General features: G+C 41.5%; 2 protein-coding genes across 2 annotated transcripts; both read right to left on the reverse strand.

Annotated features, from left to right (window-relative positions):
* Positions 1-37,553: 37,553 nt before the first annotated feature.
* On the reverse strand, positions 37,554-39,953 carry LOC125296628 (cell wall protein IFF6-like). The gene is made up of 2 exons (XM_048246641.1): positions 38,356-39,953; positions 37,554-38,057 (listed from the first exon to the last, which is right to left on the reverse strand). The coding sequence occupies exons 1-2, from the start codon at positions 39,866-39,868 to the stop codon at positions 37,981-37,983; spliced, it is 1,590 nt and encodes a 529-aa protein (XP_048102598.1). The 5' UTR covers positions 39,869-39,953; the 3' UTR covers positions 37,554-37,980.
* Positions 39,954-41,952: 1,999 nt separating this feature from the next.
* Positions 41,953-49,592, reverse strand: LOC125295926 (neurofilament light polypeptide-like). Its single transcript, XM_048245508.1, has 8 exons — positions 49,352-49,592; positions 48,932-49,060; positions 46,490-46,572; positions 46,194-46,350; positions 45,226-45,387; positions 44,608-44,733; positions 43,623-43,843; positions 41,953-43,510 (listed from the first exon to the last, which is right to left on the reverse strand). Exons 1-8 carry the CDS (start codon positions 49,547-49,549, stop codon positions 41,953-41,955), a joined length of 2,634 nt encoding a protein of 877 aa, XP_048101465.1. The 5' UTR covers positions 49,550-49,592.
* Between the last annotated feature and the right edge of the window lie 19,531 nt (positions 49,593-69,123).

Here is a 69,123-nt window from a genome sequence, read left to right on the forward strand (position 1 = left end):
GTAACAACGTCCTTACAATATATACATAAGTTGCTTTGGGAAAAGTGTCTGCTAAATGCATAAATGTTGGGTAACACTTTACTTGACAGTATCGACATAAGAGTGACATGACACTGTCATGACACATGAACCCTAACCCTAAAGATTGTAAAGATATCACAAAGGTTTTTTTTTTTCTGATAAGACTTTAGAGAATCATCCACATCGCCACTCTGTGGTCATCTGCTGTAATTACTTCAGATGATGGTACAATAGAACACTTACAGCTTTTCTCAGTCCCATTGGTGCATATTTCAGATCAGAATTGGAATTCTCAAAATGACTAGTTCAAGGTCCATATCATCGTCCCACTTTTGCACATCATAAACACAATTATCATTGCTTCGAACAAACAGCAAACACTTTCGTACATCCATGCACTTGATTGTGTTGAAATGTCTGCTGTTTTTTACATTTTCAATTGCTAATGTCATATTCTACTCCATAAAACAAATAGGCCTTATTTTCATGGCTTGAGTCATTGCATGCAAAATTGCTGAACTAGCAGTCATAACTTGTTCTCATAGTCTGTCTAGCTAGCATATATACTGTCTAGCATGTGACCTGACTGGAATGTCAAGATGTATAGAAATATTTGCTTACAGTAAATATATCACACATCCACAACCCCCCCCAAATTTTTTTTTCTTTGCACAATGATGTAAAAGCCTTTTCTTACAGTTTTTTTGCAATTTCTAACAAACTAAAATGACAGGCATAGCACAATTATTTAAACTGACACACAGAGAGCAAAACCTCTTCTCAAGTCTCCAAAAGTCAAAGCACATTTTCTGCATTACACACATTTTGCAATTTAAAATGCCACTTTTTTAATGCACTGAACACAGATCTCTGCATAAGACACAACAATCTGGCATAAAGTCACGTTTGCCATTTTAAAACATTGCCATTCAAAATGACAGTACATGAGCTAATTGGCCAATATATGTGCATATGTTGCACTGACTTGTTTGGTGAAAAATAAAAAACTAGATGTACCACATAGCGGTACAAAATATGACCGCCGCTCAGTCCTGTACATCCATTCCGCGAAAAAAAATCATATTAATGAATTTGTCTCCATCTTCTACTCCATCCCCCACTCTTGAAACTTTTGTGTATGCTTGTTTGGAATGTGTGTTTGCACACATTCCGCACACAAAGTAGCCTACTGGCGCTGCAAAGGTGAATAGATTTGTTTCTGGCCCAACTATAAGCTATATAAGGTAGTCCCTATGCTAGGCCTATTACACAACAATTGTCACTAGGCTATGCTGGCGACCCAAATAAAATCTCCTTTGGAACCAATGGCTTACACCTTACAGTATCAAGCTGCGAAACGTTAATAGTTTTGCATATGAGTAATGCATTTCACGTAGCTGTGTGAATCACGGAAATGGCGAATGAAGTGGACACATCTAAATGGAACCCAACCCACTGTACAGTAGCTCAAGGTCTGTGGTTAAGCAGCCATAATGAAAGCGTTATCATTGTTTGGATACTTCACACACACGTGTTTTTTAATCGCATAGACTACAACTACCAAGCTGGAATCAAAGCACATCGACTCCCCTCTCACACCCTAAACACGCACTTCGAACAAACAAAATGCGCCTCAGTCTCAAGGAATAGCCATAGGCAAAACTGTCTGATCGGTGTAACGTTGGTACTAAATCATCCATCGCAAAGAATGATTTTTGTAGCACGTGCATCAAATATGTGTAGGTACAGCCCTGCGCTGAATACATCTCAACGTGCGCTCTAAAACATCTGGTTTAAATGGAGATGTAGATCATCACGGGTGCGTTAATAAATCTACATTGCGGCGAGTTGACACAAATTATTCACTTTGACGAATTTATGTAGTTTCAGTTACTTTACTTTGAGCCATGCTCTTCCTTACTTGAATCACCTTTGAAAATAGAGGATTGAAGTAGCCTATATGGGTGTTTGGGAATGAACGTTGACTCAGATGCTTTTTGAGACTTTGAGCAGAAATGTCCCAGCCCGGTAGGATGCATCATAGACAGGTTATCTTGCAGGTAGCCTATATATTTTTCATTAAAAAACCATCACGTAGCGAACGTGTTGTGGCTAACTCACTTAGCTCCTGTTAGTAGCCTAGGTTATGGTTGTAACGTCGGCGCATAAGACAGTGTTAGCGTTCTCCCACGCAGGGCATGCTGGGATACGAGAGCGAACATTTGGGGGGTTTATGTCTGTATTTCTCCTTAGTTTTGAGTGTAATGTTAGCGTCTTTATTGTAACATGTTTCCCTTTTAGTTCTCCCTCATGTGTGATCCTCTTTGTGTGGGGGGCTGCGTCCTCCCCTGTATGTGTAGTGTGTGTGTCTGCTTGACCTGCCCCGTGTGTATTGTGTTCTGTGTCTTGGTCTGAGTCCCTGCTCTCGTTCTCAGCTAATAAACATTTTGTTTGATTGGACATCTGTGTGTGTTGCTATCAAATCGTTACATGGTCATAAGCAAATGAGATGACAGTCGAAAGATACAATTAGTGCTGTTGTCAAATTGCTTGGTAGCCTATAAATGCGTTTATGGTTTTCTACAAATACATCAATAATCAAATTGGCCTCCATCACTCAACCATGCTAACGGTAACATTATTTTACCTACGTTCTGCTATTGATAGGATTAACGTAGCCTACCTGCAGTAAAAACAAGCATGTCCGATAAACATTCTCTGATTTATTTCGGCTTCAAGAGGAAATGGGAATTACATGTCATGCAGAAATCATCCTACCCTTAGACGTTCTCTGAGGCGTCTAGTGGACAAACGACTACCTGACGCCAATACTGGAAATGCAGCCAAATTATTATGATGATGAATATTTGGTTTTCCTTTAATCCTACTGAATTTGTTATTATGTATCGGCCGGGCCGTTCTAATTGCCGATACTGATGGTATACGTGCCTGTGTGTGTGTGTGCGTGTGTATATGTGTGCACCACCATATACAGGCCAATGAGTGTACAGTCACTAAATGTACACATAACTTAATTTTTTAGACCCCCCCATGGATGAAATTCTACGAAACTTGGCATACCCCCAGAGAATGTCAGGTTAATCATACACATAAAATGTGGTGCAGTTCTGAACGTCTACTGAAGAGAGGGGCGATTAAAGCAGAATGAAATTGCATTTTTATTTTTTACCGGGGTGAAAAAAAAAAAAAAAAAAAACCTTTGACAATCCCTATATGACTGCTTCGCTAGCGTTGCTAGCGGCGGTCATAATAATATTTTTTGTGCATGTGAACAAACTGAAGAATTTTCTACAATTTGAACTATTTTAGTATTATGGCAAAGCATACTACAGATGAGAGTGCTTTCCATTGTGCCCAACAGTGTGTAGTTGGTTAGACAAAAATATGGTAATATGGATGTTTTTACAATGGCGCTCACTATGTCAAAAGAAATACTGAAAAGACCTACATCGCCACCTTGTGGCACTCCTCTGCACCTACTACAGTAGTCATGATGTTGCGTGCAATGTGTGCAATGAGCCATTAGTAATAACAACAACAACAACACAACATTGACTCTCATCAACTCTCACCCCAACAATTGGTAAGTAAAGAAAGTGAAAAAAGGTATCTTGATCGGAATCCAGATCATCGTGCCATGATGCCTGAGATATGGTAACACTTTACCTTGTATTGAACCTTTGAAGTTATGCGAGTGAACACACACACACACACACACACACACACACACACACATACACACACACACACACAGTGTGATTACAACATTCAGGCCCCCATTGAGGAGATGCATGGGATGCACACATTGCTATGGCATACTGTAGTAATCAGCATGCACCAGATACTCATCAAGATCAAGTGGTAACTGTTGGACTATGCAGCACACTGTGATCTTTCACTTTAAAATATGTTTATGAAACAAACTTTGCATGCAATGCCTTGTTTCCACAGGTCTAACTCAATGAAACGAGTTCTTGATTCTTTGAGACTCAACGTTCTGTAGCAAATACATCTGCAAGAGGATTTGTCCTAATTACCAGGGAGCTCATCACCACCCAGTGTTTGGTGAGACAATGACACATGACCTTTAGCTGAACACATGCCAGTTCGCCCAGGCTTGTACACCCTCAGGTTTGTCAGGAATCCATTCTGATTTATAAGTAGGGTTACATGTAAGGTGTTATGTAAGTTGCACTGACAGCAGATTTTAAAAGCATTCCCATGCACTCACTGGGCTTCATATTGCTCATACACAAATGATTTCCACATTTTCTGCAGTAGCTTGCTTGCTTTAGTAGGGCTATTTGTGCAACCATTCATTTAGAAGTAGACACCATTCAACATCACATTAAGCTAAATCTAAACTTCGAATTGCAGTAAATGTTTGCAGCAAAAGCACCCCTAAAGAGTTTTTTGTTTACCTTAAAATAATGTTTCCAAAATCATTTTGATGGCTCATAAACTCTAGATAGAGTGGACGCGGATCTGCCACACAAGAGGTCTTGCAAGAAAGCCATATGCTGTTTGGGTAGGACCTAGTGTTGCACGGTGTATCGATACTAAAAAGGTATCACGATGCCTTCACGCAAAAAACGATACGATTTCCGACGTTTTTAGAATCGATACTTTATTAAAATAATAACGTTCTGTGTCTGTGTGAACTGCTGCTCTCACTGCTCCTTGCACGCATCTAGGCAAGTGGGCGTGTCAAACAGACAGCTCTGAGTGAGTGCGCGTGCAGCAAAACATAGTTCTTTGCCGACAGTCCTCGGCCTGGTGGATAAAAAAAAAAGGTGATGTGAAATCTGGAACTATTTTGGATACATCGCGAATAGTGAAGGCAAGCCATCAGGTACACAGAGGCCCGTTTGTAAAATATGTTTCAAAGTCATTTAAAAGCAGTAGGCTACGCATGGAACTTGGCTAAACACCGCGCAGACATATCCCAACATTTTTCAAAGAACGACAGGTTAAATATGCTATAGAAAACACAACTACATGGTTAGTGCCAAGTTCTTCTCTTCTATTCTGTTTTAGTCTAGCCTAAGTGAAACGAGTATGGTTCTCTGGGATAACGCGAACCTTCCTTCATCAATGAATTTTGACGAGACATAACGAGCTGTAATCATAGGGTGCTAACGTGATGAAAGCGCAATGTTCACGCCAGAATAACATTACCAACACTACCAAACAATCTATTTCATGTTCGGTCAGTACTACTGGTAATATTTGGCATGGCATGTAAACTGCAATTTGTTAAATAATTATTGCCCAGATGTAGGATAGGCTACCCGAAATGCTAATTAAAGCCCACAGCATATTACCACCGCGTGTTGAATCCTAATAATAATAGCGGCTTTGTTACGTGGTAGCAAATCATGTTATCAAAGAAATAGACGTAATGTAGGAATGCACACAGATATATTGCAACAGGTAATGGTGTAGGCCTATCTGACTAAGGCCTGAGTGGTTGGAACGTCGTACTTGTACACTGGGTGCAAAGAAGACTATCCTCACATTTTTCCCTTTGCAACTGTCAAAGAAATCCCATGAACACGGGAAGGCCTAGGGTAGCCTATTCATGGGTTTCATCAGGTCCCTTTCCACAGGTGTATAAAATCAAGCACCTTGATTATCAATGCAGACTGCATGGTTCTTGATTAATACACCTGTGGAAAGGGACCTGATGAAACCCATCAATACTGTATCAGATGGCCTAAAGATTAGGCCCCTCTGCATAGCATTTAGTGATTTGCATGCAGTAATTTCCACACTGACCTTGATCTACTGTAGCCTAGTTTGGCTATTTAAAGCTACTTTATTGCTAAAACACAACACAATGTAAATGAACTATAACAAACAATAAAGGACTTAATCACACAAAGTAGGCCTACTATTTTACTGACTATAAAAAATAATAATTATGTAGGAATTTTAGAAGTTTAGAACCCAGAATTGACCTGCACACTACAAAAGTGCACCGAATTCAACACAAATGACTCAATACACTTGGAGGAGGTATGAGTCCTTTCTTTTCCAGATATCTTAGGATTTCGCCGTAGTATCGTTTCAGTATCGAGCATCGTGATATTTATGGCAGGTATCGTATCGAAGTCATAATTTTGGTATCGTGACAACACTAGTAGGAACACCCAACAAAACAAAAAAAAATCTAAATGGAAAAGAGCTGCTACTACAGGAATTCAGATTCGAAGACGCACAATTAGTCCATGTGTTATTGCACTTTTCAACTGTAGGGGGACCCCGAGAACAGATATTGTTTAGGGCTGCTTTTAGGCTTTTTAAAATCATTATGTGTGTGGGTTATAATTTTTCTCAGTTGCTATGGTACATTCTTCAGATCACAATTAAAATTCTCTAAAAACTTCATATCATCTTATCTCTTGTGCATATCATAAAAGCATGAATTCTTCTCATCTTGGACAAACAGCAATGCTTTAGTACATCATGTTATTTACTGTAGTATTGAGCTGATTTTGTGCAAATGTCTGCTGTTTTTTTTTTTCCAATTGCTAATGTCATGTTGGTCAAAATGCACTATACTGGTTCCATGCTGAATAGTCCTACGCCATGAAACAAATTGGCCTCATTTCATGCATAAGTGTTGAAATAGATAGCTGTCATAGTTTCCACACTGTGTCTAGCATAAATGTGAGTTGATAGACAGGAACATCAGGATTTATACAGAGTGGTGCACAGTTCTAAGGGGTTTTTTTTACTGTATATTTGTCATTTTAATTTGCTCAATCCTGTTTTATACCTCCACAATGTCTGTCAACAGTAAAAACTGGTATCCACTCTCTTACAATCAACCCCCTCCACACATAATAATGTGTAACTTTGTAGTTTTGAAATAGCCACATAGTAAAAATAGTGCTGTCTTGCACATTCATATCAAATAGCTATAGAGTAAATTGCCATATTGACAACAAGACAACACAGTTTGAATATCTTGAAAGAACACAATGGCATAAAGAGTTGCCATTTTGATTGCACTGACAGTTTCGTTGGTATAAATACTTGATTTTGAGACATAGACTTTGAGCATTTTGAGCAAGATACATGCTTTTGGAGGCAATTCACTGTGTCATGTAGTTTGCAGGAATTGTTAAATCTTACCCAGATGCAATAGTGCTATTTTCTGATTGGCTATTGTGTAGCCCCTCTCGTTATTTTTGATTGGCTGATAAGTGACAGGCTCAACTCCAGGGGAGACGCTTTGATTCCTGCCGGGAGAGGCGGCGCTGACCAGGGACATTTTGGGCGCTGAGGCAGCATACTAAATATATAAATAGTTTTTCTGCGTGAGAAATACAATGTGTGGCGGGAGAGCGTGACAAAAGACTGAAATGAGTGACTGTCACGCTCAATGCGTGACACTTGAGAGCCCTGTGACTGGCATCAGGTGAACGAAGCTTTTCGAAGTGGAACAGGCTAGGCTATTAAAAACTATTTGCGCACCTCAATGTCACAGGAGAGAAAGGGCTCTCCTTTCTATGAATCGAAAAAGACGTTAGGCTACCTGCAAACTGGCCTATGATTTCATTGCTGAGTTTGCGGCAAAACAAGATAATGTTTTTTTTCCTGAGTCAGGATATGGCGAGTCAGTGTCATTTATTTGTCCAATGTTAGCCTACAGACCAGTTTCCATAGTGCACATCTTATCAACAGTTTGAATGTCGTGTGTGTTTCTGCTCATTGACAAATACCGTTCAGCACAATGATTCATGCCCAATTAATTTCCCCTGTTAAAGTGTATGCCTGTGTTATTTGGTTTCGTGATGTAGCCTATGATAAACACCTTATGGCCAAATATGTGACTCAGCTACAGAGGCGCCTTAATACCACCTGAGGCCCCTGGGCAGTGTTAATTTTGGCGGCTATTTTAGATTTAGTCTTAGTCTTAGTCTTTAGACAAAAATGCTTATTAGATTAAGTCACATTTTAGTTTTACCTTCGTAGTTTTAGTCTAGTTTTAGTCGATGAAAAGTCCTTACAGTTTAGTCAACTTTTAGTCAAAATGTTTTCTCTTTTTAAACTAATTCAATTAGGCTAAAACAGGTATCGGAAATTGAAATGAAGGTGACAGGTTGTATGAAGTGTTGAAATTCGTAAAGCAGCATTCAAGGCCAGAGTGGGGCCACTTTTCAGCCTGGGAGTTTCAGGCCCAAGACCAGCCCACTTTTTCCATGGTGGTGGAAATTGGATAAATTAAACAACAGTTCAGTTCTTACTATCCAGTAGTTTTTATTAGTACAGTACCATGGTTCATCAAATGTGTAAAAATATTCCACTATTCCACAAGGATAGGTTGATAAGTTAACAAAAACAGAAATAAATAAAGCATTTGAAATGTATTCCACTCTTCCACAGAGGCATATTGAACTAATGTTTACATGTTTTTCAGCGTGGGTAGGCTATCATATTGGAGTTTGGTGATGTAGGCTACTCCTTTACCACACTCACTTCTGAGCAAACAAGGCATATAGGTTGGATCATGTAGATTACTGCTGTCATACTGATCTTTCTTACATTAAATAATTTTAATTCATATTGTTTGCTCTTTTATCCTCTCTGCTTGTCCCTCATTGCCTCCTCGCTAATTAAGGGCTCATCATCATTAGGGACTGGCTGATCTACTGCTGATCAATTTTTACTGCATAGCCACACAGATCAAGCTTGGGTTTTGTTATCAATATTTGCATAATATTCGCAAAGACTATGAATCGCAATGTTGGATGATACAAAAAGTGTAATATTTTAATTCATTTAATAAGTTGCTTGCGAATAGGTCAACAACTCTAACGTCCAATGTGTTTCCCAAACTTTTTTTCTGGGGACCCACTTTTTAAAAATGACAGACTATCACGACCCATTTCACTTCAGATCTAACATGCAACCACCAATATTGTTTTAGGCCACAGGTTCTCAAACTTTTCTATGCCCTCCGCCCCCAACCATTCTACAGTGCCATATCTAGATCACATAGGTCTGGCCCAAATTACACATTACACATGAAACAATGTTAAATATTTTCAAAGCTATGAAATTCTCACTCAGTTTTGTATAAACACACAACCTCAGGTTTTCCTCATCCTGTTTGAACACAGTTGTGTTGCATTTTGAGCACCATCAGCGTGGAAAGTTGTTGAGTTATATGTTCTCATTAATCATATAATTTATATTATGTTATGTTGCTTACTGTTATTTAGTTTTATATTATGCTACTGACTGTTGGATGACAACAAAATATTGAACATAGACATGGCGGATAGAAAAGAAACCTTAACAAAAGTTACCTAAAAGATAACGTTTTAATGCGCATCCGAGAGTTTGGGGATATTTTTGCATGCTATGCAATCGCCACTCTTCAACATAGTAAGCTGTTGCAGGCTACGTCGCGTTGTAGACAAATGGATCCATAACACCGTTAATTCCGATGTAAACATAGCAAATAACTCAAGTCGTTATATTGTAGCAATTTTCTGGAGGTTTCTTTGGAAAGTTGAATCTGCATTTTTCTTTAGAGTTAAACGTTTGCTTGTTTGTAGGCCTTATACTAAGGCTGTATATTGATGCTGTGACAATGTTGTCGTAAGAATGTGAAATGAATAAATATCAGAACAAGAGGCTTTTGTGCAATAGCCAAAAGATAATGCGCTTTTACTGTAGCCTAGTTTGCGAGGTGGAAAACGAGAGGAAATAGGCTAATAGCTTTTAAAATGTCCATTTAAATTGTAGCCTAATATAATGCACTGTTCTAGCCTGGTAAACCAGACCCTGGAATCTTTCAGATTAAGGGTCTGGCCACGAGTAATGAAAATGGCCCAATTCGAGGGGCGGTACCAAGCATGCATTTGAAACTCTCACTGCACGCAGTTGGATAACGCTACGACCAATCACAACAATTCACCAGTGTCAGTCATCAGTGTAGCTCGCCTTTGTCCCGTCTACACCGATTTGATTGGTCCCTCTCGTTCGAGAGATAGAAGAAATTTGGATCATTGCTCGTGGCCAGAGTATCTTGCGGGCACAATTCAAATTGTGCTCTTGCGAGAACTCTGGATTTCCAGGGTAGCACTGTTGAGTGTTTTAAATCCGAAATAATAAGGAATGTGAGGAGGCTGCTATTAACTTTAAAGAGTGCATCTACAATCGAAACTATCTACACCCTATATGACGCAAATTGAATAGCCATGCCCAGTACATGTCTGGTTTAGTTGACAGCATGGTAACTAGATTTTAATCGGTCAACGGAAGCAGCTGTCCGTTAATGTTTGTGCTGATTCATGTCCCTTGCATTTTGCAACTGCGAGGTCCATAGCAGGCGCCCACAGAAATGTTTCATTTTGCGAGTGAGATGCACGCTGTCCCCTCTGCGACGCATTCGCCCAGTTTCAGAGCCATTCTAGGGCCGTGACTGTGGTAAACAAACTATCCTAATAGACAACTGATAGCTTCCCTGGTTAAATGGTATAAGCTAGGCCTATACCACAACATACATTGTACTGGCGACCCAAATAAAATCTGCAACCCACCCGGTCGCGACCCAGTCTTTGGGAACCAATGCAATACCCAATAATTACGTTGCTAATCATTGCTATTTCTCTTACCAGTGTCTGTCTTAAAAAAATCTGGAAGCTTGGCACAATTGGCAACATCCTCCTCCAATGCCTTCCTTTCTTTTTTTGGCCTGTTCAGTCTCTCTTGGCCTCTTATTACCATCCATCCTCCCTGACGCTTATCGCTACAGTAGGGCCGGTCGGCTATTGGTTAAAATTGGAGGAAACTTTTGCTTCTCATTTGTATCCCTTCTGTTGCTAAGGAGGCAAAATGGTGATTCTCTTTTAAGGATAATTTAAGTATTACTTTTGTCACAATTATTTCTCCTAATTTTGCCTTAGGAGAAATAAAACAAGCAAAAGATGAGGCACATAGCAATAAGACAAGTAGGAGTCACATAAGAGATATTAGTTTGAGAAGCAGGAGAAGTACAGGAGATCTCTTATATGTTTGAGTGTAGTCTCACTTACAACTTGTTTCTCCTTAGGAGAAATAATAGAGCAGATGGAGTCACATAAGAGATATTAGTTTGAGAAGCAGGAGAAATACGGGAGATCTCTTATATGTTTGAGTGTAGTCTCATTTACAACTTGTTTCTCCTTAGGAGAAATAATAGAGCAAATGAGGAGACATTGCAATGAGAAACTGTTGAGAAGTAGGAGTTACAATTTAGATATCAGTTTGAGGGTAAAAAAATAGGGCACTCCATAGCATTTCAAACTTTTATTTTATAAAACAAAGCAAAACAGTTGTACTTCAAGCAATGGAAGCATGTTAATGCCTTGATATGTTCTTTTTAAAAATTGTGTATTCTTATTTTTATTTTTTTGTGTGTGTGAGTGTGTATGTGAGTGTTATTTTTAAAAGCTGCACAAGCAAATTGCATTGTACGGACCAACTGCACAATGACAATTTAAGTCTATCTATAAATCATACAACATGAAGAAATGAACTAATAAACAATAACATAAACAAACTGAACTTGTGCCAATGCGTGCCATACTGTGTACAATGGTGGATGAAAACGTGGGCTGGTCAATCTGCGTCTTTTATCCTGGTGGTGGAACCAACCAAAGGGAGGAGGGAGAGAAGAGCAGAAAATAGAACATTGTTAGTTTGTGAGCCACTCAAAAATACAAAGTAAGACATTTGTTTGACCGTCTGCTTTCATAACTGTGGGAATTTTGATACAGCACAAAGATCAGACACACCTTATTAATCACTTAAACACAGAATGGGGGATGTGATAGCTACCACTCACATTTGCTATATGTTGCCCAATTGAAAAACAGATTGTATTGATATATTTGTCAAGCTTAAACAAGTTTGTTGAATTCCCTCACCTCATCTAGTGAGTAAACTGTATTGTCAGGCTAGGATTAACCCCTATCCAGCTTACCACTAGGCAAAACCTTGTTTTGGTTGAACTAAGCCTATTCAGTGTAAAAAAAAAAATGGGCATCTGAAAATAGTTTAGTTCAGAGTCCTGCTGTCAAAAAAGTAATTTGGGCATTTTTTTTTGTCATCTGGGAGCTGGCTCCATAGTCAGAACGCATAACAACTAAATGCAGCGTTGCCTTGTTTAGTTCTGATAGTGGGTTTCAACAGGAACATTTCTTCTGTGATCAGTGAGGGTTAAGTGATGAGTATTGCTGGAACATGTCACACAGTCTCATTGAAGGGCAAATCTGGTGTAAACTGATTCAAAGCCTTGTTGTTCGAGCTCACCAGGCACTGTCCAAAGGACAAAGAACAATAAAATGTGTCATAACCTAGACAAGTTATGGACAAGAAAGTAAAGCTGACTCAATATGGCAAAAAAGCCTTCGGTATCTTCTTTCTATTACAGGGTTTCCCCAGGTTTGACCACCCCAAATAAGACTTTTTTTAAGACCACTTACATGAAAATTAAGACCTACATCACACCCATTATGCGGTTGTAAAACTCCAGATCAAATCCATAATGACAATTAAAACAACACTTCCCCATGATGCGCTGTCCTCTCCTTTCGACTGATTATGTTGATACATTGCTGCCGGTGCGAAAACCCAAAGTATTGTTTTATGCATATCCTAAGAAATTAGACTAGTGTAGTTGCCCGCGATACCAAAATTATTGTTTAGATACCGATACCACATCAAGAATTGCGATTTCGATACTTCTTCGATAATTCTTAAAAAATGTATTTGATTTGGGGGCCCAGACCACCTTGACATCATCAGTAATATTGAATATAGTGTTATCATTCACATCAGTGGGCATCCTAGATTCTGCTTGACTCTTTCCACACACACGGAAAATTATGGCTTATTTCATATGTTTCTATTTCATATACCTTCGAATTCATATAAAGTGTACAGTTAATGTATAGTATTTTTTAATCTGCATAATTACTATTAATCTGCTTAATTGCTAAACATATTTAGTCATTTGAATACTTAATATTTATTTTTAAACTATTACACCTAGGCAAATTTTAATGTGGTGTGTAGGCCTAGGTGTAATTGAGTGTTTGTCACTTTAAGAAATACGTGAGTAATTACTGTAGCCTTCAGTCTCACGGTTTTAGGCTAGTGAATAATAGTTGCACATAATGCATAAGGATATGTGGATGCAATTCATTGTTGTCTGTCATTAGATAAAATAAATGTAAATAAAAAAAAACTATCAAGTTCATAGAAGGGATCATGTTCAATAATGATTTTAGCACTAATTACGAATGACATACATGACCTGAGCTAGCAGAATTAGTTAGCAAGGAGCTCTCTCAGATGTAAAAGTTTGCAAAGGTTAAGCTGCCTATTTCTAAATGACATTAAACCCAATAGTAGACCTACGTACATCTCATAGCCTAGGTAGGTTAGCAACACAAAGTTGAGAGGTGCAAGTGAGCAAATCAACTTGATATTAGCCTATTATTATGCGTTACAACAGAATCACTTAAGCTAAACTAGCAGCCATGTCTCGCTGTTTATGGCATGACAGCTGCGCATATGTGTGTGAGGAGAAGACGCACAGCCACAGGCTTGGGGAGGAGCCACTAGAAGCATGCCTTGTGCACACAAACAAGAACACGGTCATTCTTAAAAGTATTGATACTAATAAAATTAGGTATTGTGACAACTGCTAATAGCTATTGCGACACTTTTGTAGTATCGGTGCACCGTCCAACACTAAATTAGACGATCTCTGATGATAATCAACCCCCTGTTGAATTTTCACATTGTTGTTGTTTTTTCCTAGCCTAAAAATCTAGACGCACCCTAGCGGCGGCAAATTAATTTGCTCAGCCTGTACGTCTAGTATCAAACCATAGGGATTTCTATTGGCTGACGCCGTGGACGTCATCCAATCACAGCACTCTATTTTGTTAGAGAGTCTTAAGGCGGGCTTAACAGGATGGCGACAGTCCAGCGACAGTGAACAACAAGGAAGGTGGCTATGGCAAACGAAGAGCGGTTGTTTGAATCGGCGTTGGCGTCAACTTTGGAGGAGTTGGACTTGTGCTTTTCTTTGAAAGTTGAGCAACACAATGCACTTAAGTCATTCCTTTCGAAGAAGGATGTATTTGCCGTTTTGCCGACCGGATACGGATATGGTCGTAGCACTGGCCTATTGCATGCCTAGGCAGTTTGAAAGACAATTCTCTGCCCGCCCCTGGGATTAAGCGAGGTGAATGGCTCGATTCCAGACTATACATTTCAATGATATAGGATGGCCCGCCAGGCTAGTTTTTTCCCCCATTTCACCTTGCTTGCAGGCTAGTATAATTAAAATTGAAGACCTTCGTTTAAACAATTAAGACTTTGGCAACGGAATTTAAGACTTTTTCAGACCTTAATTAAGGAACATGACATTTAAGACCGTTTAAAGACTTGTAAGACCCCGCGGCTACCCTGCATTATGTCAGGAATACCAAAAGTACTTCTATATGGCTCTGGGCTATACTTCCCTGTCCATAACTCAGAATTGGCTGTGCCACATTTTCTTTTTCCTATGAACAGCACACAGTGATTTCCAACAAGAGCTATGGATCAATTCATACCGGTTTGTCCTTTAGTAGTGATTTGTAAACAAGGAGTGCTTTAGGGTCAATCCGGTAAATCAAAGACAATGACTCAATATTACATCTAAATGAGCCCAAAACATTTAGCTCTGATCACTCAAGAGACACTGACAATTGTCAAGAACAAAAACAAAATACAGAAAATACAGTATACACCAGGGGTATTCAATTAATCTTCAGCGAGGTCGTTACAGAAAATTTCCTCAAGCAAAGGTCCGGAGCATCATAATGTTTAGGCTATGTATATGTATGTATGTATAATATATATACAGGGGCGGAGCCAGAGGGGTGGCTCTGGGTGGCACAGGCCACCCTTGAGATTCGATTGGCCACCCCAGGTGCCACCCCAAATCCTAGTCTACGATTGGCCATTAACATGGTGTAAGGCGGGACCTTTCTTGATGCACTTGCAGCAGTGTAAAGTGTCAGACATCAGAAATGTAAGTGGCAAACACACTTGCCTTTATTGGCCTCTTGGCACAATTGAACTCTTGAGGAAAAAAGGTTTCCCAATCAGGAAATACTCCTTAATACGCGGCTTTGTGTAGGCTTAACAGAGGTAGCCTAAATATTGTGCCTATGACGATGACAGCTTTAAAAAAAAAAAAAAAAACATTTATTTCACTTGTCTCGCTGGATTGAATTGTTGCGCAAATAGATGAAAGAGGGCCTGGAGATTCCGTTAACAAAAACCTAAAGTTTTGCTAACATTTTCTCCATTATTATGGTAAAATATGTCTCCATGCAGGGCAGGGCTGGTTCTAACCTAGGTTAGGCTACTATATTTGGGTGGGCTGGTAGAAATTTTGGGTGGGCAACATAGCAAAGCTGTCAAATTGGATCAAAACTAACATAAACACAAAACAATCAGTACTACCTAGCTTGAGTTGCTGCAGCCAACAGCCAGGGATAGGCAGTATGTCTGATACATGTATGTAAAATACAAAATAGTATGTTGTCATTTTTATTTTATTTAGTTGGAATAAAATGGCATCATATTTTGTATCAAAATACTTTATAGGTTTGTAGTTAGTGCCAAATTATTTTGGTAAAACCAATAACCTACTTTTGGTGATGTGATTATAAAAGTGCAAAACAATAAATGCAGCACTGGTGCTGACTTGTAATTTGCCCAGAGTTGATGTGATCAGAATATTGAGATTCAGGGAGATTCTTGTTTCTTGAGAACTTTAGTCATCCAATTCAAACACATGGAAGTCATCCAATTCAAACACATGGAACCGGTTATGTGGTTGCCCTGCAAGAAGTTGCACCATGTGCAACGTGCACAATGTTTGCACACATCCACAATACACTCCTTCATACCAACCTCAAGTTTCTTGAGAACTTTAAAGTTCTCAAGAAACTGATGATTAATCATCTAATCCAGTGGTTCTTAACTGGTCTGGCTTTGGGACCCACAATTTCCCATGTTCATGAAGTCACGACCCATATATTTTTTATAGCGTTCAAGACAACAGATTTGGTGAGCTACATGCTAAGAAAGGCGAAGTGCCTGTAGGCCTATTTGTTTGGAACATGCTGTTTGGCATTACATTTGTGAAGTCTCCAACTCCTGGTGTCACCTTAAAGTACTTGACAGGTCTGTCTTTGACAGGTGTACTTTATTATGAGGTATTTTCACTCATGTTCCAGCAATTGTGAACATCGCACACTGTGGATTCTGCACCATTTCGTCTCAATTTAAGTCTTTTTGAAATGGGCGATTTCTTCTCTTTTTTTAACCACAAGCTCCGCGACCCACCCAGAATGGTTCCGCGACCTACTTTTGGGTCCCGACCCACCAGTTAAGAACCACTGATCTAATCGGAAGATATGGAACCGGTTATGGTTGCCCTGCAACAAGTTACCCCATGTGAAAATGTAATTAATAATTTGCCCAGACTTGTTGTGATCATAATATTGAGATTCAGGAAGATGAAATTGCTCACATACACAATACACTCCTTCATACCAACCTCAAGTTTCTTGAGAAAATAAACAAATAGACAAAAAAGCAGGTCAAATTATTGTAACAGCTACAAAAATAGATGGCCATAGAGTGGGGGAAATGTCTTGGATGAGTATATTTTGTATATCTTCATTTACAGTAATATAATAAAATTGATTATATTTTAATGTCCCCATGATAGAATTTGTTTTAGAACAGCATAGCCCAGTGACAGACAACTTAGATAATTAACTTTAATATGTTTGCATTAAATTTTATTCAAATACAAAGAGTAAGGTATGTGTTTTTTTGTCCTTCAATTTAGGAGTATGGTGTTTGCATATGGTTTCCCTAATGTATTTGTGCTAATTTCACATCTTGAGCCGGTTTCTGTTTATCTGGATGTTTTGCCTCATGCCACCCTTGAATCAGTGCCTTACTAGTGCCACCCTTGTTAAAAATGTCTAGAATCGCCACTGTGTATATATAATATTAGGATGGATGGATGGAGTCTAATTGTAGATAAATAGATAGTGTCACGACTCCACGAAACCCCTTGCTCACCTCATCACAGCAACCACAACAGCAATCATCAATCAGATCCAATTCCCCTGTTTTCTAATTGGTTCCATGATCCACTTACCCTCATCTGCATTCCAATTATCCTCCACACCTGAAGGCCACTCCCCAGCTGAACTGAATCCTCGTTAGCCAAGCTATTTAAGTTGGACTCAAACTTGCATTCTCTGTCTGGTCTCGTTGGAAGACGCTGTGTTTCTCTGTTACTCCAGAGCTGTCGTTGTTTATATGCATTTTGGTTTTTGTTTGCTGAAATCTCCTTGTTTTGAATGTCCAAGTTTGCGGAGAGAATTAAAGACCTTCGACTTCACGATACTTACCTGCCTCCGATCTCCTCCTGTGTCAGACGTAACAGAAGACCAGACCAAGCATGGAGCCTTCAACAACCCAGCAAGCAAATGCCTTCCAGGTGTTGGAGGAAGAATTCCGAAGGCAGAATTCAGTCCCTGTGCCAATGGAGGTTCCTGTGCCAGTTCCCGCTCTCGCTCCAGCTCCTGTTCCGGTCAACGCTCCAGCGCAAGCTCCCAATCCCGCACCACAGCTTCCTCAGCTCATCCATGCTGCTCCTGTTGCCAACCCAGCGACCTACTCCGGGTCTCCAGAAAGCTGTAAGGGATTTCTTCTCCAATGTTCACTGATGTTTGAGATGCAGCCAGCTCGGTATCCCACCGAGAGGTCCAAGATGGCCTACATCATCTCCCTCCTGTCGGGCAGAGCACTTCAGTGGGCCGAGACCATCTGGAATACCCCAGGCCCAGTCACCACTACCGCTCAGCGCTTCATGGATCACGTCAAAGAAGTCTTCAGTCTTCCTGATGGTCCCTGCAGGCCCGACTGTACGCCCTTCGACAGGGAAGACAGCCCATTACTGAGTATGCCCTGCAGTTCCGAACACTGGCCGCAACAAGCGGATGGAACGAAGTGGCCCTCATCAGTGTTCCGACAAGGCCTGAATCCCTTCCTACGCCTCCATCTGGCTGCGTATGATGACACCATTGGTCTTGAGCGGTTCATCCAACTCGCAATTCGAGTCTCTCATAGGAGAGAGGGCTGCTTTCTGGGTCCTGGAAGGTCCGCCATCGCCATTAAGCCGTCCGTGAACAGCCCGGAGCAATCAGAAGAAGCCATAGAGGTGGATACCATTCGACTGTCCCCACAAAGAGATGCCGGTGCATGGAGAACCAGCTCTGCCTCTACTGTGGAGAGAAGGGTCACATGATCTCACGCTGTCCAACTAGACCTCCAAGACTCATGGTGAGCGCAGTCTCTTCTCCTGGCATTCATTTAAAACCGTTGATCTCTGCCCAGCTTTGCATGTCTGACTTAACCCACCTAGTTCATGCCCTCCTCGATTCCGGCTCAGCGGGGAACTTCATCTCCGGCGCACTCTGCAACCAGCTCCAGATCCCTCGGGTCCAATGCTCCACCTCCTTCACCGTGCAATCAGTAATGGGAAAACCTCTCTCTACCAGGCAAGTGACCTCACAGACATCCTCCCTCCAACTTAGGCTAGGGGCCTTGCATGTCGAAGACATCTGCTTCCATGTCCTAGAGGAATCCCAGATTGATCTAGTGTTAGGGAGACCATGGTTGATGGTACATGCCCCCATAGTGTCCTGGGCCTCCGGTGAGATCCTGCGCTGGGGTGAAGCCTGCCAAGACCGCTGCTTTCCGCAGCTCCCTCTCACTAGAGTAGTCCCTCTATGTGCAACGTCAGTGGAAAGCCCAAATCAAAACCACCAAGTCCAGATCCCCTCACACTACTCTGGGTTCGAAGATGTGTTCAGCCCACAACGTGCCACTGCGCTCCCCCCACATCGTCCCTGGGACTGTGCAATAGATCTTATCCCCGGACAACCCCTGCCGAATGAGAAAATCTACCCACTCTCTCTCCCAGAGCAGGCAGCCATGGACTCCTACATCGAGGAGTCACTGCGCCAAGGCTACATCCAACCTTCAAAGTCCCCAGCTGCCTCGCCATTCTTCTTAATTTCAAAAAAGGATGGAGGTCTACGGCCCTGTGTGGACTACAGAATCCTGAACAAGGCCACCGTCAAGTTCCGCTATCCTCTACCCTTGATGCTGGCTGCCTTGGAGTCCCTCCAAGGAGCCACAATCTTCTCCAAATTAGATCTCAGGAGTGCCTATAACCTAGTGCGCATCCGAAAGGGAGACGAGTGGAAAACGGCATTTGTTACGCCCACTGGCCACTATGAGTACAAGGTAATGCCATATGGCCTAGCCAATGCGCCATCCGTGTTCCAGGGGTTCATGAATGAAATATTCAGAGATTTCCTCCACAAATTCGTCATCGTGTACATTGACGACATTTGATCCATTCCCCAGACCTGCCCAGCCACACCCACCACGTCACCCAAGTTGTCACCAGACTCCGAGAACACCAGTTCCTCAAAGCAGAGAAATGTCAGTTTCACCAGTCCACCACCAAGTTCTTGGGCTACAACATCCACTCCCAGGGAGTAAGCATGGATCAAGACAAGGTCCGAGCGGTCCAATCCTGGCCTCAACCGGAAACAATCAAGCAGCTCCAGAGATTCCTTGGATTCGCCAACTTCTACAGACGGTTCATTCACAACTTCAGCCAACTAGCTACTCCGCTCACTTCCCTCTTACGCAACAAGCCCAAACGCCTGATATGGAACCCCGCCGCTACACATGTTCCTCCATCTCCAGAATGCCTTCACAACCGCTCCTCTGCTGTGCCACCCAGATCCGGAACTTCCATTCACAGTAGAAGTGGATGCCTCAACTACTGGGGTGGGAGCCGTTCTGTCACAACCACATGGTGAGCCGCCCCGTCTCCGTCCCTGTGCATTCTTTTCAAAGAAGAGGAGTCCTGCTGAGAGCAATTACGATATCGGAAATGGAGAACTCTTGGCCATCAAGCTGGCACTAGAGGAGTGGCGCCACTGGCTCGAAGGAGCAAAGTTCCCCTTTACTGTGCTCACCGATCACAAAAACCTGCAATACCTACGTGAAGCCAAGAGGTTAAACCCCCGCCAGGCCAGATGGGCTCTTATTCACTAGATTCCAATTCACCATCCGATATTGCCCCGGCACTCTCAATGGTCGTGCAGACGCTCTTTCCCGTGTTCACTCTCCAGCAAATGCACCAGAAGAACCAGAGAAAATCCTGCCACCCAGTGCAATAGTGAGCCCCATCCAGTGGACCCTGGATGAAGAAATCCGTGAAGCCCCAGTAACCGACCCGGCACCAACCAACACTCCTGCCAACCGGACCTATGTTCCGCAAACTATCCGGCCTTCCCTCCTCACCTCTGCACACTCCATACCAGGCACCGCACATCCCGGCGTAAGCGCTACACTGACCCTTCTCCGTGACAGATACTGGTGGCCTGGTATGTCAAGAGATGTCCAACAGTTTGTTCACAGCTGTGCTGATTGCGCCATGGCAAAGACCCCTCGTCACCTGCCGACAGGGAAACTAGTTCCTCTGCCAATTCCACACAGACCCTGGACACATCTTGGCATAGATTATGCCACTGACCTGCCTTCCTCCAATGGCCACACAAGCATCCTGGTGGTGGTAGACCACTTCTCGAAGGCATGTAAATTGATCCCCATGAAAGGAGTCCCAACAGCACAGGAGACAGCTGAAGCCCTCTTCACTCAGGTCTTCCGGAACTTTGGATTGCCAGAGGACATCGTTTCGGATCGAGGCCCCCAGTTCATATCCAGGTTTTGGCGTGCTTTCCTTTGTCTACTGGGGGTGACTGTGAGTTTGTCATCCGGCTACCATCCCCAGACCAATGGACAAACCGAGTGCAAAATACAAGAGGTATGTCGCTTTCTCCGCACATACTGCCAGCGCCACCCCGCAAGCTGGAGTCAATTCCTACCCTGGGCGGAATATGCCCAGAATTCCCTCCGGCAACCCTCCACAGGATTGATACCATTCCAGTGTGTGCTCGGCCATCAACCGGCCATGTTTCCATGGTCAGGGGAATCCTCGGAAGTCCCTGCAGTCAACCAGTGGTTCAGAGAGTGAGAGAGTGTGGGCCCGAGCCCACCGTCAACTGCAAAGGGCTCTCCGACGCCGCTGCCACTATGCTGACGCCCGCCGAACACAGGCCCCTGTCTACATCGTGGGGCAGAAGGTGTGGCTCTCCACACGGGACCTTCGGATGCGGCACTCCTGCAAGAAACTCAGACCTAAATATATAGGCCCCTTCGTAATCTCCCACCAGATCAACCCTGTTACTTACCGTCCAACTCCCACCTGAGTATAAGATTCACCCAGTGTTTCATGCGTCTCTGTTGAAACCATGTTACTCACCTGACTCTTTGTCCTCTACAGACCCTGGGGTTGCTGTGCCTCCATCGCCACTCCAGGATGAGGGTCCCATCTATGCTGTCCGCCAGATTCTTAAATCCCGGTGCCACGTGGTCGCCTCGAGTACCTGGTTGACCGGGACGGGTATGGGCCAGAAGAACGCTCCTGGGTTCGTCGCCATAACATCTTGGACCCCACCCTGCTCGAAGAATTCCATAGTGCTCACCCCAGTCAACCTGCGCTGCGTCCCCGTGGTCGGCCACCTCGCCGGGCACCCTCGTCCATGGAGATGGTGGCTGGAGGGGGGGGGTACTGTCATGACTCCACAAAACCCCTTGCTCACCTAATCACAGCAACCACAACAGCAATCATCAATCAGATCCATTAGGCCTTTATCACGGCAGCCGAAGTAGGAAGTGAACAGCCCTTTTCCTGTGTGAGCACAGGTGTTTCTAATTGTCAGATTCGGCCACAGTTACTTCAACCAGAGGCCTCGTTAATGTTTTTAGGAACACCTGTGGTTTGCCTGCCAACAGGAAATTGAACAGCCCTGCTTCAGCTGCCCGTGGGCTGCCGTGATAAAGGCCTATTCCCCTGTTTTCTAATTGGTTCCATGATCCACTTACCCTCATCTACATTCCAATTATCCTCCACACCTGAAGGCCACTCCCCAGCTGAACTGAATCCTCGTTAGCCAAGCTATTTAAGTTGGACTCAAACTTCCATTCTCTGTCTGGTCTCGTTGGAAGACGCTGTGTTTCTCTTACTCCAGAGCTATCGTTGTTTATATGCATTTTGGTTTTTGTTTGCTGAAATCTCCTTGTTTTGAATGTCCAAGTTTGCGGAGAGAATTAAAGACCTTCGACTTCACGATACTTACCTGCCTCCGATCTCCTCCTGTGTCAGACGTAATAGATAGATAGATAGATAGATACTTTATTGATCCCCAAGGGAAAATTCAAGAAGATTGTAGGCCTAGGCCTAATGTTTAATGTGAAATAAAATAAGTAGCCTAAAAGGCAACATTCAAAATGAGGAGAAATAAGGCAAGCTAAGAGTGATTGGGGAGAAAAGCCTTGGCTATTTTAAAGATCTTAACGTGAACTTAAAATAAAATTTGAGCTGAGACAAGGCTGGTTCCTTGAACCCATTAATCAGCAAGTTTAATTTAATTTTTTTTAGTTTTTTTTTTTTTTTTATGTTGACCCGAAATCCTGGAAACCCAGGAACATCACGTTGTTGGGCAGTGAATGATCCACCGCAATCTAGTTAAGCCAACATGCAATCATATTGCCTTCTTAAATCGTAAAATATTCTGTGGTCTCAGTTCACTGTTGAATGGGCCTAGCCTACCCTATGCTTGCTCAATATGCTTTGTGTAGTAGAGGTGCTTCAAATTGGCGCTTTTAAAAATCGCCTGTCTCAGAATAGAAGAGGTCCAGGGCAATTCTGCGTAAAACTGTCACATCCATATTCAGCCTAGTTGGCGTTACGGACGTGACAGTTTTGCGTGGTATTGCCCCTGTATCGTTATATAAAGCTCTGTTCTCGCTGTCTAGCTTCCTCCTCTTTGAGCAATCGATGATTTGAAAATAACTTACTTATCGTTAACTTAGATATCCATCTGATTGTTTCTCGCCCCGTCTCCTCTCCTCGCCGTTTCCAGGCTATCAGTCTCTTCCCCATAGTAGGCTACTTTTACTCACTGACTCGACTTTTATCCAGAATTCACAGATTTCACTGGCTGAGTAGCAGCAAGCGAAATGATGGTTCCTGAAGCTCCTGAAGTAAATGCTGTTATCCTAACCAACGAAACATTTAGCGCGGCTTTGAAATCTTCGTGAAAATCTAAATTAGGCTATTATGGTCTGGGTCGGATAGGATCACGCCACGGTCCGACTCGGATCATGGTCCATCATTTGGTGATCCCTGGTATACACCATACAACAAATATTGTTGGTGAGTTAATCATTTTGGCCATGTCATTTTTTTTAAACTTTTGATGCATGTTCAGCCCATCTGTAAAATATCTTCATAAAACCTAGTGGAAATTTCGCCTCTATCATTTCTATGACGATGTGATTTTGTAGCTTTCAGAGCTACACAGTTTGATGTTAACTGTATAAAGGTTGAATAATCTTAGTGCAATAGAGGCCTACCCTTTATAAAAAAAAGCCCACCAATAATGCTCACCACAATTGGAAATAATTTAAAATAAGAGAAAATTACCCCAGCTTCATGGATGTTTTGGAACCTCCAGCCCTCGTAATAAAAGCCTTCTTGACCTTTGCAGATTCCACAGCTATCCATCCATGAGAGCGTTCCACAGTGCATAACGTGGGCTGCAAATAAAAAGCAAAATCAATCTATCAGTGTGGTAATAATAGCTCTGAAACTGACAGTTTCAGTCATTGATTTTGATTAGCTGAAACGTGTTCCTTTCTGTTGTAATTCCCAAGTTACACAAAGTTACACAAGGTTACACATCCTTGTGTACACATCCCTACGCAAAGAAAGTTGTTACAAGCTGTGGCCAATGTTCCACTTACCATTGTGTGACAGTCTACATGAACTATTTATTGGTGTAGGGGGTCTTTATAAAACCATCAACTGTGCATAAGTTAAGACAACCAGAGGAATACAATACATCATCTGTTGGAAATTGATCTTAATGCCTCAATTAAAAAATGAGGAAAAAATCCAACCTTTAAACACACCAATATTCTTTGTGAATGAACCAGGTATCGTAAATTAATAAATGTTATTCCTTAAAATACAGGGGCATAAGTAAGGAACCCCATGTTAAAAATCCCATAGAGGCAGGCAGATTTTTATTTTTAAAGGCCAGTTATTGAATGGACTCAGGATACTATGCATCCTGATAAAGTCCCCTTGGCCTTTGTAATTAAAAGATAGATAGATAGCCCCACATCACATACCCTTCACCATACCTAGATATATCATGGTTTTATTTCAGTTAGGCTAATAGCTGGTTTGATTTGCATGCTACAGATTCTATTAATTGCAAAAGAAATGTTGACTGGTAAGTTATTCATGACTGCAGATGCTGACTTGCCTATTTCTCGATCCCTCGACCGCAGCAACGCTACTTCCTAGTTTACCTGGGTTACAAGAATGCCCTTTCACTCCTGTTACAATATGCTGTAATTTATAGCAGGTTAAACAAAAGTGAGAACATATTGTGGGGAAAAATATACTTTACCATTTTGAACCAAATTTGTTCAGCAATTTGATCTGATGGTCTAGCGTAGTCTTCCAATGTTTCAAGAAGCTGCCGGCCTCTTTTTTCAGTGGAATTGAGCTGGAACCAGTTTAAACCAGTGGCAATAACGTTAACCGTCATCTTGACTGACATCCCAAAGACATTTTAAAATTCCGTGCATTTTGGCTACAGCATGGCTTAACACCATTCAAAACATACAGACTAAAGCTGTATAAGGCAAAGTAAGCTAGCAACGTTAAATTGTCTAACGTTAGCTTTATATACAAGCGGCACAGCCAGTGATGTAACTTACAAGTAGCTAACATTAACTAGCTAGCTAACTTTATGTGCTGCTTCGTCAGGTTGTTCAATGATATATTGAGTCTAAAAATATGCAAGAACAATAGCAAATTACCAAAATGTTGATGTACCTTCTCTGAGTTTTTCGTGGTGGCAAGTTCTGCACAATCTTTCATACCCACACACCGTTTCACTTGGTTTCACTGGGCGCCAAATCTAGACTGCATTTTCTGGTAGGAGTCTTCTGCACGCGAGTTTGTCACGTCCGACCATCATAGGCCTCTGGAGTCTAACTTGATTTCTCTAACTTGCTAACAAGTCGCAAGTTAGCTCTGGGCAGACATGTGGACTCGAGTCGGCATGACTTGCGACTCGACTTGGACTTGAATACTATTCACTCGAGACTTGACTCGGACTTTGCCTCTTTAACTTGTAATGACTTGACAGGTCTCGAGTCAAAAAATGTATTTCCTGATCGTGGACCAGTCACCCCAGAGATGCTTATCAGACATGATATTATGCCGATTGAAACGCATTCCACGTAGCTAGGTGGCTACTGGCTATACCAGGCTCATAATTCACTTTTAATTGCAAACAGAAAATGTTTAGCAAGCATCATGTCATTACATGCTTTTATTTCCAAAGGAATGAAAGCTGTTTGTGCCAACTTAATATCATGCGATCGTTGTTAATATTAAGCTATATACATGTGGCACAAACAATGTTAGAGTTTGTGGACTAGGGCTAGCCATAGCTATATTTGAATGGAGCTGGTAAAAAAACATCATTAGGAGAACGTGTGGATAGTGGCATACAATGGGCTTAAAGTGACAGTGCACCTTTTACAAATGAGTTAAACAGCATCACATGTATAGTATTTAAGAAATGAATACTTTAAAACAAAATTACTTTGTCATTATTATCCTTTAAATAAATATAAGTGTTTTACTTTTACCTTTGTGGTTACTCAGTAATTTTGTGATTTATGCTGTATTTAATATGCCATATAAGAAGCTTTAATCACAATTAATCTAGATTAATTCATTTCAAAATTAGTTATTTTTTTAATTGTTTGACAGCCCTAATAAAAACATAAAATATTTAACTGCAGCAATTTACTAATGTAGCCTATGTGACGATTCTTCTCGTCACCATTTATTGTAATCATTAACCATGACCTTGGCTTCCCTTATGAGTCGCCACTGGCAGACAGCCTAATAAATTGTTTGCAGGCAAATCTGTGGCCTAACATAGTGAAATGCCATCAATCAAATTAGTACTCATCCTTACAGTGGACACCGCAATTTGGAAAAACAATATAATTTTGCTGCTATGAGTGTCTTGTAGCTATCCGTTTCGTACAGATTACTCAGGTATGCTCATGCGTATATTTCACAGGTATGCGCATGCATATATAAATAAAAGATTTCAAGACAAAACCATTGAACATATTTTAATCTGTATTTATAAAAAAAAAAAATACTGTAGATTAGATTGATGTGTTAAAATTATGATCGATAGTCTAATAATGGCATTTTTAAGTGAAGAGTACCTGATGACTTGTTCAGGACTTGAAAAAGATTGGGACTTGGACTTGGACTCGACTTGCCCTTCTCTGTCTTTACTTGGGACTTGACTTGGACTTGACTGCTAAGACTTGGGACTTACTTGTGACTTGCCAAACAGTGACTTGGTCCCACCTCTGGCTCTGGGGTAGCAAAAATCAAATTGTGCCGCCTTCACGTACCATTGATTATAATATCTACTCAAAGGTTGAGGACAAAAGTGCATTCAGGAAAACGTCTGCGTCTCCGATTTCGTCTTCTCCCTGCGCGAGAATTTAACAGGTGATCTCCTTATATGGGCATAGATGGTAGCTTTTTTGTAGGCGAACTTCAGAGGTCTGTCAGAGCATCATGTGTGGTGGTCACATCACATGGTTAGGCCTACTGTTTGCAAATGTGAACTTGAAAATATGTGCAATTAAAACAAATAAGCCAATGAAAATCATTTGAGAATTGTTGTACAACAGCTAGAGTTCTTACAGATAAGACTAATTTATAAAACAAATAGGTCTGGATAAGCATTACATTAGTTCACTTAGAGAGCTCTCTGATGGATAAGCCTGAGTAAAATATGAGATATATAAATTGAGCAAGTCTGAGTATTGTATCTGAGTATTTGCTGAGATCTCTTTGTAAATCAAAAAAGGACTAAACTGAGATGACTAGAACGAGAACGGTTCAAGCTTGTGAAGAGATCTCTTTTACAGAACTGATGGAGCCTAATCTGAGATTTACCAAAAAAGATCTGAAATGAGAATTGCATGAGTTTACAGAGAGAGAGCTCTCTGGTGGATCAGCCTGAGTAAAATATGAGATGTATAAATTAGACAACACTGAGCATTATTTAAAATATTGATGAGATCTCATTTGTATATTAAAGGGAGTCTACACTGAGATAACTTAACTCTTTTGCTCCAGAGACAAACCTGAGAAGCGGGAGACAAAAGCAATAATCTCATTTTTATATCACTGTGATCTCATTATTGTCTAGGAGAAACAATTGAGAAAGAGAGGAGCTCTCATTTTAACATTTTCTTTCCTCTGGGAAGGTGTTTGAGTCATGACTCTCTCGGATCTTTCACCCGTGTCTTTAAATTAACCCATGAGTCGCGAGTCTCTAGTATCATTAACTCGGATCAGTTGAGTCCTACTACAATTCAATCTAAAACGATAAACAGCGCCACACACAAACCTCTTGCAACGTTAGCTAGCCTCCTAGCCCTAGCCATCGTAGCTGCCAAAAATGTAACAATTTCGTAGGCAACCACAACTCCACAAATCAACTCAAGCGACTGAGTGAGCAGCCAGTCCGAGATAAATGGTTAACTTCCCGCAGAGCCGGAAACATTGCAGACTCACAGACCATGGGACTCAGATTGGAGCGGCTGAGTAGCAATCCGGGTTACGGTACCGATCCACTTGCACGACACTTCATTTTGTTGTGTTTGCATAGATGTCGCGCTGCATCCCCACGTTCAGTCGTGTGTGGGCGTTTTGTTTAAAATGTCAGTTACCAGCTCATACTCAGTTCGTTTTAACGTATTATAAGTGTTTTTCCACAAATGGACCACAATTTTAGGCATTTACTTAACAGTATACAACACATTAATAGCCTAAACAAACTATGCAAGCCATTTGGAAATCTTGTTTTATTTAAACTACTCAATGCAATCTCAAATCCTCACCAGAAACACCAACAGTCAATATATTCATCCAAATCCTAGTTTCGTTTGTTTTATGGACTACTAGGTGGTCGTGGAAGAGATCGTTAAAACATTATTTGTCTTGTAAGGGGAACCAAAGTTTCACAGGCACCGTTGTGGTAGAACAAAGGACCTACAACCTCATCCTTTCATTGGAGAGTCGCCTCGCGTTCAACGGAATCATTTGCATAAAGATGGGCCTCGCCAGCTTCTTTGTCGCTACATAATTTCAAATGCAGCACTGCCTTCCCGGATGCTTTTGCGGTGCTTTAAAGTCGCGGCGTCACCCATAGGACTAGAGTGGAATGCGACATGACAAAATGAAGTGTCGTGCAAGTGGATCGGTACCGTTACGGTTTTGACAGGCCTGCTATTGGTAGGCCTTTCTGAGAAAACCTTTTGGAAAAGACACGCTATATGGACCCAACCAACTCTTTGGGAGGGGAGAACTCCCTCACATGGTAGGCTACAACCCATGCAGAGGCTGTGGTGTCGGGTAAATAAGTAAATACCATGCATTTTGTCCAATAGCACACCACTAACATTTTAGTCCTGTCTCGTCTCGTCAACGAAAACGAAACCTACATTTCCTCATAGTTTTTATTATCAAAGATCTATTTTTAGCTCGTCAACGTCTCGTCTTAGTCATGGAAAAAAGGTCGTTAACGAACATTTTTTGTCATATTTTTCGTTAACGAAATTAACACTGCCCCTGGGCTATATGTCCACTTAACACACCATTTTAACGCAGCTTGGGAGGGACATAAATACTTTTAGCCTACAGAACAAGCAGCTGGCTCATGTGACGTGAACATTGGCTACCTTATGCATTATCACTATACTACCCTACATGGAGACATATCTCACGTTAACAATGGAGAAAACATAACAACGGCTATTATTTGTGCGAATGGGTTAACTTTTGGTGAAGGGAGATGCTGATCACTAATTCATTTCTTTGCGCAACAGCCCATGTTCTGCGTTCACTCCAGTGAGACAAGTGAAATTTGCCAGGCTATTTGCTACGATATTTACCTGCTATGCCTTCTGTTTTCATGGACATTACAGGAATCCACGTCATTCGTTTATCGTTGCTTCAATCCAACCCACGTTATCTCCAGAGTTTGTAAGTTTTTCATTCAGTTTCAGCCTCTCCTCTAGCTCCTCTACACACCCATTGGAATTTATTAAGTTTTGTTACATTTTGTTACACTTTAGAAGAGATGACAAGGGGGCCTCTGCATGGATGTCATTGTAAAGCAGTGCGATGTGCTCAATTAGGCTAGCTCCAGAGTAGGCTATGACTGACGCCGCGAATACGGACACGGCCGTTTAATATTATTGATTATCATTATTATTATTAGGAGGCCCCTCATTGGTCGAGGCCCCTGGGCTGAAGCCCAGGTAAAGCCCCTGCATTAAGGCGCCAGTGCTCAGCTAATGGAATAGGCTATACAATTTCCCCTCTTAAAGACAAGCTGGTGTAGCTTATTAGACTAGGCTACTATTAAAATGCACCTACGGTAGCCTTGGCTATGTGTAAAGTAAGCTATCGCATGATTTCATGCACGTAAGTTCATGCATGTGTCAAGTTCGCACAGGGCCTCGCATCCCCTTGCGACGGCTCTGCAGCTCCTCCGAAGACAGCGAGGAAAAAGTTAAAATACGCGATAAACCCGGAAAAAGTTGTTTGTTTCGGTCCCGGTGATTATTTGTGAAATTGTGCAAACGACAGCCTTTTCAAGGCATTTCAAGGATGGAGTCGTAGCATGCAAGCTCCCAAATTGACCCATTAGCCAACAGAAGGCATCAATAAATTGTTGGGACTGGGGAGGGTCATGCGTTTTTTCTCAATCACTTTGGAGGGTCATTGAAACATTTCTTGCTGGCGAGGGAGGGTCACGTCTTTTTTGACTAACGCTCCCAAAACTCCTCCGGTAGCCCCTTAAATAAATAACGAACAGTCCCTAATTGATTATAGCATGTAGGCCTACACCAGCAATTGTTGAACATTTACCTGTACAGGACATTGACAGTAGTCCAGCCTAACAAGCAGATGTTGCAAAAGACATCAAAAGACGCAATTAATCAGAAATAAATAATGTAATCTGCATCGCTTTATTTAACAAACTGCAAGCAACAAGAGGGTTGAGTTCGCTGTGAGGCCAAACCCAAGAGCAGAGCCTATCAAGGCACTCGATAGGCTATGGTAACGAGCTGTGTGCGCCTGGAAAGACAATAGAAGATGCTTTCTGAATAGCACAGCGAAGACGGCTCTGGTCATCCCATACCCTTCCCCCACTTCCTGTAGCCTACCAAGCATATTTTATGTGAATGAAAATATGTGACCTGACAGACAGGGACGTCAGGATGCATAAAAATATGTACCTATATAGTAAATCTGGCTTACTGTGGTCCACAGCTCTGCCCAAGGGGTGTTTCCTATGTTTTACCTTACATTTGTAATATCTCCTTTGCACAATGCTGTAAAAGCTTTGGCCTTCTTGATATTGTAACACTGTATCTGTCAACAAGTTCTGTTGTTGTACAGTAAAAACTTAGATAGATACATGTACATACATGACATTCACCTGATTCTCTTTGCAGTATATCATTCAAATTTAATGTCATCTGGATTTCACCAAGTTGTGAGATAAATCTTTGTCTGGCTTGATGGTACTCAGGACAAAACATAATTACATGCTCTATGGTCTCTTGACTATTACAATATTCACATTCCATCAACATGCTTTTCATGGTAACTAATGTTCTGTTTAATCCTGCTTGTCCTAGCCTCATTCTGGACACCCACATCTTCTTCTTGCTTGCTTCTGCATGTATTCCTGCTCCTCCCACCTTTCCTTGAATACTATGCAGGTGTCTTCCAGACTGTTCGTTATCCCATACAAATTGCCATTTTCATTTATTTTGGCTTTGATTATACTTTTTGACTTCAGCTTTGCTGTATTTAATATTCAACTCTATATCAGACTTCCTGCTGCTTTTCTTTGCACATTTTATCTGCTAATTCATTACCTCCTACACCTATATGAGCTGGTACCCATATAAATGTAGTACTAATACCAGACTTAAGCAGATTGTTGGCTAATTGCATTACTTCATATACTATGTCCTGTCTAGACTCAGAGTGACAACGTTTAAGGCTTATTATAGCTGAGCTAGAGTCTGGCCTTAATCACAACTTGCTTAGGTCTATTGCTCTCTACCCACAATAAGGCCATCCATATTCCTATAATTTCTGCTGTGTATACAGCTAAATCATCATTGATTCTCTTTCAGATTCAATGTTTAATTGAGGGATAACATAAGCAACTCCCATTTTCTTATCAGTCTGCTTAGATGCATCAGTATATAAAATGACTGCTTCTTTATATTTGCTTTCGTGTAACTCCTGGACCCTGTAATGATCCACTTCAACATCCTTCTTTTCCTCTAATAAGCCCAAGTCTACTGGAACCTCTGACATCAGCCAGGAGGAACAGCAGGATATGCCACTGTAGGGCTTATTTCAAGAGCACTGATTCCCATATTTATTACCTTTTGTTTTATTGTCCAACCAAAACTTTTTTAATAAGGTAACTCTCTCTCTCTTGACACTGCCATAAGACTGATTGACTCATGTGTTTTCACTATGACCCTTAGATTTGTCCAATACACAAGAGACAGCTGGTCTCTTCTAAGATAGAGAGGCATCTCTCCCATCTCTACCTGGACTGCTGCCACTGGCGTGGTCTTAGTGCCCCCCAGCATAGCTTCAAACCTTGGTTCTGAATTACATCTAGTTTCTTAAGTGATGTTTTAGCAACAGACCCCATACACTACACCCATAGTCAAATACAGATCTCATCAGCCCTGTATAAATGGCTTTTAAAAGCAGGTCTACTTGCTCCCCATTCAACTCCGCAGACACCTCATCACATTCAACACTTTCTTGCATTTCTCAATATTTTTTTTGTATATGCATTGTCAAAGTTAATCGTTTGTCAAACCACATTCCTAAATATTTGAAGAATTCTACTCTTTCTAAATCTGCCCCAGATAATTTGATTTAACATCTTCATTTGTTTTCTTCCTAGAGGAAAGAATAAAGTCTTTGTTTATCTATTGAGATCCTAAACCCCCCATTGAAGGGCCCATTCTCCGGACTCTGTTCACTGCCTGTTGCATCTTACCCACCACAAAATCTATATTTCTTCCTTTTTTCACATTGCTCCATCATCTGCAAACAATGCCACCCCAACTGAATTTTTTGTATGTCTTTAAAATATCATCAATCATTATTGAAAAATAGTGGACTAACAATACTTCCTTGTAGGACACCATTTTTCCACACTGTATTGCTCATTAATTCTCCATTTTATTTTAATTTGAATTGTTCTATTAGACAAAACCCTTTAATCCATTGGAACATCCGTCCCTTTATTCCCAATATTTTAACCTTTATCAGTATACCTTCTTTCCACAACATATCATATGCCTTCTCAATGTCAAAAAACACTGCCACTACATTTTTTTCTTTGTTCACTTGAGCCTTCCTTATTATATCTTCAAGGCATACAATGGGATCCATGGTGCCTCTACCTTTCCTGAATCCACTTTGATAATGACTCATTAATCCTTTAAGTTTCAACCCAATATAAGCCTGTCATTAATCATCCTTTCCATAGTTTTTTCCCATCTGGGATGTTAATGCAATAGGTCTATAGTTAATTGCTATTTTAGGATCTTTCCCAGATTTCCTAATAGGAATAATTATAGACTCCTTCCATGTTCTAGGAATACAGCCATCTATCCATACTTTATTATATAGACTTAACAAAACTTCCTTCCCTTATCCTTAAGTTCTCCAACATGGAATAGCAGATTTTATCCATCCCTGGAGATGACTTACCTAATTTACTTAATGCCTTATTGAGTTCAGATTTCGTAAATAACACATCCAATACCCTTCTTCGCTATCCTCAATGTCAAACACATTCGCGATATTTTTCAATTGTAACTTCTCTACCTCTTTTTCTTCTTGATTTAAATTCCCTGAGCTGTGCACCTTGGCTAATGTTTTAGCCATAACCTCTACTTTTTTTCCTTATTATTGGTGATCGTTCTTTGCCCCTCAACCAACACTGGGTATCCATATTCCCTTCCATTCCTTTCATTTTTTTTAATCATATTCCAAACTCTCTCCACTGGAGTAGTTAGACCAATAGAGTCACAGAACTTTTTTTTTCAATGATGTTTTTAGCTTGTCTTATTGTTTTCCTAACTATTGCCTGAAATCTTTTATATTGAACTAAATTCTGAAAATTATGTGTTCTTTTTAACTCTTTAAGCGCTCTATTTCTACCTTTAATTGCTTCCTTACATTCTGTAGACCACCATGGCACTATTTTTAGTTAGCGTCTTAGGCTTAGTTTTTGGGATTGATACTCCTGCTGCAACAATTATTCCACTGCCAATTTCATTACACAATTTCTCAATATCTGATTTTTATCAATAGATAGTAACAATTCATCACTTACTTCTCTATACTTACCCCAATCTGCTTTTCTAAAATCCATCTCTCTTCTCTTATGTCATGTTCATTTCTTAATTCCACTCCTATCTGAATTCTAATAGGATAATGATCACTTCCTACTGTGCTTTCCTAACTACCTCCCAGTCACATCTATCTGCAATGGTTTTTGTGACAATGGTTAGATCTATTGCTGACTCTGTACCCCTTGCCACATCTATTCTAGTCCCAGATCCATCATTCAAACATACTAACTCTTTTCTCTTCCATAAATTCTTCGACTACATTTCATTCCCATCATCCCTCTCTCCCCATATTGTACTATGTGCATTAAAATCCCCACCAGATAATTCTCCCTGTCAAAATCCTTCCAAATATCCTCCAGTTGCCTTATCTCCACTTGTCTACATAGGTTATAAAGTTTATAATTGTCACATTATCTTCATTTGTCCATACTTCTGCTAGCAATGTATTCCAAAGTCATTCCCCTCTTTACCTCTCTATACTGAAGTCCCTTTGTATAAAATTACAACTCCTCCTCCTTTACCTATTTCCTATCCCTTCTTATAGAGTCATGCCCCTTTATTACAAAATCCAACCTAGGCACTAGCCAGGTTTCTTATGTCTAAAATAATATTAGGTTTCTCTTGTAAATTTTCAACATATTTTTTTGAATTCTTGGCGTTTGCAATTAAACTCCTAGCATTCCACTGAAGTATAATTAAAACCATTATACAGGCCCCACTCCATGACTGTGATTGTTGTGTTTCATCATTAAGAATATCTCTTACTCTTTCCCAAGGCATTCCCTTTGCATCCAGGTATTTTTCAGCTGACTTTACAATTATTTTAATTCTTTCAGTTCTACTAGTGGTCTGTGCTGAGCAATTGATTATCTCAGCCATGAAGAGCCACAAAATCACCTTCTCACAATCAAAAGCGTATCTTCTTTTAGTTGATCACACTTACACATTCCTTTACATCTTTAGTCCCATCCTTTATTGTTTCTACCCGGTACACCTACACCTCTTGGGACTTTCTTAGTTGCCTCTGCATAGAAACCCCTTGGACTACTTTAATTCGCTGTACCTCCTGCATTCTTTTGTTAGCCTCACAACCTCCATATGCTGCACTATGTTCCTCCTCCACAGTTGCAACATTTTAGTTTTGCCCCTTCTTCACACTTTCCATATTCATGTTCACCACTACATTTGCTACATCTTTGTTTGCCCTTGCATATCGCGCTACATGCCCATATCTTTGACATTTAAAACACCGTGGTGGTGGAGGAATGTAAACCTTGACATCATAGCTCATGTAACCAATCAAGACTTTTCCTGGGAGTTTAGCTTCGTCAAAAGTTAACAGTACTGATAGACTGTCACATATAACTCCATTCCTTCTTGTTTTAAGTAAACTTTGCTTCCCTTACTTTAACATTTTGTATTCCTTCTTTCACTGAATCCACTGACTCACTTAGAGGAATCCCAGAGATCACACCCTAACAAAGTTTTTGTCATATGCCATTGAACACTTCACTTTCGCTGTCCATTTAGTTTATTTGTCTTTATTGCTTTCTGTTGTTGTTCATCACTTTTACATATTACCAGTAAAGAACCATTCCTCAATTGTTTAGCGCTCCTTACCTCCCCAATGTCTTTATGCAGACTTTTTGGTTAGTTGGATTGGACTCCACTTTCGTTAAAAGTAGTCCCCTCTTGTAACAATTTGATAAACACCTTGAACTCATTTTCACTCCTTTTTCACCCGTTTTTTATTTCTTTATCAATGTCACTATAATCTGATTCGTCTCTATCTTTAGTTTTCCGTTTCCTATTGATTACTTTCCACTCATCCAAACTCCCGCGTCCAACATCCATCTCCCCATCCTCACTTCCTGATCCGTAATTTCCTGACCTCTGACCATTCACAGTCCAGTTGTTGCCAACCGCCTGTAGCTCACGCTCAACAGACAAACGTCTACGCTCCTTTCCTCCAGTTGCCGCCATTCCATATCCACAGTACACACTGCCTCCCCCAGCCCACGTAGCTCCTCCAAGATGTGCACACATTTTAAAAAGCGCGGCCAGGCAGCCACCACTGTAGGGGCGGAGTGGAGGCGCGTCATAGACAGTGGAGGTGACGTATTTCCGTTCTGGAGTGGAGCTCCACTCCCCATAGGTCTGCAGCCAGGTGCTCTTGCATTTTTTACGCAGACGCCGTCCGCATATGTTAAGTAGTGATCCAACAATTGGTCATGTTTTTCAAGATCCCCCGCGATTCTGCTACAAAAGAGCATCCAATCTAAGAGACCGCCTCGTACAGTCATATCTCCTGCTCCAAGCCCGCTCGTCTTTTAGTTTAAAATCCCAGGCGGCAACTTCAAGTGTTTTAATTGTGTAACGTGCAACTTTATGCTGACTGAAAAATCGTTTACACATCCAAGCACCCACAGGACGTTCAAAGTAAAATGCAGAATTACCTGCTTAACCTCTTTTGTTGTGTACCTGTTGACGTGCCCTTGTGGGCTATTGTATGTGGGTAAAACAAAACGTCAATTAAAACCAGAATCTGTGAGCATAAGTCGAACATCAGAAAGAATGACCGAAAAATCGCCGGTTGCAAAACATTTTAATTCTGCAGGTCATGATGTTAACTCACTCAGGTTTATGGGCCTGGAGACTGTCAATCAGCCCTAATAGAGGAGGGGGACCGTGAGAACCGCCTTCTACAGAGAGAGACGTGGTATATATTTAACTTGAATACATGCACACCTAATGGAATGAATGAAGACTTATCTTTGACTTGTTTCTTGTAAAAATGTCTTTTGTAAAAGTGCTATTGGTGTAAATGGCCTGTGCATGATGTGATTCTATTAACAGAAGAAGCAATGGACCATTTTAATTGAATTATTGTATGGGATGACACTGCATCACCATTGGTTGATTACGTGGGAGTGTATGTGGGTGTGGGTATAAATAAGTGAGGTTGTATATGTATCCATTTCAGCACACTGAGGAAGGCGCTAAGCCGAAACGCGTCTGTGCAATAAAACACATATATGCAAAGTGCGGTCTTTTTTTTCTGAGTTAACATTTAAGTTTGGCCAAGCACTCTCAAACTGAGTGAAGCCTGCTCCTACCATATACTTTATCTGAGACTGAACTGAGCGGAGCTCCTCCAACATGTCATATGAAGAAGTGGAACGCCTTACTAATGTGAGGGCTAGTACCTTTGTCTACACAGAAGAAGACTCTACGCAAATCCTCTTCCCCCTGACTGCGATGGAATTGCCTAACGACACCTGGGAATCACAATACAACACACTGGAAAATCTTCGTAAGAAAGAACCAAGAGCACTACTCCATGGCAGCGTACTCTCCCAATACTGGCGCAACAAACAAATACCGAGAGGATTACGGATAATGAAGGAACCCACCTTGGGCCGCGATGACCCAGAGTTCTTTTATGGCCAAAGAATCAAGGATGTAAAGGAGGATTTTCTAAATAGGCACTATACCGTAATTATGTATCCAGTTACATGTCTTGCATTATAAGGTTCTTGTTGAGACATGAAAGACTTTTAATTAATGTTCAGACTTTATTTTAAAACAATGCCACACACAGTACAGGACTTTTTTTCAACCAAAGTGACTAATTACGGCTGACCCCAAAGTGAAATGCCCCTGAAATGCCCTTGAAAAAATATCATAAATTACTTTTTTTGGCTAACCAACTGTACATTACTTGTCTTATCCAATGACCTTTAGTCAAGTTAAGGTTTACGTTTTAACACAATGGATGTATAGAAAACAAAACATAATAAGACTCTCTTATCTATATCAAATATATAAGGGGAATTTGGAACACAGGAGTGCTTTATGCAAACTAGACTTTGCTGGGTGCTTCCGTGATGAAAGATTTTTTTTTTTACTTTATATAAAAAACATGAAATAAAGCATTTGTTTGACAGTCTTCACAAAAGATATGTGTTCTAGAAAAATAAAACTACACTGACAAGTACAATCCAATATCCATGAAGTCACATTCACATTTTGTAATAATGAGTAGTCATATGTGGATATAATAATTAACAGAGCAAAGTGGCCTCCCAAGTCTTATGGAACAGCTGGTATGTTCAACTCCTCATCTGGATCAACTGCTCCTTGGGTCCCCGACTTCATCTGCAGCAGGCCTAGGGGTTGAATGAGGAATAATAAACACAAAATGAAAATCATAACCGGTGAAGCTCCTTACTAATGTGTTCTTCCTGATACATGTACTGTAGCTTAGTTAAATGTCATTTTAAAGTAGTACTGTTGACTGTAACTAGAGGGTGAATTTCATGTTTTCTAGAAGGTGAATTGTATGTGTAATCTGTTTCTGGATCTACAGTGTAGCTCTTGATCAGATTTCCACATTGTGAATGTGATACATTTTTCATCTTACACTTTTATCGATTTCCAGACTTTGGTTTGCCTCCTGTAACTTACCCTGGCTCTCCATTGATTTCTCCTTCACTGCAGCTGCTTTGGAGAGGGCGGCTATCTTGCAGACACTGATTCGGTCTCGGTTGCTCCCTCCACCAGAACTGCCGGTGCTACGGATGACCGTCCTGTTGGCAGAGCTGCCCATGGCAGTGCCCATGCTGATCCTGCTGTTTCCAGTGCCAGCACTGCTGATCCTGCCACCACTTCCTGCACTGCTGATTCTATTTCCACTTCCAGCGCTGCTGATTCTATTTCCACTTCCTGCACTGCTGATTCTATTTCCACTTCCTGCGCTGCTTATCCTCCCTCCACTTCCTGAGCTACTGAGCCTCCCTCCACTTCCTGCATAGCTGATTTTATTTCCACTTCCTGCACTGCTAATTCGGTTTCCACTTCCTGCGTAGCTGATTCTATTACCACTTCCTGAGTTGCTGATCCTCCCACCACTTCCTGTGCTGCTGATTCTATTTCCACTTCCTGTGGTGCTGATTCTGCCCGAGCTCACCCCGCTCCCATAGGTGGTGATCTTATCCCCACTGCCTCTGCTTCTGGTGCTGATGGTGTACGGACTATCATTCTCTGAGCTCATGATCCAGACGCCAGTGCCTGCGCTGCTGACCACTCCGGGCTTGGTGGGACTGGAGAAGCCGCCCATCCCTGTACCATAGCCTATTCCAGAGTCCGATCCCACACTGCCAGTGCTATTCAACCTCGTCCGCTGAGACCCTGGACTGCTGTGCACATTTCTGTTAGGACTAATGTTTCTCTGGCGAGTCATTCTCTGCTCACTACCTGAACTGGTGTTTGTGACCTCGACTCTTCCCTCTGTGTGGGTTCGTGCCTGACTAATCCTGGCTTCGCGATGGGAACTGCCAACAATGACTTGACTGCTTCTACCACTATTGCGAGCAACAGCATCCAAGGTTAAGCCCTCAGTACCTCCACCAACAATGGGCAAATCAGTATGTCCTGTGGAAGCTGACTGATTGAGATATGGATTTCTCGATTGAAGGACGCTGGCTGTTTGAGAGTCTTGTCTTGTTGTACTCGCCCCTGACCCTTTGTACATGAGCTCATACCTGTTCTGGGTTCTGTTGGACAACTGATTGTCTCTGTTGTTGATATTCTGCCTATTCACTGCACGTTTCCCAGTAGCTATGTCTTTAACACTGCCACTCTGAGAAGTATTCAACTGAACAGCAGGATCAGGGATGCTCACCTCAGCTATACTCTCGAGAACACGGGTTTCAATTATATTTTCAGTATCTACATTTTGAGGAACTTGTGTCTCCTTGACGCCTTGAACAATGTTTGTCTCAACGACAACCTGAGGAGTAGTCAATAGACTACTGGTACTGGAACTGGTGCTAGTCTCAAAAGCCCTTATTTCGCCTACAGCCTTAGGGACACTCTCAGTGGTTTCAGTACTTTCAGTATTGGTGGTCTCAACAGTGGTTTGCAGAGATGGTGTCTGAGCCATACACTGAACAACGTCAGTCTCAACAGTTCCAGACATGCTACCAGTATTCAGAAGACTTTCACTTGTACCAACTGTAATTCTTGAGGTGTTAACCTCAACACTGCTGTCAGGAGCTGATGTCTCAACTTAGACCTTGTACCAACTCAGTTCTAGTTAGACAGAACATATCTCACTAGACCTTGGACAATTTTAGACTCAATAGCACTTGTAGCAATGCCAGTATTCAGTAGACTTTCCATTGCACTTGTACCAACTACACTTCGAGAAGTCTTAACTTCAACAGTACTTTCAGGAGTCGATGTCTCAACTTGACCTTGGACAATGTTAGACAGAACAGCACTAGTAGCAATGCCAGCATTCAGTAGACTTTCCATAGCACTTGTACCAACTACACTTCGAGAAGTCTTAACTTCAACAGTACTTTCAGGAGCTGATGTCTCAACTTGACCTTGATCAATGTTAGACAGAACAGCACTAGTAGCAATGCCAGCATTCAGTAGACTTTCCATAGCACTTGTACCAACTACAGTTCTAGTAGTCTTAAGTTCAACACTGCTGTCAGGAGATGATATCTCCACTTGACCTTGATCAATGTTAGACTCAACAGCACTAGTAGCAATGCCAGCATTCAGTAGACTTTTCATAGCACTTGTACCAACTACACTTCGAGAGGTCTTAACCTCAACAGTGCTTTCAGGAGCTGATATCTCAACTTGACCTTGATCAATGTTAGACAGAACAGCACTAGTAGCAATGCCAGCATTCAGTAGACTTTCCATAGCACTTGTACCAACTACAGTTCTAGTAGTCTTAAGTTCAACACTGCTGTCAGGAGCTGATATCTCAACTTGACCTTGGACAATGTTAGACTCAATAGCACTTGTAGCAATGCCAGTATTCAGTAGACTTTCCATAGCACTTGTACCAACTACACTTCGAGAAGTCTTAACTTCAACAGTACTTTCAGGAGCTGATGTCTCAACTTGACATTCAGTAGACTTTCCATAGGACAATGTTAGAACAGAACAGCAACTTGACCTTGTGTTAGCAATGCCAGCATTCAGTAGACTTTCCATAGCACTTGTACCAACTACTGTTCTAGTAGTCGCAACCTCAACAATGCTTTCAGGAGCTGATATCTCAATATGACCTTGGACAATGTTAGACTCAACAACACTGGTAGCAGTACCAGTATTCAGTAGACTTCCCATAGCACCAGAAACAACTGCATTTTTAGTGGTCTTTACCTCAACAGTGCTTTCTGGGGCTAATACCTCAATGTCACTTTCTGCAATGTTCATATCTGCCAGATCTTGGGGAGCATTCCACGCCATGACCTTTTCAAAAATGCTAGTCTTTGTTAGTTTTTCAGCTGTGTTCTTTCCTGCTTTAATAACCTGCGTTTCAGCATTAGCCAGGTTTGTTTGTGTCTCTGATACTGACTTAACTTTAATTGATCTCTCTTCAAGCCAAGAATCAGCTGCATTAGTAGTATTCTTAATCTCTACTGTCTTAGTGGTATGAATGCTGATAGTGGCATCTTTTGCATGACCTATTTGGTCTGACAAGCTTTTAGGAACCTGAGATTCTGCGCTAGCCTGACTGTGAGATGTGGTTTTTGCTTGATCAATGTTAGACAGAACAGCACTAGTAGCAATGCCAGCATTCAGTAGACTTTCCATAGCACTTGTACCAACTACACTTCGAGAAGTCTTAACCTCAACAGTACTTTCAGGAGCTGATGTCTCAACTTGACCTTGATCAATGTTAGACAGAACAGCACTAGTAGCAATGCCAGCATTCAGTAGACTTTCCATAGCACTTGTACCAACTACAGTTCTAGTAGTCTTAAGTTCAACACTGCTGTCAGGAGCTGATATCTCAACTTGACCTTGGACAATGTTAGACTCAATAGCACTTGTAGCAATGCCAGTATTCAGTAGACTTTCCATAGCACTTGTACCAACTACACTTCGAGAAGTCTTAACTTCAACAGTACTTTCAGGAGCTGATGTCTCAACTTGATCTTGGACAATGTTAGACAGAACAGCACTAGTAGCTATGCCAGCATTCAGTAGACTTTCCATAGCACTTGTACCAACTACACTTCGGACTTAACTTCAACAGTTTTCAGGAGCTGATGTCTCAACTTGACCTTGATCAATGTTAGACAGAACAGCACTAGTAGCAATGCCAGCATTCAGTAGACTTTCCATAGCACTTGTACCAACTACAGTTCTAGTAGTCGCAACCTCAACAATGCTGTCAGGAGCTGATATCTCAACTTGACCTTGGACAATGTTAGACTCAATAGCACTTGTAGCAATGCCAGTATTCAGTAGACTTTCCATAGCACTTGTACCAACTACACTTCGAGAAGTCTTAACTTCAACAGTACTTTCAGGAGCTGATGTCTCAACTTGACCTTGGACAATGTTAGACAGAACAGCACTAGTAGCAATGCCAGCATTCAGTAGACTTTCCATAGCACTTGTACCAACTACTGTTCTAGTAGTCGCAACCTCAACAATGCTTTCAGGAGCTGATATCTCAACTTGACCATGGACAATGTTAGACTCAATAGCACTTGTAGCAATGCCAGTATCCAGTAGACTTTCCATAGCACTTGTACCAACTACAGTTCTAGTAGTCTTAAGTTCAACACAGCTGTCAGGAGCTGATGTCTCAACTTGACCTTGATCAATGTTAGACAGAACAGCACTAATAGCAATACCAGCATTCAGTAGACTTTCCATAGCACTTGTACCAACTACTGTTCTAGTAGTCGCAACCTCAACAATGCTTTCAGGAGCCGATATCTCAATATGACCTTGGACAATGTTAGACTCAACAACACCGGTAGCAGTACCAGTATTCAGTAGACTTCCCATAGCACTAGAAACAACTGCATTTTTAGTGGTCTTTACCTCAACAGTGCTTTCTGGGGCTAATACCTCAATGTCACTTTCTTCAATGTTCATATCTGCCAGATCTTGGGGAGCATTCCACGCCATGACCTTTTCAAAAATGCTAGTCTTTGTTCGTTTTTCAGCTGTGTTCTTTCCTGCTTTAATAACCTGCGTTTCAGCATTAGCCAGGTTTGTTTGTGACTCTGATACTGACTTAACTTCAACTGATCTCTCTTCAGGCCTAGAATCAGCTGGATTAGCAGTATTCTTAATCTCTACTGTCTTAGTGGTATGAATGCTGATAGTGGCATCTTTTGCATGACCAATTTGGTCTGACAAGCTTTTAGGAACCTGAGATTCTGCGCTAGCCTGACTGTCAACATGACTGATCTGAGATGTGGTTTTTGCTGTGTTATGAAGGTTACTAATGGTAGATCTTTGGACACTAGAGGCACTCTTTGTAAATGTTGGTTGTTCCCTCTCACTGGCAACTGGTTTGTTCTGTTTTGAAATAATTATCTGTTCTTGCACCACCAAAGTGCTAGTTGACCCTTCACCCAGGAAGCGGCTTTGAATGATCTCTCTTCTCGTTTTTTCTGTGCGTCCTTCGGCACTGGAGGAGGAGACCGCTGAACTAGACGTCTGTTTGTGGTCAAGTGAGCCATTTGTTAGAGCACTGTAGGTTGTGGTACTGGCTTTAAAACCGGTGTCGATGCTGGAGGTGTGCTTGGAGGTGACAGCACTGATGTTTGAGCCGGAAACACACTCACTAATGGAAGAGAAAGATAAAATAAGTTTCAACACTTTTTTCTTCTATGTAAAAAGTAAATTTAAACATTGACCATGTAAAAAAACAATTGGCACCATATCTGTGTCCTTACCTGATGCCCTCTCCATCCAGGATCTTCCTATATTGTGCAATCTCTAGTTCCAGGTGAGTCTTGATGTCAAGTAGCTGCTGATATAATGTCCCCTGCTGGTTGATGTCTGAGCGAAGCCTTCGAAGCTCATCTTCCAGGCTGTTCACCCTCATCTGATACTGAAGGAGGCACTGGCTATACCTGGTTGTCATCTCCATCTTGTTTTGCTCTAGGAACGACATCTGTTGGGGGGTGTAATCCGAAGAGAAATGGGAGATGCAGCTGAAGATTAGGAATTATGATCCTAAGACTCAGGGCACACTCCCCCACTTACGACTGTTACTGTAACCAGTCAAAAAAAGGCAACAGAAAAGAAAACAGCTTTTTGCAACTTTGCAACTTTGTGAAAATGAAAAAAGGCGAACGAAAGTACGAACATGAATGGTGAATGATATTCCCTTGTACCCAAATACATTTACAGGAGAAGCCTCAATCACAATCATGATGGCAAGCAACATTGTTAGACTACTCCTGATGGTAACCAGACCAAAGTAAATGTAAGTCAGGTTTGTAGACCAAGTATACTTGCGTATACAAGGAATTTGGTCTCTAGATTTATCCCATCCGTGAATTAGTGAACAAAGAGAGCACACAGTGAGCACAGTGAGTTGAAGCACACATGAACCCAAAGCAGTGAGCTGCCTTGCTACAGCGGCACTCGGGGAGCAATGAGGGGTTAGGTGCCTTGCTCAAGGGCATTTCAGCCGTTCCCACTGATCGGGGATCGAACTGGCAACCCTTCGGTTCCAAGCCCGAAGCCCTAACCAAGACAACAATGCATTTCAACACCAACATATCAGGTTTAACTTGTGTAAAGCAGACGTTTTTTGAGTTCATAGTTGCGTTGCATAGTTTCTGAAATGTCCTCGAGGTCAGACACCCAACTTTGCTGTAAAGGACAGTTATACAACATGGGTCCCTGGAGAAGTGATTTATGACATTTTACCTGAGAGTGCAGTTGTTGAAGCTCAATGGATAGATTCTGGAAAGTTTGCTTGAGCTCGCACAGACCCGTTGTGCTGGATTCAGTCTCTGTCGAGTTGTGTGTCTCTTGGGCCTGAAGCTCACTCATCTTCAAAGACAATTCAATTCAAATAAATTACACTCTGCATACATGCATCTTGTGAAACACGCATTGAGGCATACTGTAATCACACACTTGACTCAAACCCAAAGCCTAAGGCATGGGAGGGGAGCATATACCAAAAGGGCAAAACCCCATGGGAGCTAGTTGCAGGCACATCTCTAGTCATCAATTAAAGATTTGCACAATACACAGCAATGTATTCATTAGCTTCCACTTACTTAACCTTTACTATGTCCTTAATAACAGTGCTTAAATTGGACCTGAATATTCTTCAGATTTGTTTTTGTTTCAAATAAAGACTTAAAATTATGACAAACACAGGAAAGTTTAATTAATCATTAATCACGTTTGTAATTCATCTCTAATACTTCCCCCTACTAAAACCTTTACATGCAGGCTTGTGAATCATTCACATTCCAAATCATGCAACATTTCAAAAATACCCTTTAGTGTTGATTTGTTTTAGCCCCGACCCACCTTCTTATCAAACCATTTCTCGACCTCCCGTTGGTTTTTCTGGACCACAGCCATACACTGCTCTCTGATGTGATGAAGCTCCTGAATCAGATCCGCAGACTCTTTGGTGGCTAGTTCCACATTCACAGAACCAGATTCCAGTGAGCGGACCTCAAGAAGTCTCTGTGAAGAGGAAATAAGCGTAGGGTAATAAGACTATAACAAGGAAAATAAATATGATGAACATGTGGGTTGTTACAGTACAGTCTTAAAGGGTATGTGCATGTGCTCTGATACACTACACTAGCTAGCACATAGCACAAACAATAGGCTGTATGCACGACTCCATTTTGGATTTGCTTATACTGGCCAATCAACTTCCTGTTATGCTGTACACAGTAGGCTATGACAGAAAAAGCCAGATTACTGGCCTGTCAGTTTTAATATAGTAGGCTATTGCTAGTTGAACAAAATAGCTAAAGTTATCTAATCAGTTGCTTGGTTAAGGTTAAGCACATTTGAAAGCCTTTTCCCATGCTGGAGGGAGTGGCACACAATATTTTCACAAAGTCTGTCTACATTACCGTGAGACATGGTCTTGAAGACAATGACTATATAAAAATGCCATATCTGCCAATGTATTATTGTAAACAGGAAGTTGATATGCCACTATAAGCGAATCCAAAATGGAGTTGTGTATAGAGTGCATAACATAAGCTATTGCAAACAATATCACATGCCAGCTTTCCCAGCTTCATGTCTCTAGTTGGCCCCATGGAGGGGACAGATGTTGTATGCTAGTGTGGAACAAAGAATGTAATCACAGGTTCCTTGGGTGTGGTCCATTAAAAGGCCCAAGTTAGGCTCTGATCCGGCAGAAAGAGAGAGAAAGTCAGAGAGAGAGAGAGAGAGAGAGAAAGAAAGACAGAGAGAGAGTCCGAGAAAGATAGAGAAAAGAGAGAGAGAGCTACGGAGAATGGGAATCTCACATCCTGGTGCTCTGTACTCAGGTAGGCCAGCTCCTCTTCTTTCTGACTGAGCTCAAACTCCAGCTCGGCATTCTGGGCCTCTCCATCTCTCTGGAGCGCCTGCAGCAGGTGGACCTCCATCTCAGAGGACAGGCACATCTTCGCCTCCTCATCAGTCCTGCAGAGGACACGTAGAGGGATGGGTGAGTGTCTACGTCTGTATGTTACTCTGTTTATACATGATTTTGAATGAAGTTTGTGAAATAGAAAATCCTTTGTCTGCGTGTTTGTGCACTAGAGTGTATGAGTGCACTAACTTGATTTGATAGTCTTGAGTTTCAAACTGGGCATGTTGAATCTGCAGATTTAACTTCGTAATTGCACAGAAGTAGTCAGTGATCTGTACCAGGAGAGAGAGAGACAGAGAAAGAGAGAGAGGGAGAGTAATCACATGGTTTAATTTCACAAATGATGACAAAGCCAACCATACCACCCACAGCAACAGCAACAATTAATAGCAGACACTTACCATTTAAAAGTAGTAATATAATGGTTACTATGTAGAAAAGGAAAAGTCAGGGCCGTCCAATATATGAAACCACGTTATATTGCAAATGCATAAACCAGTCAAGTTTTTGTGAACAGTTTTTGTTTTTTTCGATAAGTCATTCCAATCTGACTGTCCATTACCCTGCACTTATCGGATTGAATCAAGGTAAACATACATAGCAGGTGCTTTTATCCAAAATAATTTACATTACATTATAATGTATCACATCACATACACTTAAAAAAATGATGCATTTTTCTTACTTAAAATGATTTAAATAAAAAAATTAAGGGGGTAGTTGGTAAATTGTTGCCATATGGCAACAATGCGCAACGGTGGAAAATGCTGTAAAATCCATTTTTTTCTTTAAAAACGTATTTTTATTTAATTGCAAGTCTTTTCAAATATGAACTAAATTAAGGTTGACTTAGTTATGCTCTGATACATCTAGTTTTATACCTAACATAATACAAATTCATCTGTATTTTGGGCAATAAAGTGATAATATCATGGTAATGAAGATAAATAACCTTGTTTTTGATCAAAACCAAAGTTTATATGAAATAAAGTCATCATTTAGATGACTATGTTTCATTATGATGACTTTCATTTCCCATATTCATAGGGTTCTATCGCAGTCAGAGGACATGTTCAACTGCACTGAGACTGCACCGTCACAGAGCCCTCCCCTTCAGAAAGCATGCAAATCCATGCCGCACACACAGAGAGACACAGCTATCCTTCACATAATCCCCCTGACACACTTCTCCTGCCCTGTAAACTCATGCTTCATCCATATCTGGGGTCCCACACACAAGGATCAACCTAACCTAGGGGTCCTAGGTGTGGTTTTTATACTACAGGCACACACTGGGCATGCATTGGATGGCTCCATAGCAAGCCAGCCCACTTCTTATACCATGTATATGAGAGAAGGATCACCCCTTTTGCCCTTGAATTTGGGCCTGTGAAGTACTAAAACTGTAGCCATAGAGCTAGAGTGGGTGACTGCAGCCGCTATCCACTATACTTATCAATGTTATTCTCCTTCTGCATTGTAGCTAATCCTGACACTTCATTGGCTATTATCTTTACCAAAATCCCAAACAGAAATGATGAAAAAAGCATGTAGTTGACTGTGTAGTGAACAATAACACAAAATACATCTTATCGCTCCAGTCACTATAATATCTGGACCTTGTTCCACGGATAAGTTGCAAATTGGTAAACATTTACAATATAATACTCCAATATGTCTGGAATTACAAATAAAGTGTAAACAATGTTTTTTTTTTTGCTTTAAAATATTGTCAAAAGTTGTAATATTGTATTCCTATGATGTCATTCAGTAATATTGTAATCCTATGATGTCATTCAGTTGAATGGGCATAAAAAGGTTCCATAACTGCATGCTGTTGCCATATGGCAACAATTATATTTTGCCAATTTACAAAATACTCATTATATATAAATTTGTTTTAATGATAAATTGTTCATGTTTACATAGTCCAGATAGTGGTCATAGAGGTACGTCTCTATAGAAATGTGAAGTACTAACAACATCTCCTAGTCATGTGACAAAACAATTATTTTTTCATACAAAAAATTAAAGTCCTCTTCTTCACTTTTAAATAATAAAATATAGGTTTTGTGTTACTACCAATTAGAAACACTAAGATATATTAACTGTTGCCACATGGCAACAACATGCAGTAGAGGGATAACAGTTAACGTTATGTCAGCATTTGGTAAAACGCTCAAAAGAATGAACAACAACAAATTCCAAAGGAGAGGTGTGGCCTTGAATGATGCCCAACAAAATGTCATGGGGATTTAAGTAGTGTTTTCTTCCTGTGACACATGAAGTTGCCTGATGGGCTGCTTTAATCTGGGTGTGGGATGTGCCCAGCCCTGACTTGCAATCTGCTGTTGGGTGTTAGGCTACTGACCTATATCAGTTATCTTCCACATCAGTGATCTCAGGTTCTACAAGTTTTGAAATGCCATATCAGAGGGTTAAAATGTAGGGGATATTTGCATTGTCACATGACTGTCTGGTACATTTTTTTACACTGCCTGTTACTGATGTTGTTACATTTCACAGTATTTCCATGATTTTCTAGACTTTGACAGCTGAGAGTTTGACAGCTTAACATGTTCATGTGTAAAGTAAATCGGTTGAAGTCATCCAGAGACAGACAGGGGCTACCTGCTGGCGAAGCTCAGTGATGGTTTGAAACTTCGCTGTGAATTCTCGGTGCTCCCCAGGCGCCTTCTTGTTGACATACTCCTGGATCTGATGTTCAAGTTTCTGGTTTGATGCCTCTAACTCGGACACCTTTTTAAGAACACACACACACACACACACACACACACACACACACAAAGATGAATTGAAAGGGGTCATTTAGTTTGGGTTGTCTGTCTGGTAAAACTCATTGTAACCTGCTGACTGTTCTCTAACTTTTCTGTTAACTAAACAGCTTTTTTAACATTTAAAAGGTCAACATTTTACTTTTAGCATAACCTAATGCAAACCAAGGACTGACGCTACCAACTTTATGATTATCACTTTATCATTACGACAGTCTTACACAATAGTCTCATCTTTCTCCAGTCCGGTTCTTACCTTGTACAAGTATGAGGCAAGGCGCTCGTTCAGATTTTGCATGGAGTCTTTTCCTTCGCTCTCCGGAGAGAACTGACGCACAGACGGAATGTAAGGACGAGCGGAATGGAAAGGGCCGCCCGCAGTGTACCTGTAACGTCGCGACCACCATCCCTGTGAAGAAATGTGACCGCTTTGCCAGAGCTGGTTAAGAAACATGCCGCTGCTCGCACGCAGCGATTTTTGCTGCTCGGAGCAACTGAAGCGGTTCGGGGAACTACCAGTTATAGCGGAGTGGTGATGCTCCTGCCCACGATGTCACCAGCAATCAAGACTGGGTCGTCACAAGGCGTAGAAAAAAACCTGATAGGTCTAGGTTGAAATGTGTCACCAAACCAACCCAAAGATAATCTCTTGCAAAGCCGGTTCAGCTGACATATATTTTGAAGTTCAACGATCTATTAAAACCATTGCCATTTAAATATGCACGCAACCTGACATATTCCCCAGCATTTGCGCGCATTCAAAACATTTGGAGTCACCTGCACAAAACATCTCAACCAGGAATGTCAGTAAACACTTAGGATGTAGCCTACATAGAAATTTCCACAGATAGAGTGAAACTCTGCTTTCAGCAAGTGGAATAATTCTTGTACGCGTGCCATGCAATACGATTTTATTTTTTTTTTTAAAAAGCGTTAGACTGGGCTACATAATGTAACGCCAATGTGTCTCATACATTGTTTTGAGGAAAAGTTAAATCACAGTGGTAAAGGTCTAGTTCCACTTAATCAATATGATTTTTTTGTCAGAATTTAATGCTGGATAATTACATCACATGGTTCATAATTAGTCAGTTAACATCATACATCAGAAATAAAACTACATCACCTTTCTTTGATCGATTTCTTTTCTAAGGATGGTATGGAGAAACGTGATAAACGATAAAAAAAAAAAATACATTTTATTTATTTATTTTTAAATTGAGGTCCATCTAGAGCAGTGTTTCTCAGTATTGCTCAATATTGCAAACAACTCAAGTATATTATATTTTACCACATCTACTCGCGGACCACACTTTGAGAAACACTTATTTAGAGAGGATCTAGACAGGCTGAATAACACAAAGCGGTCAGATATTGGCCTACATGTTAATATAATATTATACATTGGCTTTACATGTTAATATAATAATATTCATAAGCCTCAAGACCATTTTGACATACAGTGATTTGAGGATTATGTTAAACATGCATGTAAAGACCTACATGTAAAAAACCTGTGTGTTTAAAAGGCATTATGTTACAGCTCCCAACAAACAATCCCTGGCCATGTGCATGCATATATCATAGTTAGTAAAATAGTCCTCTAAACATACAGAAAAACTAGCAATCATTCACATTTACCTCAACAAGTAAAACCCTTTCTCTATTTCCATAGAGAAAATGTAGGCCTAATATATGCATGTATACACAGTTCAGTTAGCCAGTCAGTCAGTAATAATGTGAATGAGTTTAACGACTGTCAGACCTAATAAGCATTTGTTCACATGTGGATGAAGCGGTGGTTTGAGTCTTCGGTTTATAGCTTGATATGCTCGATGACCGTCGACTTCAAGGCAGCACTGCGACCGTCGACTTCGGCACCTAACCCTAAGCTTAACCCTAACCCTAACCTAACCCTAGTGCCTTCCTGCAACGCTGCCTGGAAGACGACATGGGGGCTTGATACATCATTGTGCCAGTTTATATGACATGACACGGCAGCTATGCAATGGCCACACCTGTGGCTTTTCTATTTGTCTTCCGTTCACAAGGGCAGAGTTAGCTCTAATCTCTTATAATTGTTTTGAAATGTCACCCCGTGCAGTGTGACCTTTAGAAGAGGGACGTGCTGTTAGTCAAGAGTCCTGTTCCCATCTTCAGCTTGAACTTAATCACCTTTTTCATTTGTGTTTTCATGACTTTTTCAGAGCTGAGAGTAAACAAACACAGATTAAAGGAACAGTGATTCTGGTCAAAGGGCTAAAAGGATGTGAGCTCACACCATTCCTTGCCTCTGAGTAACGTATGTTTCATTTCAATTGGAATAGTGTATGACCACTTTGCTTGTTTCCCATTTACAGAAGAGGAGAGGATATAGCCTATGATTATAACCTTTATTGTTTACAGAAGAGGAGAAGATATAGCCTATGATTATAACCTTTATTGTTTACAGAAGAGGATAGGATAGGATATTGCATAAGATTAACCTTTATTTTCTATCTATTATTTACTGTTACTGTGGTAGTTCACCCCTTATTGTGGTCATTGAATTCTTTCAGGGCACTCAGAGGAGCACAGCGTCACTACTGTAGACACATCTGGTCCACATGCACATACATTCAAACTACAGTTGGCATTCACATTCATAACTAACAGACATTTATCTTTTCATTGTCATATTCCCTCCAGCAACCACACATGCTCTCCAAATGCTCCCCTCCACCCAGACATCCCCGGCATAGTGTTGCAAAGTTGTCGCTTTGGGGCACACATACAGACAGGGGCATAAGAAGCAATCTACTGATTTTGGACAACATTGGAATCAAGGACTTTAAATAGAAAAGGGGTAATGGCTATACACACCTCCAAGTTCTCCAGAGGGGTAGACTATGACACAAGGCAAATGGAGTGATGAGAGTTCTCCAGAGGGGTTGACTACGACACAAGGCAAATGGAGTAGAGGGGTTGACTACGACACAAGGCAAATGGAGTGATGAGAGTTCTCCAGAGGGGTAGACTACGACACAAGGCAAATGGAGTGATGAGAGTTCTCCAGAGGGGTTGACTACGACACAAGGCAAATGGAGTGATGAGCCTGTAACCAGGTGTGTTCTAATTGGGGAAGCAGAGCCAACAGGTCGTGGCTCTATGCCTTGTTGCTTGGATTAAAGATAATAATTGACCATGTTTACACAACAACATTCACATGTAACTTCATATTCTTAAAATAGTCTGAAGTTATAAGTTTAAAAAGACTGCTGGAACTTTTGCCTCTGTTTGTCAAATTTGAATGGACTTCAGGCTTTATGCTTAACATACAGCTAATCACGCTTCATAGAGCACCCCCAAGGAGTTCCAGTCTTTGAATGCTCCCCCTCCCCTTCTTACATGATGAGATGAATGCTCCCCTCCCCTTCTTCCATGACGAGATGAATGAATCCCTGCACTATAACCATGTCTGCTTGGGGTGCTCCTTTAGGGGGTGCACTCCCAGTAGGGGGTGTTCTTAGCATCAACGATGAAAGCAATAATTGAATGAAGGCAGCGACAATACCTCACAGAAGTGGATTTACATCTTTGTGAGAAACACATCAGGCCAATCCACCCTGGACTCGTGGGTGCCTCGGACACAGGAAGTAGCTCTAGAAATTAGGCTAAACCCAAGTGTGTAAGCAGATGTCATCACTGCCTCTCTTCAAGGCGTAGTTCTTAATCCTGGTGAATGACGGCTGGTTTTTGAACTCAATATCCAATCAAATATCTCCTTCCGTCCAGTGCATATATAAACAATGTTACTGATTGGCTGGATTATTACCAGCAGCCAATTTGTTTCATTTAGAGAGCCATGACTACACAAACACCTTGATTTTACTATGATTTTTTAGAGCGCACACACACAGACCTGACAGTATTGGATTAGAATTGAGGACTACACATGTAAGGTGACCAGAGGTTAACTTTACTCTGTCTTCAGCTCTGTACCTGTTGGTCATCATTACATATGCTCAAGCTGTCACCGTGCCGTCAATGTATGGAAAGGAAACCTAAGGACACATATTTGGGCAGGCATCTACCAATGACTCCCCTTGCTTCATCTGAATTGAACAGTGTTCAGTGTTCAGTGAAGAGGAAATAAACTAACTCATGCTTAATGCAGAGAACAAGAACAACATGGCATTAGGTTAGTGGCATGTGTATGAATAAGGAACAAAAGTGCAACCTAAAAGTTTTTCTGGACAATTTTAAAAGCAAAGCAAAAATGACACGATGAAACGAGAAGGGTGCCACAGACAAGCCTGTACTTTGTTCTGGGGAAGGTAAGACCGGATTTTACACATACGTGCGCGTTAAATGTCAAACAGCACCAGAGGCATTAGGCTCAGCTCTCTTTTCCTTACTCTAAATGCCACTTTCTCACATGTCGAAACCGGGGCTGAGGGAACTGAAGAATGGCTGGCCTTGGCATAAACTTGTTCCAACTCCTGACTGTGGATTTGCAAAGAGCCCTCTCTGCTCAGTTAAAGGTCAAATACAAGAGGATTGGTCCCTATTAACAGTTCTTAGGAGCTGCTTTAGTTCAAACTGATAACTGCCTGTCTATGATCTGCATATAAATGCAAAGGTTCGGAGCGGCTCTTGAAGCATACAGCATGCGTATATCAGCCATAATCACCATCAGATTGTGAAAGTGAAATTCCCCTTTTTTAGGAGTTAAAAGACTCAGGGCGTTGGTGAGGGATAACAGAATGCAAAGCTAAAACTAAAACACACTAAAGAGGAGGAAAGAGGCATTTTAATGTCAAACTAACCAACTAAATATCTAACTACCAGCCAACTGATTTGCAGTACCGGTATGTTGGTGATATTTTTGGAAAAATATTTAAAAACTACTTCATTTCTGAAGCATAAAGTAGTATTGTGAATAGCCTGAATGTCTATGACATGGGTTTAGATTAGATTAGATTAGATTCAACTTTACTGTCGTCGCGCAGTTTGCGTCTAACTAGAAGTGCAAAAAATTTATAAATATAAGTATAAGTATACTTTTTTGATCCCGTGAGGGAAATTTGGTCTCTGCATTTATCCCAATCCTTGAATAAGTGAAACACACTCAGCACACAGTGAACACACAGTGAGGTGAAGCACACACTAATCCCGGCACAGTGAGCAACAGTGGCGCTCGGGGAGCAGTGAGGGGTTAGGTGCCTATATGTGCAATGTGATACAAAGTATAGACAGGTGATGCATAGACAGGACAAAATATATTGTGCAGTGTAGATAGTAGTATACTGTTGGTTTTGTGACAGAATCACGTTTCTGTCATGTTTACAATATTTAATCTACCCAAATATGTTTATTTACTTATTTTCACTACATCACACTTTTATTATATATTACTTCCTCACCATTGTCACTTGAAGTAGGGGAGAACCGGGATGAATGAAACACTTCTTAATTAAATGTAATTTACAAAGACATCGTAAAACACTGAAAGTTAATATTTTGTCTCTAGCAACCTACATCTATCCTCTGTCAAATACAGTTGCATCTACAGCTCTGAACAAAACCGTTCAAGAGTTATTTAAGGAGAAGTCGAACGTGTGTTTTGTTTCATTCGTCCCTCCTGGCTGGGACAAATGAAACAGCATGGGGGACGAATGAAACATACAGCTTAAATTATGTAAACTTCCCACAATTTCAATATTTGACAACATATCATGAATAGTACTTCAAGTAGGTGTTATTTTAGATAGATTGCTGCTGGGCTATATGTCTTGGTTCATGTCTGTTAACAACTCATTGATGTCATGGTAAAGCGCTTATCTCGCGATTATGGAAATAGCATGCACTATGCAATTAATATAGCTAGAACAATGCATGTTTCGAATTATATAATGTTTCTATAGTACAAAATGTTATTTCACTCTGTTTTTACCTGGTTAAAGCCACCACACATCCAAATAAGTGCCCTTCATGACCAACAGGTCTCCATAGGTTAACATGGCAAAACTCGACCCCCTACCTGATAGCCCCAAATATATTTGCATCTTTCTAAAACTGCTTTTCCATGTCTCACCTGCATAAAATATAGTATAAACACAGATATGTGTGCATTAACTTAGAATAAATGGGGTTTACTGCCTGGTCGGGACAAATGAAACAGGTGTTTCAATCGTCCCGCCATAGACATCTAGCATTATAGGCTGTTTTGCATCCATTACAAACAAACATGCAATGTGAACGTCTGGGATTGGGGAGAGCACTAAATGCTCTAGGGCAATTCCATGCAAAACTGTCACGTCCATAACGCCAACTAAATACCATGGCATTGTGTTGGCGTTATGGACGTGACAGTTTTGCGTGGAATTGCCCTCTACTGAATAAGCATGAAGTCAACCCTTTAAATGAAAAACACTCTTTAATAATCAAAAAAATAAACCGCTAATGAAGTAAACTTGTGACCATCAAAAATCGTTTATCGCCTGTAACTCTGTGATACCAGGACGTAACAGGAAGGCATTTGACTGAGCAACGGAGGTTAAAGGAGAATTCCGGTGTGATATTGACCTAAAGTGTATTGAAACATGATACCGAGTGTGAACGTATGTCTCATAGCCCATCTTGGCTTGTCCCCTGCACTCCAAAATCTGGCGCTAGTTAGCCGATGCTACCAACAACTTTTTCAATAGTGGTGCTTCAGCATCGGGCTAGCCATGCAAATAAATCACTGTTTTACATCCATTTACGAGGCTCAATGTATCTCCACACTTCATTGGTAGACTTCCGAGGGCCCTGACATTTAAAACGAGACATTGAGAACTTTGAAAAAGCACTGGTAGTTTACTTACAAGACGATTTATACAGACAGTATCTTCACGAAGTTTAGTGTTTGCAGGGATCAGATTCCAAAAATAATTCAGTGGAAATGCATGGATTCCAGTTGCTGCTACTGGAAGAAACTGGAATCCATGCATTTCCACTGAATTATTTTTGGAATCTGATCCCTTATCATACATGTTCATTCTTACTCGTTGCTTTCGACTTTATCGTGATTAAATTCAAGATGGCTGCAAACGCTAAACTTCGTGAAGATACTGTCTGTATAAATCGTCTTGTAAGTAAACTACCAGTGCTTTTTCAAAGTTCTCAATGTCTCGCTTTTAAATGTCAGGGCCCCTCGAAGTCTACCAATGAAGTGTGGAGATACATTGAGCCTCGTAAATGGGTGTAAAACAGTGATTTATTTGCATGGCTAGCCCGATGCGAAGCACCACTATTGAAAAAGCTGTTGGTAGCATCGGCTAACTAGCACCAGATTTTGGAGTGCAGGGGACAAGCCGAGATGGGCTATGAGACATACATTCGCACTTGGTATCATGTTTCAATACACTTTAGGTCAATATCACACCGGAATTCTCCTTTAATATGCTCTATGTTTTGTCCAAATGATGACTGTCTATCATCGTTGCACTCGGAGAAAATCGGAATGTTTCATTCGTCCCCCGTTTCAATCGTCCCGGTTGTACCCTAGTTTGCTAGCTTAGTGACCTTCTAATTGACTAGCCAATCAGGTGTGGTGGAGGTCATGAGCTGGAGTCTCGCTTTAAACATAATAGGAAGTGAGCTGTCAAACCGGCGGGGAGTTGAATGTTCAGTCAATGCGTTGTGTCGGTATTATTAGTATTTTCTATTAGTATAATTAGTATTTTTTTTTTTTATGAAATGTTTTTTTGAAGTGTTGAAATCTCATTGTGAAAATGTCTCATTGAGACTGGTGCAAGATATTTGAAAGGGTTCATTTTTGAAGGTTATTGCTCTGTGAAATTGTATGTCAAATTGAAAAAGTGATCTCTCTCTATATATATTTTTTCTCTCTCTCACTCTTAAGAAATGTCTGACAATTCCCCGGCCAATGCAAATGTTGACCTTCTGTTAGGGCCACCAAATATATCTACTCCCGTTCGTCCTACTACCTTGCATAGTACTCTTCAACAGGGCTATAGACATACTTTTCCCTCCCTCAACACTTCTGTGCATCCTACCACTTCAATTAGTGGGCCTGTAGCCAGCCACCCAGCGATAATTCCTGGGCAAAGGCTGTTGGCTGAAACTTTACCAGAACCTGCTCCTGATGAATATCCACCTCATTCTTCTTCTGACATGTCATTGACACCATCCTTTGTTTCGGAAATAGTCATGAAACGTGAACTGCCAAAAGCATTACCAACACCTGGAAGAGAACTTGGACATTTGGCTCATCTTAAATGAACTGAAACAGTGGAGAGACCCAGTACACAGAAATGCTGGCAGAGAAACCTGAAACTGCTCACATTTGGAATCAAAGATAGAAGCTATTGCAAATGAAACTGAACAAAAGCTGACTGAACTTAAAACCATTGTGATTAAAGATTATGAAAAAATGGAGGGACAATATGATAACTTGTTGAAGGCAATAAAAACTTTATTGACAGAACAATCTGAAGCAGACAAAGCTAATCAATTAACTGAGTTCAGGTTTATGGTAGAACAGCTGCAGCTAGAAGTTCAACAGGACATCTGTGCCAGCCATGAAGCTTCATATGTGTCTCAAGAACAGCTCTCCAGTAAATTAGATCAGTGTGTAGCACTGTTTGAGAAACTTTCTACCACAGTTAATCGTGTAGACACAAAATTGCCAGTTCACAAACAAGACAATGAAAGCGAGTTCAAGAAGCTCAATGATTGAATTGATGCTGTTGCTAGGAAAACCTCTATTACCTATCCGCATACAGTGCCTGGAATCCGGACTTCTTTTGGGTCTCCTGTGATTTCTCCTCCTATTAAGACTGACCATCTGAAACTTTCGTTTCCCATATTTGGAAGACCTCATGATGACTCTGATCCTGTCCTTTATCTGTCCAAATGTCACGATATTCTGGCTGTCCAACCATTAGCTGATGTTGACATTCTAGCTACCTTCAGGAGTGTCCTTCATGGTACTGCCCGTGACTGGTGGGAGATTGCTCGAATGACTGTTTCCTCTTGGGATGAGTTTCAGACATCTTTTTTATCTGAAGATTATGAAGATGAACTTGCTGATCGTGTCCGCATGACACGTCAGAGTGACAATGAGCCCATCCGAGATTTTGCCTTTTCATACAGAGCCCTCTGTAAAAGATGGAAACCAACCATGTCAGATTGTGATCTAGTCAAAATGATTTTGAAAAATGCTAAACCTCATCTCACCAGCCAGCTATGAGGACGAGTCACTACAGTAGATGATCTTGTGAGACTAGGTCACCAACTGGAAAAAGACTTTGAACAACAGATGGAATATGAAAAGGTACATTCAGCTGCCCGACATCTTGCTTCAATGTCCAAAGGGTCAAACACACCACCTGAAAAGGCTCCAGTCACATGTTGGAGATGTAAAGGTCATCACGCTCCTGGTTCTTGCCCTCACTATCGGACCTCCTCTGCGGACCAACATGCTGAAAACCAGCCCTCTTCTTTCAAACAGTCTCCTCAACCTTGAAAACCTGTTAACCAGGGTGGGAACAACACTGCCTTGACTACTGTAATAAACAGGAAAATTGTACCCAAGTCTACAAGCCAAGATACTGGTGTTTCTACCTCATGCTTCCCTAAGCAGCTAGTAGTTCCCATCTCTGTTTGCTCTTGGTTTGGGAAAGCCATCATTGACACTGGAGCAACATTCACTCTAATACAGGAAAGCATCTGGAACGACCTTAAAAGGGTCAATGAGGAGTTAAAACCATGGCTAAGTGGACCCCTGTACCTAGCTAATGGGGAGACAGAAATACCATTGGGTGTGGTAGAGCTGCACTTAAGCATCCATAGTCATGACTTTCCTTTACCTGTGGCGGTGCTAACTTCAAAGGCCTTCGCCTACACTATGATGTTGGGTTTAGACTTCCTGTTTTTAAGTGGTCTTCAGGTGAATGCAGCCGACTTACAGTACAGTTTTAAATGTGATTCAGCCGTCTACCCTTTTCAACCAGATGATGCTGTAGTGTTCAATGGTGCTTTGCCACTGACAACGTCTTCTGATGACAAGCTGCCAGCACCATCACAGACACAAGTTCTCAGTCTTCTTTCCTCTGTGCCTCCTCCTAGACTGCCCTCACTGCCAAAGTTGACATCTGAGGAGTATGTTCAGCTTGCAGTAAAAAACTCTGGCCTACAGGAGGAAGATAAGGCCCTCTTACAGCAGTTACTAGATGGACACCCAGAACTTTGCACTGGGAAACCAGGGAACACAAATATCCTCAAGCATTACATATATACCTCCAGCGAAGTTCCCATTAAGCAAAAAGCTTACCGGATGTCCCCCCTGGAGCGCTCAATTGTTGAACAGCAACTGAGTGAAATGCTGGACTGTGGCATTGTAGAACCTTCTTTCTCTGGATGGGTGTCTCCTGTGGTCCTCGTTCCGAAGAAAGATGGGGGGAAAACGCTTCTGCGTGGACTATAGACGACTTAATGCTGTGACTGAAACCGACGCCTATCCTCTGGCCAACATCTCAGAGCGCCTAGAGTCCCTTGCTGGAGCCTCCATCTTCTCCACTCTGGATCTGAACAGTGGATACTGGCAGGTATCAATGGATGATGACAGCAAAATAGACTGCGTTTATCATCTCAGCTGGTCTGTTTCAGTTCACTGTAATGCATTTTGGATTAAAAAATGCGCCAGCAACATTCCAGCAATTAATGGAACGTGTTCTTGGAGAACTCAGAGCGAATATATGTATGGTGTATCTCGATGACATAATAATCTACTCCTCCTCAGTAGAAAAGCATCTGTGTGACCTCCAAGCAGTCTTGCACAAACTCTCTATGGCAGGGCTGACTTTAAACTTAAAAAAATGCAAATTCTGTCTTCACCAGATCAAATATCTTGTTCACATAATTTCCAGTCAAGGGATTACAGCTGATCCTGATAAGGTGGAATCAATACAGGGCTACCCCGTGCCCAGCAACCTTAAAGAAGTCCAGCGCTTCCTGGGTCTTGCTGGCTGGTATCACCGTTTTGTGCCTGGGTTTTCCCAAGTGGCTGAACCGATCAATTCCTTGAAACGAAAAGGACAACCGTTTGTTTGGAGTGAAAAATGTCAATCAGCTTTTGACACCCTCAAAGAACATCTCATCTCTGCACCCATTCTTGGTCATCCAGACTTGAAGCTTCCTTTCACTGTCTACACGGATGCCAGCGAAGTTGGTCTAGGGGCTGTTCTAGCTCAAAAGAAACATGGTGGCCATGAAGAAGTCATTGCCTATGCCAGCCGAACCTTGAATAGGGCAGAGCGGAATTACTCAACCACAGAACAGGAATGCCTAGTGGTGATATGGGCACTGGAGAAGTGGCAGCATTACCACGAAGCAAAGCTGTTTACTGTGGTCACAGACCATGCTGCCTTACAGTGGGTCTTTAGTTACCTCCCGTTTAATCAGGTGGTCACTGCGGTTGCAGAAATTCAATTTCATTGTTGAATACCGAAAAGGGAAATTGAACGTTGCCCCTGATGCGCTTTCCAGGATACCCACGGGTGCTCCTTGTGTCTTGTCCTGTGGTGTAAAGGACTCTGACGAATTCCCCATTTCCATGGACACTATCTGGGAAGAACAGAACAAAAGTACAGAGATTCAAAATATCCATAAAATGATTATGGGATGGAGAGAAAACCACATTGGAGAACTTTGGTATTTTGGAAGACAAAGTATATCGCAAAACTCACCCGACTGATGGACAGGTCCATTACCGTCCCTTGTTCACTGAAGGAGCAGCTCTTACGTGCTTATCATGAACATCCAATGGCAGGCCACCAAGGGTTGTTCAAGACCTATAAGCGCCTTCAAGACGTGGTTTTCTGGCCTCGGATGTGGAGCGAGGTGAAAGAGTTTGTAAGAAACTGCAAAACCTGTCAAAGTTTTAAAAATACCACACAGAAACCTGATGGCTTGATGCAGCCAACCATTGTGAAAGAATCCAATCAAATGATTCGTGTTGATTTAATGGGACCTTTCCCACGTAGCTCAGACAGGAATGAGCACTTGCTGGTCTTTGTTGACTACTTCACCCGCTGGGTGGAGCTGTTTCCTCTCCGGTCTGCTACTGCACCTGTGATTGGAAAGATCTTTCATAAAGAGATAATTACCCGTTGGGGTGTACCTGACTGTATTTTGTCTGACAGAGGTTCTCAGTTTGTCTCTTCCATGTTTCGGGAACTCTGTGAGAAATGGGCAGTCAAGCCCCAGACAAACATGACGGAAAGGGTTAACAGAAACCTGAAAACCATGATCGCCTCATATGTCACAGAAAATCACCGTCACTGGGACCGGTACTTACCTGAATTTCGCTTTGCCTTGAATTCTGCAGTCCATGAAACGACTGGCTATTCCCCGGCGGAATTGCAGTTGGGACGAAAGCTTAAAAGCCCTTTAGACCAAGTCCTGCAGGTGAATGAGCTTTACCCGGACACTTCTCCTTATGAGGTAGTGCATTTCATTGAGAGTTTGAAGTCCAAAGCCCAGGAGAACAGCAGACAAGCTAAAGTGCGCCAGTTGCGCAACTACAGCAACTACAATCATCGAAGGGATGTGTGCTTCAAGAGCCAAGATCGGGTTTGGGTCCGTAATCACCCTCAATCTAAAGCATCCAAGTACTTCTCCGATAAACTTCCTCCTAAATGGAAAGGCCCTTATCGTGTTCTCCAACCTTTAGGTCCAGTAAATTACCTTGTGGTGCGAGAAAATGATGGAGAAGATCAAAGCAATGTCAATGTCAAAGTCAGCTTTATTGTCAATTTCTTCACATGTTCCAGACATACAAAGAGATCGAAATTACGTTTCTCACTATCCCACGGTGAAGACAAGACATATTTGACCAATTTTAAGTCCACAGACAAACATAACATTCAAGTAAACAAAAAAGTAAGTAAATAAGTAAATAAGAGGGCACATATAATAATGGAAAAATAAGAGCAGCAAAATGTTGTTGAAATTGTGCATAGACAGTCAATAAAATACTAGTGCAAGTACTGTAAAATACTATAAAATACTGTTTGACCTAAGTAATAAAGAAAGTGGCATAGTGGTGCAAGTTACATTACATTACATTACATTACATTATATTTGGCATATTTACATATAAGTTATGTAAGAGCAGCAGAAGTGTTGTGTTTTCAGGACAACAACACCAAGTTGTAAAGTGTACAAGTGTGCAAGTGTTCAAGTGTGCAGGTGGAGTAGTGCAGGCGGCCATTGTGGGTCCAATGTCCAGGATGTTATGTAGCTGAGGGTGGAGGGGGAGGGAGAGAGTTCAGCATCCTTACAGCTTGGTGTATGAAGCTGTTGGTGAGTCTGGTAGTGCGGGAGCGCAGGCTTCTGTACCTCTTCCCAGAGGGCAGTAGATCAAACAGATTGTGAGCGGGGTGACTTGCATCACCACAATTTTGGTCAGCCTTATGGGTGAGGTGGGTGGTGTAAATGTCCTTCAGGGAGGGGAGTGAAGCACCAATGATCCTTCCAGCTGTGTTCACTATGCTGCAGGGCTTTCCTGTTGTATTCAGTGCAGCTTCCGCCCACACAGCGATACAGCTGGAGAGGATGCTCTCAATGGTGCCTCGGTAGAATGTGGTCATGATGGCTGGTGGAGCACTTTGCTCGCCTGAGTTTTTTGAGGGAAGTACAGGCGGCGCTTGAGCTCTTCGCCAGTGATGCAGTGTTGGTGGTCCAGGAGAGGTCTTCACTGATGTGCACCCCAGGAATTTGGTGCTGCTCGCCTCTCCACCACAGCACCGGGCCGATGGTCAGTGGCAGGTGTTGGGTGTGACCTCTCCGGAATGTTGTAAATTTGAAACCCTGTCACCCAACAGCTGGGGAAATGGATGTTTATGAACATAAAAAGGTTTTGGACATCTTTGAGGAAGAGTCTGACGAGGAAGACTTCCTTGGTTTTGAGACTTAAGAGTGGCCTAACAGCCATGGGCTGTTTTTCTAAGAGGGGGAGAGTGTGACAGAATCACATTTCTGTCATGTTTCTGTCATATTTACAATATTTAATCTACCCAAATATATTTATTTACTTATTTTCAGTACATCACACTTTTATTATATATTGCTTCCTCACTATTGTCACTTGAAGTAGTTTGCTGGCTTAGTGACCTTCTAATTGACTAGCCAATCAGGTGTGGTGGAGGTCATGAGCTGGAGTCTCGCTTTAAACAAAATAGGAAGTGAGCTGTCAAACCGGCGGGGAGTTGAATCATAGACATAATATACATAGACGCCGCATTGGCTGCTGGAAACAAGAAATGCGGCCGCCATCTTGGACCTGTCATACTCCTCATTGCGTTTCAGCAGAAAACACAAGATGACAGCACTGTGCAGCATGTTCCTGCTCAAATTGGCGGACCATACTCGGGGGGATTTACTTTTCACAAGTAAGATTTAACATTACCGTACTATTGGTTGTATTTTGTATTTTCGAACAATGTGGCCTGTATCATAGCTACATGTATGACCTTTGCAGCAAAAACCGCGTGAAAATCTGTTCGTATTCAGTGAGATATGATTAATTAAGTGTGCTGACAGCTCATTGCACCGGCCAAACAGATTACACTGAGTGGAGTGGATGACCGGTCCAAGATGGCGGCTCCAAATCTCGTCAGCGCTAGTAGGGAGCAGCGGTCGATGCGGCGTCTATGTATATTATGTCTATGAGTTGAATGTTCAGTCAATGCGTTGTGTCGGAGGTTGCGGTAGCTCGGTGGAAGTTCGGAAGCGCTGTGATGGAAATAAACTGAAAGCTATGGACCTATTGGACTACTGGAAGTGAACGTGGATTTCCGTAATGGACGTGTGGATTATAAAGGTACTGTGCAATTGGATTAGTGCGAAGTGTTAGACTACACTTTTTGCCTGGCTAATCGAGCCTAAACCTCCTCCAAAAACTTCGGTTTCAACTAGGCCTACGTCGTTTTCATCTCTTCCTTGCTGCTCTCCTCCCGGGACACACACACGCTCATATAGGCTACACACACACACAGGAACACTTGCTGCCAGCCCCTCCTAGGCCGCTCGTTTTCATTTGTTAGTTTTTTGGTAATTGTTTTGTTTGTGTGCGTCGCCTTAGACGTAGCGTCTTGTTAGATTTAATGAACTGAATGACATTTTGTTTAATACACTGCATCACCTGCTTGAAAACCATATACTGTGTTGTGTTTCTTTTCTTGTCAACTTTAAAACGGGAAGGGTGACGGGGTCTTAATACTGACACGGCAGTTTTTATGCTGCCTGGCGCCCAACATAATCATTTTCTTTTCTTGTGTCAGAGGCCACCGTTACAGTTTACACAAGGTGAGTAATATAAATTAGATATAAATATGTGCGGTGTATTTGCAGTTACCTTAAAAGAGCAGAATAAATATGGCTATGTAGTATGAACAATGAATGAACAGCATGTACAGATATGTGCAATGTACTAGCAGGAACATTATAATAGTAGTAAGAATAATATAGGTATATGCAGTGTATTAACAGAATTGTCAGGCTGGAGTGAAGAGCACAGTCGCAGATGCAGTTCAGGTTTTTAATAATTTCAGTAACTTAGAAAGTGGTCAATAGACAAAGCAAACTCAGCTGTTATCAAGTAGAACCACAAACACTGGATCAATTTCAACAGAGAACAAAAGGCAAACTCAAAGTTCATCAAACAACAGTTTGTTCAGGGTAATCCAATTCAAGGTCAAAGCACAGAAGGCAGTCAGCGAGGCAAAGGTTTCCAGACAGGGCAAGACAAAAGGGAAGTTCAGAGACAAGTGGGGTTCAATACCGTGAAACAAAGAGAGTCCAAGCAAACAGTCCAAAACGTGATCCAAAATCCAAAGGCAAACAGGGTCAAGCGCAAATAGTTTGTCTTGAATAAGGTTCCCCAAGAGTAGCTTCCATTGCATGCGAACATGAATGACCACTGACAAACAATTCAGGGTTCCTTTTAAGCATGGCTGCTCACTTCCTCCCTGGCTTGGCTGAGCCGGCCTTGCGCCGACTCCTTAGTGCCCTCTGCTGTTCTGGAGGGCACGCTGTGTGTTGAGTCGTGACAAGAATAAGTATATATACTTTTTTGATCCCGTGAGGGAAATTTGGTCTCTGCATTTAACCCAATCGGTGAATTAGTGAAACACAAACAGCACACAGTGAACACACAGTGAGGTGAAGCACACACTAATCCCGGGCGCAGTGAGCTGCCTGCTTCAACGGGCGGGCGCAGGGAGCAGTGAGGGGTTAGGTGCCTTGCTCAAGGAGCCGCGGCCCACTGGTCGGGGCTCGAACCGGCAACCCTCCGGTTACAAGTCCAGAGTGCTAACCAGTGGGCCACGGCTGCCGCCGTATAATGTATAAATATATATTATAAGAAAAACAGATGGATGGTGTAGGATTTTCTGGTTGTTGCGTTTGTTGTGTTTTAGTTCTAACAGTTGTGGTTGTTATTAGAAGCGGCGGCTGAGCCTTCCGACAGAAGATGCTCCTCGGGTCGCTTCCTCGATCCGTCTCAGAGTCAAAACCTAAGACAAAGCCTGTATACAGTAAGAATACCCCTGAATTCTACAATGGACTCGATGGAGGGGAGTAAGGAACCGGTGATGCATTGGGCAGTTTTCACCACCCTCTGCAGTGCTTTTCGGTCGTAGGCAGAGCAGTTGCCATACCAAACTGTGACACAGTTGGTGAGGATGCTCTCGATGGTGCAGCGGTAGAAGTTCACCAGGATCTGAGGAGACAGGTGGACTTTCTTTAGTCTCCTCAGAAAGAAGAGATGTTGGTGAGCCTTCTTGGTGTTGATGGTCCAAGAGAGGTCCTCAGAGATGTGGATCCCCAGAAACTTGAAGCTGGTGACACGCTCCACTTCAGTTCCGTTGATGAGAATGGGTGTGTGTGTGCTACCTTTAGACTTCCTGAAGTCCACAATGAGCTCTTTGGTCTTCTTGGATTCAGCCTGTAAGTCAACAAACATCCAGGGACATATTGAGACCTTCAAATTATAATAAGGTAATATTGTGTACAATGTATTGCATCTTGTTTTTCTATTCTCTGTCAACTGTTTTTAATGCACATCATTATTTCCCATTGTATACTTATTTGTAAAGCACTTTATATTAGCAACGTGTATGGTGTGAAATAAATAAACTTGGCCTATTCCTGAAAATAGTGATCTTAAGAAATATATTATATATTCACTAATAATTAAGTGACCACTTAGTGTAATTCTGGCAAAAATTTACCCCAGGGTGTTTTCCTGCATTAAAACACATCAAATAAGCCGTGGAGACAGTATTTATTGTTATTAGAGAAGACTGTTAATTTCACAGAAGACTGAGATCTCACACGGACGTCTATTGCCGGAAGGTAGTGCCTTATACAGACTTTCCTTCGAGAGGAGTTGGTAGGGGGACAGTTGGTAAGTGTTCTTATAGTCTTCTGTAATAAACTCCGGGTTTGTTAACTAGGTTGTTGGTGCTGTGTAGGGACCCTGAGCAAGCTACTGATGAGGTTTGGTGCTGTTTTGAACAATATTACTGGTTAAAAAAATGCTATTGGGGAAGCGTTTGGCTCACTGCCCCTAGCTAATCCACTGTTTGCGATTTGGGGCTATAGCATATACTGGTTGATCAACAAAAAATACTGTCTCCACGGCTTATTTGATGTGTTTTAATGCAGAAAAACACCCTGGGGTAAATTTTCGCCAGAATTACACTTTAATGTGCAATGTTTATGTCAAATCAACCTTAAATAATTAAACAATAACATGTACATATTTCCATTACCTGTTCTACCTAAGATTGTTTATATTTTTACTTTAAGATTATGGGCATCAACAGTTTTAAGGGAGTAGCTGTGCTGGGTATTGACAACGCCAAACTGGCTGCTGATGACTTCAGAGTCAAGTGAGTGTTATCCTTCTTCTACTCTTAGAACAAAGTTTTATGAAATCGTATTCCGTTATTAGCCTGGAGATTCCAGACCCTGGTAATCTAGAAAAATTAAGGGTCTGGCCAAGACTAATTTAACCAAGCATGCATTTGAAAATCTCACTGCACGCAATTGGATAACACTACGACCAATGTTTACTGACTGATTCCGGACCTCAACGCAATTGGATAGCACTATGACCAATGTTTACTGACTGATTCGTTGCAGCGATGTTGTCATCAGCTCGCCTCTGGCCCGCCTATATCAGATACACTGATGTGATTGGTTCCTCGTAATGCAAGGGGTAAGAGCAGAACCCGTTTACAGAGAGCCGGTTCACTCCCTGTTAACTTCATTGTACCTGCAATCTGTTGCAGTTTGCAGGTCTGCAAGGGGCGATCGCGAATAAGTGCCAAAACAACGGGGGTCTATGGAGCTAGACGGCTAAATTTGTCTTTTTCAACTGATTGTTCTTGATTTGATTGTAGTTTATGCAAGCTCACTATAGATTACAGGTCTAAAGTTCAATGAACGAGTACTTATGTCCTTTCAATTTCTTACAGGTTGGGTCATTGTTGCCCATAACACACTATTCTGCTAATGAATGACGTCATTGACACAGCTTTTTGAATGACGTCATTGACACTGCTTTTTTTGAAAGGCTTTTTAAAACAAATAAGTGACGTAAAAATATAATACTCAGCAGTGTGTATTTTCTTTGCCCATCCATTCAAATGCAACATTCAAATTTCTAGACTTTTCCCGAGAAAAGTGGATTTTGAGGTACAGCTCCATAGACCTCCATTCATTCTGCACGTATTCGTGAGCGCCCTCACGTGGAACCAGAAGAGACTGCAGACTGCAACCAGTTCAGAAACAGGGTTAGGGTATGTCTGATCTAAGGTCACAGTGCCCTCTACTGGATCATATGTGTATGTGGCCAGATGTAGAAACACATGCAGCCAGTGCAAACACATTCACAGTATTCTGTACCTTGACAACTTTATTTTAATGATAATTAACTAATTATTGTATTATTTCACATTTGAGGCAGAGCAGGCCATGTGTCTCTCCGTGGATGTTAATATGTAGGAGCCATTTAGTCACCTTTATTATTTTTGGGTTTATTGGGCTTTACTTATTTTAGCCACTTGGGGGTGTGGTGATTATACAGGACAAGAACGGCCATTCTTTCACACAAACATACGGGTATTTGTGGGCGTTTTTGGGAGGTAACCAGGTACGCCATGTTTTTGGAGGTGCAAACAAACGCTGCATTGCCATTGAGATCACATAGTAAGGAGCTGGCTCAAGGGTTATACATGTATTTTGTCCTGTTTAGTTGTATAATGAAAACACAGTTTTTATAGCCATCCATGCGTCTTCCCTTATGGCTCTTTGGCTATGAATTTGGTAACTATAGCGGACTATTTGACGTCTTTAGAACACAAAACAGGTGGAGGTGTCAAATGTTGAGTTTCTCCAGTCTAGAATTTTTGACGTTAATCATTCCTATGATGTATTGCTATTGTCTATCCAAAGTAAAATACCTGTTTCGAAGTTAACTGATGGTCAAATCAACCAAAACTCTGATTGTTTGCACCTCCAAGTGGTATGTGACGTAGGTCTGTGACGCGAGTTTGTGTGAAAGAATAGTAGTAGGAAGGTGCGTTTGGCATTCATAGAAGAATGACCATGGGCATTGCAATCGCTGTGGTTTGGGGCACCCCCACTTTTCCTGAAACACAATTGCATTCCCCCCACTTTTTAAGAGATTCATTTTAAACTAAAACCTGGAGGCACAGAGCCCTTTAATACACGTGATAGCAGTGGAGTACACTAGCCTGACGAGCCAGACGCACATTAAAATGTAGGGTCTGGGGACTCACCGTTGGCAGTGCTCAGTCTGACGGGCGGGATAATCGGTTGTCTTTCAAATTTCCTCTGCACGCAATAGGACAGCGCTACAACTCATGAGTCCCATGCGTTTTCCCACCAGCGGAGCTAGTTGACTAGTTCAAACTTTTGCCAACTGACAAAAAGCTTAACTCGTGTCCG

Source organism: Alosa alosa, chromosome 6 (assembly GCF_017589495.1).
Source record: "Alosa alosa isolate M-15738 ecotype Scorff River chromosome 6, AALO_Geno_1.1, whole genome shotgun sequence".
Classification (NCBI taxonomy): Eukaryota; Metazoa; Chordata; class Actinopteri; order Clupeiformes; family Clupeidae; genus Alosa; species Alosa alosa.

Excerpts from the sequence above, each read along its gene's own strand:
- LOC125296628 (XM_048246641.1), bottom strand. The coding sequence starts at position 39,868 with ATGTCTGGAACTGTTGAGACTGACGTTGTTCAGTGTATGGCTCAGACA. Across the intron at positions 38,058-38,355 it reads GAAATCAATGGAGAGCCAGG|GCCTGCTGCAGATGAAGTCG; the intron begins GTAAGTTACAGG and ends TTCAACCCCTAG.
- LOC125295926 (XM_048245508.1), bottom strand. The coding sequence starts at position 49,549 with ATGTTTCTTAACCAGCTCTGGCAAAGCGGTCACATTTCTTCACAGGGA. Across the intron at positions 49,061-49,351 it reads TTGCCTCATACTTGTACAAG|GTGTCCGAGTTAGAGGCATC; the intron begins GTAAGAACCGGA and ends GTTCTTAAAAAG. Across the intron at positions 46,573-48,931 it reads TCACTGAGCTTCGCCAGCAG|ATCACTGACTACTTCTGTGC; the intron begins GTAGCCCCTGTC and ends CTCCTGGTACAG.